At 45.8% G+C, this 72089-nt stretch overlaps 2 protein-coding genes and 1 non-coding gene across 3 annotated transcripts; 1 reads left to right on the top strand and 2 right to left on the bottom strand.

The window, feature by feature from the left end:
- Positions 1–34443: 34443 nt before the first annotated feature.
- Positions 34444–36279, top strand: LOC125538586 (NAC domain-containing protein 4). Its single transcript, XM_048701851.2, has 4 exons — positions 34444–34601; positions 34741–34933; positions 35041–35345; positions 35453–36279. The coding sequence occupies exons 2-4, from the start codon at positions 34756–34758 to the stop codon at positions 36035–36037; spliced, it is 1068 nt and encodes a 355-aa protein (XP_048557808.1). The 5' UTR covers positions 34444–34601; positions 34741–34755; the 3' UTR covers positions 36038–36279.
- Positions 36280–44361: 8082 nt separating this feature from the next.
- Positions 44362–44433, bottom strand: TRNAW-CCA (transfer RNA tryptophan (anticodon CCA)). Its single transcript has one exon. It is a non-coding gene; the product is annotated as a tRNA-Trp (tRNA).
- Positions 44434–49799: 5366 nt separating this feature from the next.
- Positions 49800–50240, bottom strand: LOC147985811 (uncharacterized). Its single transcript, XM_087541752.1, has one exon. The coding sequence runs from the start codon at positions 50238–50240 to the stop codon at positions 49800–49802; it is 441 nt and encodes a 146-aa protein (XP_087397878.1).
- Positions 50241–72089: the final 21849 nt, after the last annotated feature.

Raw genomic sequence — 72089 nt, forward strand, 5'->3', positions numbered from 1 at the left:
AGGTGCCGTACGTTCAGTGCTTGGATCGGTTGAATCATGAAGACGTTCGAGTACATCAATCGCATTATTAAACGCTTCCGCTTTCGGTCTACGAGGGTACGTGGACACACTCTCCCCTCTCGTTGCTATGCATCACCTAGATAGATCTTGCTTGATCATAGGATTTTTTTTGAAATACTGCGTTCCCCAACAGTGGCATCTGAGCGAGGTCTATGCGTAGATGTTATATGCACAAGTAGAACACAATGAGTTGTGGGTGATAATAGTCATACTGCTTACCAGCAACGTCTTACTTTGATTCGGCAGTATTGTTGGATGAAGCGGCCCGGACCGACATTTCAAGACCGCGTTCATGAGACTGGTTCTACCGACGTGCTTTGCACACAGGTGGCTGGCGGGTGTCTGTTTCTCCAAATTTAGTTGAATTGAGTTTGACTACGCCCGGTCCTTGTTGAAGGTTAAAACAACACACTTGACGAAAAATCGTTGTGGTTTTAACGCGTAGGTAAGAACGGTTCTTGCTAGAAGCCCGTAGCAGCCACGTAAAACTTGCAACAACAAAGTAGAGGACATATAACTTGTTTTTGCAGGGCAGGTTGTGATGTGATATGGTCAAGACGTGATGAGATATAAATGGTTGTATGAGATGATCATGTTTTGTAAAAGTAATCGGCAACTGGCAGGAGCCTTATGGTTGTCGCTTTATTGAATGAAATGCAATCGCCATGTAATTGCTTTACTTTATCACTACACAGTAGCGATAGTCGTCAAAGCAATAGTTGGCGAGACGACAACGATGCTACGATGGAGATCAAGGTGTCAAGTCGGTGATGATGGTGATCATGACGGTGCTTTGGAGATGGATATCCAAGTCACATGACGATGATGGCCATATCATATCACTCATTATGACTGCATGTGATGTTTATCCTTTATGCATCTTATTTTGCTTAGTACGGCGGTAGCATTATAAGACGACCCCTCACTAAATTTCAAGGTATAAGTGTTCTCCCTGAGTATGCACCGTTGCTACAGTTCGTCGTGCCGAGACACCACATGATGATCGGGTGTGATAAGCTCTATGTTCACATACAATGGGCGCAAGCCAGTTTTGCACGTGCAGAATACTCGGGGTTAAATTTGACGAGCCTAGCATATGCAGATATGGCCTCGGAACACTGAGACCGAAAGGCCGAACGTGAATCATATAGTAGATATGATCAACATAGTGATGTTCACCATTGAAAACTACTCCATCTCACGTCATGATCGGACATGGTTTAGTTGATATGGATCACGTGATCATTTAGATGACTAGAGGGATGTCTATCTAAGCGGGAGTTCTTAAGTACTATGACTAATTGAACTTTAATCTATCATGAACTTAGTACCTGATAGTATTTGCATGTCTGTGTTGTTGTAGATCAATGGCCCATGCTACCGTTCCCTTGAATTTTAATGCGTTCCTAGAGAAAGCTAAGTTGAAATATGATGGTAGCAACTACACGGACTGGGTCAGTAAATTGTGGATTATCCTCATTGCTGCACAAAAGGATTACGTCCTGGAAGCATCGCTAGGTGCCAAACCCGCTGCAGGAGCAACGCCAGATGTTATGAACGTCTGGCAGAGCAAAGCTGATGACTACTCGATAGTTCAGTGTGCCATGCTATACGGCTTAGAATTGGGACTTCAACGACGTTTTGAACGTGATGGAGCATATGAGATGTTCAAGGAGTTGAAGTTAATATTTCAAGCAAATGCCCGAATTGAGAGATATCAAGTCTCCAATAAGTTCTATAGCTGCAAGATGGAGGAGAATAGTTCTATCAGTGAACATATACTCATAATGTCTGGGTACCACAACCACTTGACTCAACTGGGAGTTAATCTTCCTGATGATAGTGTCATTGAGAGAGTTCTGCAATCACTGGCACCAAGCTACAAAAGCTTCGTGATGAAATATAATATGCAAGGGATGGATAAGATGATTCCCGAGCTCTTCGCAATGCTAAAGGCTGCGGAGGTAGAAAACAAGAAGGAGCATCAAGTGTTGATGGTTAATAAGACCACCAGTTTCAAGAAAAAGGGCAAAGGGAAGAAGGGGAACTTCAAGAAGAACGACAAGCAAGTTGCTGCTCAAGTGAAGAAACCCAAGTGTGGACCTAAGCTTGAGACTGAGTGCTTCTACTGCAAAGGGACTGGTCACTAGAAGCGGAACTGCCTCAAGTATTTGGCGAATAAGAAGGATGGCAAAGTGAAATGTATATTTGACATAAATGTTATTGATGTGTACCTTACTAATGCTCATAGTAGCACCTGGGTATTTGATACTGGTTCTATTGCTCACATTTGCAACTCGAAACAGGGGCTACGGATTAAACGAAGATTGGCTAAGGACGAGGTGACGATGCTCGTGGGAAATGGTTCCAAAGTCGATGTGATCGCCGTCGGCACGCTACCTCTACATCTACCTTCATGATTAGTTTTAGACCTAAATAATTGTTATTTGGTGCCAGCGTTAAGCATGAGAATTATATCTGAATCTTGTTTCATGCGATACTGTTATTCATTTAAATCAGAGAATAATGGTTGTTCTATTTATATGAGTAATATCTTTTATGGTCATGTACCCTTGATGAGTGGTCTATTTTTGTTGAATCTCGATAGTAGTGATACACATATTCATAATATTGAAGCCAAAAGATACAAGTTCAATAATGATAGTGCAACTTATTTTTGGCACCGCCATTTAGGTCATATTGGTGTAAAGTGCATGAAGAAACTCCATGCTGATGGACTTTTGGAATCACTTGATTATGAATCACTTGATGCTTGCGAACCATGCCTCATGGGCAAGATGACTAAGACTCCATTCTCCGGAACAATGGAGCGAGCAACTCACTTATTGGAAATAATACATACTGATGTATGCGGTCCAATGAGTGTTGAGGCTCGCAACAGGTATCATTATTTTCTGACCTTCACAGATGATCTGAGAAGATATGGGTATATCTACTTGATGAAACATAAGTCTGAAACATTTGAAAAGTTTGAATCTTGGAGTGAAGAGGAAAATCATCGTAACAAGAAAAAAAAGTTTCTACAATCTGATCGTGGAGGTGAATATTTGACTTATGAGTTTGGTCTTCATTTGAAATAATGCGGAATAGTTTCGCAACTCACGCCACCTGGAACACCACAGCGTAATGGTGTGTCCGAACGTCGTAACCGCACTTTATTAGATATGGTGTGTGCTACATCTTTTAGCACTGTGTTGGTTTTCCCCGAAGAGGAAGGGATGATGCAGCAAAGTAGCGTAAGTATTTCCCTCAGTTTTTGAGAACCAAGGTATCAATCCAGTAGGAGGCTACGCGCGTGTCCCTCGTACCTGCACAAAACAAATAAATCCTCGCAACCAACGCAAATAGGGGTTGTCAATCCCTATAGGGCCACTTACGAGAGTGAGATCTGATAGATATGGTAAGATAATATTTTTGGTATTTTTATGATAAAGATGCAAAGTAAAATAAAAGCAACATAAATAGCAAAGTAAATAACTAAGTAGTAGGAGATTGATATGATAAAGATAGACCCGGGGCCATAGGTTTCACTAGTGGCTTCTCTCGAGAGCATAAGTATTCTACGGTGGGTGAACAAATTACTGTTGAGCAATTGACAGAATTGAGCATAGTTATGAGAATATCTAGGTATGATCATGTATATAGGCATCACGTCTGAGACAAGTAGACCGACTCCTGCCTGCATCTACTACTATTACTCCACTCATCGACCGCTATCCAGCATGCTTCTAGAGTATTAAGTTAAAAACAGAGTAACGCCTTAAGCAAGATGACATGATGTAGAGGGATAGACTCATGCAATATGAAGAAAACCCCATCTTGTTATCCTCGATGGCAACAATACAATACGTGCCTTGCTGCCCTTACTGTCACCGGGAAAGGACACCGCAAGATTGAACCCAAACCTAAGCACTTCTCCCATTGCAAGAAAGATCAATCTAGTAGGCCAAACCAAACTGATAATTCGAAGAGACTTGCAAAGATAACCAATCATACATAAAAGAATTCAGAGAAGATTCAAATATTATTCATAGATAGACTTGATCATAAACCCACAATTCATCGATCTCAACAAACACACCGCAAAAAGAAGATTACATCGAATAGATCTCCACAAGAGAGGGGGAGAACATTGTATTGAGATCCAAAAAGAGAGAAGAAGCCATCTAGCTACTAGCTATGGACCCGTAGGTATGAAGTAAACTACTCACACTTCATCAGAGAGGCTATGGTGTTGATGTAGAAGCCCTCTGTGATCGATGCCCCCTCCAGCTGTAACGCCCACGATGCGGCTATATCTCCCAAGTGCCGAAGCACGACTTAGAGGCATAACCGCATTGTAAGCAATGTCGCAAGAGGGGTAATCATTACACATCCCATGTACTGAATAAGGAAAGAGGTACATAGTTGGCTTACAATCGCCACTTCACACAATACATGAATATAACATTACATCAACCAGATACAATCAAGGTCCGACTATGGAACCAAAATAAAAGAAGACTACCCCTAATGCTACAGATCCTCGATCACCCCAACTGGGCTCCACTACTGATCAACTGGAAACGAAACAACTCAACGGACACGAACTTCATCAGGCTCCTCCTTGAGCTCGCTTGCGTCACCTGCATGGTATCATCGGCACATGCAATCTGGGTTTGGAAGTAATCTGTGAGTCACGGGGACTCAACAATCTCACACCCTCGTGATCAAGACTATTTAAGTTTATGGGTAGGTAAAAGGTATGTGAGGTGGAGCTGCAGCAAGCACTAGCTTATATGGTGGCTAACTTACGCAAATGAGAGCGAGAGGAGAAGGCAAAGCACGTTCGAGAAATCTATGATCAAGAAGTGATCCTAGACTACTTACGTTCAAGCATAACTCCAACACCGTGTTCACTTCCCGGACACCGCCGAAAAGAGACCATCATGGCTACACACGCGGTTGATGCATTTTAATTAAGTTAAGCTTCAGGTTTTCTACAACCGGACATTACCAAATTCCCATCTGCCCATAACCGCGGGCACGACTTTCGAAAGTTCAAAACCCTGCAGGGGTGTCCCAACTTAGCCCATCACAAGCTCTCACGGTCAACGAAGGATAATCCTTCTCCCAGGAAGACCCGATCAGGCTCGGAATCCCGGTTACAAGACATTTCGACAATGGTAAAACAAGACCAGCAATGCCACCTGAATGTGCCGACAAATCCCGATAGGAGCTGCACATATCTCGTTCTCAGGGCACACCGGATTGTTCAAGGTTCCGGTAGGCCAGCCCAGAGTTGCCCCTGGTGGCCACCGGCAGCTGACAGGTTGGACCAACACTCAGAGGAGCACTGGCCCGGGGGTTTAAATAAAGATGACCCTTGGGTTGGCCGACCCAAGGGAAAAAGAGGCTAGGTGGCAAATGGTAATACCAATGTTGGGACTTGCTGGAGGAGTTTTATTCAAGGCGAACTGTCAAGGGGTTCCCATTATAACCCAGTCGTGTAAGGAACGCAAAATCAAGGAATATAACACCGGTATGACGGAAACTAGGGCGGCAAGAGTGGAACAAAACACCAGGCATAAGGCAGAGCCTTCCACCCTTTACCAAGTATATAGATGCATTAATTAAATAAGAGATATTGTGATATCCCAACAAAATATCCATGTTCCAACATGGAACAAACTCCAATCTTCACCTGCAACTAGCAACACTATAATAGGGCTGAGCAAAGCGGTAACATAGCCAAACAACGGTTTGCTAGGACAAGGTGGGTTAGAGGCTCATGGCAATATGGGAGGCATGATAAGGAAGTGGTAGGTATCGTAGCATAGGCATAGCAATAGAGCGAGCATCTAGCAAGGAAAGATAGAAGTGATTTCGAGGGTATGGTCATCTTGTCTGCAAAGATCTCCGAGAAGACGAAAGCTTGAACCTCGTAGGCATACTCAACGGGTTCCTCGATCATGTACTCGTCTCCTGGCTCTACCCAAAGCAATAACACAAGCAAAGGGAGACACAATCAACCATGTGCAATCCACAAGCAACATGATGCAAAACATGGCATGATATGCGGGATGTGATATGCGATGCATATGCATGTTTCGGAAAGGAAATATGGAACCTGGCCTCAACTTGGAAAACCAAGAGTGCCACTGGAAAGAGGAGTTGATTTCGGTCGAAATCGATATAAAGATCACCGGAATCGGATGCACGGTTTGCAAATGACAAGCAAAACAATAATGGCACAAAGCTGCGATTAACATCACGAGACCATCTAAATGCATCAAGAACAACAAGCTACTGCAATATAACATAACAACAAAACACATGGCAGGGATCCACTAAAGATGCTTGACAAAAGATGAACACTGAGCTATGGCTAATTCACTCAATAGCAGGTTCAAACAAGCACGACAAAAGTGCAAAAGATAACAGGTTACAGACTTAGTGAAAATAACAACATGGCAGGATTTAACATCAGGAAGCAATGTTTAGAGCAAGATAACAACATGCTACAGGAACACATCATGGAAAAGCAAGGCATGGAATGAAGCTACTCAAAGCATACAACAAAAGTCCCTTACTGACCATAAGCCAAAAGGGAACAGAAAATACAATGGCAACCATGTGAACATAACAATTATCGTTAATAGATTCAGACTTAGTAGAAAACTAGAACATAGCAAAACAGATATTAAGTAGGCATGTTTACGAGCTCGATGCACTCACCCCAAGGCATGGCATGACAAACTAAGCATACACCCAGCAAGTAGACATGGCATAGAAGCTAAACATGGCAAGAACAACAACATAGAATGCATGGATCAACTACAACAACCTCGGCAAAAATGCTTAAAATCTAAACATTCTGCCAGAACATTTTATAGCAAAAGTAGAGCAAGATTGAGTCAAGCTAGGGTGCTCCATAAATGCAAAAAAAGACATGGATGGAAAGATCACAACAATATCTACAAAACATCCTTACTGAACATGCTCAAAAGAGGCATGGATCACTCTGTAGCAACATGAATACATGGCATAAAAATATAATCAGGGAAATGACTTCGAAGAACTCTAAGTCCCTGAAATCAGCACCATTACGAGAGCTACTTTGCATGCTTGTGCTAGCCACCACAAATATGAAAAAAAATACATGGCATACACCCCTGTAAAGATGACATGGCATACTTCAAAACACATGTAGGGCTCAAGTTCATAGGAGGCACACATCAATCACGGCAAAAATGACAAAAGTCCAATTACTGATATGAATCTGAAACTAACATAAACTAGCACTCTTGCAACAGCATTTAGGGCATCAAGATGAACTCAAATGAACATGGTGCAATGGAATAAAATGAAGTACTCACCGAGACGAACAATTTGATATGCTACACGCCCAAAACAGAGCCACGGATGCAGAGTTATGATGCAATGAACAGTGCTAGAAATTATGCAGAGCTCAGGACATAGCAGATTTCACAGTGAGCGTCAAATAGTTAAAATGTGCACGTGCGGGTTTTAGAGGGGCTGCTCACCAATGGGCTCGGCCCATGTGAAGAGGAGGTGAGGCAGGCCGGTGGAGGAACTGGGCTGGGCCGCGGGCCAGAGGGAAAGGAGAAGCGGGCTGAGCCTCGCGGGCCAGCGCGGGGGGAGGCCCACACGGGCAAGCGGAGCGCTGCGGCGTCTCCCTCGATCCCGATCGGGACCGGGAGGCAGGGCGGCGGTGCCCGACGACGATCCCGGCGAGGGGCGGCGGCGGTGGTCCAGATCCGGTCGGCTGACGCCGGATCCGGGCGCGGCGGCGACGGTGGTGACTCTGCGGGGCGCGGCGAGCGCGGCAGGGCTGGCTGTGGCACGGGGCGCCCGGCGGCGCCGGCGCACGGGCGCAGACGCCGAGGCGGAGACGCCGGCTGGCAAGGTGAAGGCGCGCCGGTGAGGCGGCGGAGGCGGGGGCGCACGGCGAGCGACGCGGTGCAGGCGGTGTCGGGCGGCGGCGCCGGGCCGGGAGGGCCTCGGACGGGCTCAGCGGGCCGCGGCGCAGTGGTGGGAGGCGACGCTGACAGGTGGCGGCGCCTGATTGGGTGCGGGAGGCGGCGGTGATGACATGGCGCGATGGGATTGGCCGGAGCGAGGTGGAGGGCGGACATGTCCGGTGGCGGAGGAAGAAACGTCTGGCGGCGCGAGGAAAAATGGATCTAGGGTTTCGTCCGCGAGAATTCGAAGGGGATCACATATAAATAGGTAGAGGGAGCTAGGAGAGTCCAAATGAGGTGCGGTTTTCGGCCAGGCGATCGTGATCGAACGACCGAGAGGATGGAGGAGGTTTTGGGCCACTTTGGAGGGGTGTTGGGCTGCAACACACATGAGGCCTTTACGGTTCCTCGGTTAACCGTTGGAGTATCAAACGAAGTCCAAATGGCATGAAACTTGACAGGCGGTATACCGGTAGTAAACCAAGGCCGCTTGGCAAGTCTCGGTCCAATCCGAAAACGTTTAATACCTGCACACGAAAAAGAGGTAAAAAGAGACACCGGAGGACATAGGAGCGTCAGATTGCAAAATGGACAACGGGGAAAATGCTCGGAGGCATGAGACGAACACGTATGCAAATGCGATGCACATGATGACATGGTAAGAAATGCATGACACGCAAGCAAATGACAAGGCAGCAATAGCGAATAACTGGAAGACACCTGGCACATCGGTCTCGGGGCGTTACACCGGCAGAGCTCCGGAACAGGCCCCAAGATGGGATCTCGTGGATACAGAAAGTTATGGTGGTGGGATTAGGGTTTTGGCTCCATATCTGATCGTTTGAGGGTACGTGGGTATATACAGGAGGAAGAAGTATGTCGGTGGAGCAACAGGGGGCCCACGAGGGTGGAGGGCACGCCTGGGGGGCATGTGCGCCCCTACCTCGTGGTCTCCTGTTAGTTGGCTTGACGTAGGGTCCAAGTCTCTTGAATTGTATTCGGTGAGAAAATCACGTTCCCGAAGGTTTCATTCCGTTTGGACTCCGTTTGATATTCCTTTTCTTCGAAACCCTAAAACAGGCAAAAAACAACAATTCTGGGCTAGGCCTCCGGTTAATAGGTTAGTCCCAAAAATAATAAAAAAGTGGATAATAAAGCCCAATAATGTCCAAAACAGTAGATAATATAGCATGGAGCAATAAAAAATTATAGATACGTTGGAGACGTATCGAGCATCCCCAAGCTTAATTCCTGCTCGTCCTCGAGTAGGTAAATGATAAAAACAGAATTTTTGATGCGGAGTGCTACTTGGCATAATTTTAATGTAATTCTTCTTAATTGTGGTATGAATATTCAGATCAGAAAGATTCAAGACAAAGGTTCATATTGACATAAAAATGATAATACTTCAAGCATACTAACTAAGAAATTATGTCTTCTCAAAATAACATGGCCAAACAAAGTTCATCCCTACAAAATCATATGGTTTAGTCATGTTTCATTTTCTTCACACAAGAATGCTATCATCATGCACAACCCCGATGACAAGCCAAGCAATTGTTTCATACTTTAGTAATCTCAAACCTATAAACTTTCACGCAATATATGAGCGCGAGCCATGGACATAGCACTATAGGTGGAATAGAATATAATGAGGGGGGTTATGTGGAGAAGACAAAAAAGGAGAAAGTCTCACATCAACGAGGCTAATCAATGGGCTATGGAGATGCCCACCGATTGATGTTAATGCAAGGAGTAGGGATTGACATGCAACGGATGCATTAGAGCTATAAATGTATGAAAGCTCAACAGAAGAAACTAGTGGGTGTGCATCCAACTTGCTTGCTCACGAAGACCTAGGGCACTTGAGGAGGCCCATTGTTGGAATATACAAGTCAAGTTTTGTAATGAAAAATTCCCACTAGTATATGAAAGTGATAACATAAGAGACTCTCTACTATGAAGATCATGGTGCTACTTTGAAGCACAAGCGTGGCAAAGGATAGTAACATTTTCCCTTCTCTCTTTTTCTCTCATTTTTGGGCCTTTTCTCTTTTTTTATGGCATTTCTCTTTTTTATATGGCCTTTCTTTTTTTATGGCCTTTCTTTTTTATGGCCTTTTTTTATTCCTCACTTGGGACAATGCTCTAGAAAATGATGATCATCACACTTCTATTTATTTACAAACTCAATGATTTCAACTCGATACTAGAACAAAGATGACTCTATATGAATGCCTCCAGCGGTGTACCGGGATATGCAATGGACCAAGAGTGACATGTATGAAAGAATTATGAACGGTGTCTTTGCCACAAATATTATGTGAATTACATGATCATGCTAAGCAATATGACAATGATGAATGTGTCATGATGAACGGAATGATGGAAAGTTGCATGGCAATATATCTCGGAATGGCTATGAAAATGCCATAATAGGTAGGTATGGTGGCTGTTTTGAGGAAGATATAAGGAGGTTTATGTGTGAAAGAGCGTATCATATCACGGGGTTTGGATGCACCGGCGAAGTTTGCGCCAACTCTCAATGTGAGAAAGGGCAATGCACGGTACCGAAGAGGCTAGCAAGGATGGAAGGGTGAGAGTGCGTATAATCCATGGACTCAACATTAGTCATAAAGAACTCACATACTTATTGCAAAAATCTACAAGTCATCAAAAACCTCGGTACTACGCGCATGCTCCTAGGGGGATAGATTGGTAGGAAAAGACCATCGCTCCTCCATGGCCGCCACTCATAAGGAAGACAATCAAATAACACCTCATGTTTCAAATTTGTTGCATAACGTTTACCATACGTGCATGCTACAGGACTTGCAAACCTCAACACAAGTATTTCTCAATTTCACAACTACTCAACTAGCACGACTTTGATATTATTACCTCCATGTCTCAAAACAATCATCAAGCATCAAACTTCTCTTAGTATTCAACACACTCATAAGAAAGTTTTATTATTAATCTTGCATACCAAGCATATTAGGATTTTAAGCAAATTACCATGCTATTAAGACTCTCAAAATAATCTAAGTGAAGCATGAGAGATCAATAGTTTCTATAAAACAAATCCACCACCATGCTCTAAAAGATATAAGTGAAGCACTAGAGCAAAATTATATAACTCAAAAGATATAAGCGAAGCACATAGAGTATTCTAACAAATTCCAATTCATGTATGGCTCTCTCAAAAGGTGTGTACAGAAAGGATGATTGTGGTAAAATAATAAGCAAAGACTCAAATCATACAAGACGCTCCAAGTAAAACACATATCATGTGGTAAATAAAAATATAGCTCCAAGTAAAGTTACCGATAGAAGTAGACGAAAGAGGGGATGCCTTCCGGGGCATCCCCAAGATTTGGCTTTTAGGTGTCCTTAGATTATCCTGGGGGTGCCATGGGAATCCCCAAGCTTAGGCTCTTGCCACTTCTTGTTCCATAATCCATCAAATCTTTACCCAAAACTTGAAAACTTCACAACACAAAACTTAAAGTAGAAAATCTCATGAGCTCCGTTAGCAAAAGAAAACAAAAGACCACTTCAAGGTACTGTAATGAACTCATTATTTATTTATATGGGTGTTATACCTACTGTATTACAACTTCTCTATGGTTCATAAACTATTTTACTAGCCATAGGTTCATCAAAATAAGCAAACAACACACGAAAAACAGAATCTGTCAAAAACAGAACAGTCTGTAGTAATCTATAGCTAGCGCAAGATATGGAACCCCAAAAATTCTAAAATAAATTTCTGGACGTGAGGAATTTATCTATTAATCATCTTCAAAAAGAATTAACTAAATAGTACTTTCCAAATAAAAATTAAAGCATTTCTCGTGAGTGCTAAAGTTTCTGTTTTTTACAGCAAGTTCAACAAGACTTTCCCCAAGTCTTCCCAACGGTTCTACTTGGCACAAACACTAATTAAACACAAAAAGCACAACCAAAACAGAGGATAAATAAATTATTTATTACTAAACATGAGCAAAAAACAAGGAATAAAAATAAAATTGGGTTGCCTCCCAACAAGCGCTATCGTTTAACGCCCCTAGCTAGGCATAACAAGCAAGAATAGATCTAGGTATTGCCATCTTTGGTAGGCAATCCATAAGTGGCTCTCATAATAGATTCATAAGGTAATTTAATTTTATTTCTAGGAAAGTGTTCCATACCTTTCCTTAACGGAAATTGGAATCTAATATTTCCTTCCTTCATATCAATAATTGCACCAATCGTTCTAAGGAAAGGTCTACCAAGAATAATAGGACATGAAGGATTGCAATCTCTGTCAAGAAAAATAAAATCTACGGGCACATAATTCCTATTTGCAACAATAATAACATCATTAATTATTCCCATATGTTTCTTAATAGTGGAATCCGCAAGGTGCAAGTTTAGAGAGCAATCATCAAAATCATGGAAACCTAACAAATCACATAAAGTCTTTGGAATCGTGGAAACACTAGAACCCAAATCACATAAAGAAGAGCATTCATGATCTTTAATTTTAATTTTAATAGTTTGTTCCCACTAGTCATAAAGTTTTCTAGGGATGGAAACTTCCAATTCAAGTTTGTCTTCATAAGATTGCATCAAGGCATCAACGATATGTTTAGTAAACGCTTTATTTTGACTATAAGCGTGAGGAGAATTTAGCACGGATTGCAACAAGGAAATACAATCAATCAAAGAGCAATTTTCATAGTTAAATTCCTTGAAATCCATAATAGTGGGTTTAGCAACATCTAGAGTTTTAATTTCTTCAATCCCACTTTTATCAAATTTAGCATCAAGATCAAAAGATTCAGAATTCTTGAAACGCCTTCTAGGTAAAGGTGGATCATATTCAGTCCCATCATTATCAAGATTCATATTGCAAAACAAAGATTTAATAGGGGACACATCAATAACTTTTAGATCTTCATCATTATTTTCATAGGAACTAGAAGAACACGCTTTTATAAAGGCATCTTTCTTAGCACGCATCCTAGCAATTTTTCTTCAATCATAGCATTAAAATTCTTTTGCGAAGTAATAAATTATTTAATATTAGAATCAAGGGATAATTAGATTTATGCCCCTAGTTGTGTCCCACTCGTCTGTTTTACCCCTAATTCCCAAAAGTCACCGGTTCTGTCCAAGTCACTTTGATCCTCTTATGCTTTTGCCCTTTGACCGTTTGACCGTCAGTTTGAAAACTTCATAACTAATTAATAAAAAATCAAAAAATGCAAATAAGATACCAAAATGTTCAGAAAAACATCACCTATATGTCAGTGTCATTTGCATTTATGAAAAAAGTGTTGGAAAGTGCACATCCGAGTTTTAGCTCTTTTGATACCACCATGAATAGTAAACTCTAAAAAAATTCAAAAAAATATGGTGCCAAAGAACGACAAGTGTTCTAAGTGCTTGCCAAGTTTCATTAGGGAACTACATTCCTGAAAGTCGTGGCAAAAAAATAATCTATTTTGGAGTGCTAATTGTTTTTTTTTGCCGCGGCACCCACGAATGTTATTCCCTGAAACTTGGCAGACACTTAAAACATTTGTCATTCTTTGCCACCAAATTATTTTTGAATTTTTTTGAACTTTTTTAGATTTTACTATTCATGGTGGTAGCATAAGAGCTAAAACTCGGATGGGCACTTTCCAACACTTTTTTCATGGATGCAAATGACACTGACATATAGGTGGTGTTTTTCTGAACATTTTGGTATCTTATTTGCATTTTTCTGATTTAGTATGAATTAGTTATGGAGTTTTCAAACTGACGGTCAAATGGTCAAAGGGCAAAAGCATAAGAGGAGGAAAGTGATTTGGACAGAACCGGTGACTTTTGGGAATTAGGGGTAAAACAGACGAGTGAGACACAACTAGGGGCATAAATCTAATTATCCCTAGAATCAAAATCAGAGGGCATCTTATTATAATTTCCATAGGAATTGTTGTAGGAATTACCATAATTATTAGAGGGATTACTAGGATAAGGCCTAGGATTGAAATTTCCTCTATACGCGTTGTTACCAAAATTGTTCCTACCAACAAAATTCACATCCATAGATTCATTATTATTCTCAATCAAAGTAGACAAGGGCATATCATTAGGATCAGAAGAAACACTCTTATTAGCAAATAATTTCATAAGTTCATCCATCTTTCCACTCAAAACATTAATTTCTTCTATCGCATGCACCTTTTTATTAGTAGATCTTTCAGTATGCCATTGAGAATAATTAACCATAATATTATCTAGGAGTTTAGTAGCTTCTCCTAAGGTGATTTCCATAAAAGTGCCTCCCGCAGCCGAATCCAAAAGATTTCTAGAAGCAAAATTCAATCCGGCATAAATTTTTTGTATAATCATCCACAAATTTAAACCATGAGTAGGGCAATTACGTATCATTAATTTCATTCTCTCCCAAGCTTGTGCAACATGTTCATGATCAAGTTGCTTAAAGTTCATAATATCGTTTCTAAGAGAGATGATTTAGCGTGAGGAAAATACTTAGAGATAAAAGCATCTTTGCACTTGTTCCATGAATCAATACTATTTTTAGGCAAAGACGAAAACCAAGGTTTAGCATGATCTCTAAGCGAAAAAGAAAATAGCTTCAATTTAACAATATCATTATCCACATCTTTCTTCTTTTGCATGTCACACAAATCAACGAAGCTATTTAGATGGGTAGTAGCATCTTCAATAGGAAGGCCGGAGAATGGATCTTTCATGACAAGATTCAGCAAAGTAGTATTAATTTCACAAGATTCAGCATCGGTAAGAGGAGCAATCGGAGTGCTAATAAAATCATTGTTGTTGGTATTGGTGAAGTCACACAATTTAGTATTATCTCGAGCCATCGCGACAAACAAGCAAACTAACACACAAGCAAACAAAAAGCAGGCAGACAAAAAGGGGCAAATAGAGAGGGGATAGAGAGAGAGAGGGCGAATTAAACGGCAAGGGTGAATTGGGGGGAGAGGAAAACGAGAGGCAAATGGCAAATAATGTAACGCGGGAGATAAGGGTATGTGATGGGTACTTGGTATCTTGACTTTTGCGTAGACCTCCCCAGCAACGGCGCCAGAAATCCTTCTTGCTACCTCTTTTAGCACTGCGTTGGTTTTCCCCGAAGAGGAAGGGATGATGCAGCAAAGTAGCGTAAGTATTTCCCTCTGTTTTTGAGAACCAAGGTATCAATCCAGTAGGAGACTACGCGCGAGTCCCTCGTACCTGCACAAAACAAATAAATCCTCGCAACCAACGCAAATAGGGGTTGTCAATCCCTATAGGGCCACTTACGAGAGTGAGATCTGATAGATATGATAAGATAATATTTTGGTATTTTTATGATAAAGATGCAAAGTAAAATAAAAGCAACGTAAATAGCAAAGTAAATAACTAAGTAGTAGGAGATTAATATGATAAAGATAGACCCGGGGGCCATAGGTTTCACTAGTGGCTTCTCTCGAGAGCATAAGTATTCTACGGTGGGTGAACAAATTACTGTTGAGCAATTGACAGAATTGAGCATAGTTATGAGAATATCTAGGTATGATCATGTATATAGGCATCACGTCCGAGACAAGTAGACCGACTCCTGCCTGCATCTACTACTATTACTCCACTCATCGACCGCTATCCAGCATGCATCTAGTGTATTAAGTTAAAAACAGAGTAACGCCTTAAGCAAGATGACATGATATAGAGGGATAGACTCATGCAATATGAAGAAAACCCCATCTTGTTATCCTCGATGGCAACAATACAATACGTGCCTTGCTGCCCTTACTGTCACCGAGAAAGGACACCGCAAGATTGAACCCAAAGCTAAGCACTTCTCCCATTGCAAGAAAGATCAATCTAGTAGGCCAAACCAAACTGATAATTCGAAGAGACTTGCAAAGATAACCAATCATACATAAAAGAATTCAGAGAAGATTCAAATATTATTCATAGATAGACTTGATCATAAACCCACAATTCATCTATCTTAACAAACACACCGCAAAAAGAAGATTACATCGAATAGATCTCCACAAGAGAGGGGGAGAACATTGTATTGAGATCCAAAAAGAGAGAAGAAGCCATCTAGATACTAGCTATGGACTCGTAGGTCTGAAGTAAACTACTCACACTTCATCGGAGAGGCTATGGTGTTGATGTAGAAGCCCTCCGTGATCAATGCCCCCTCCGGCGGAGCTCCGGAACAGGCCCCAAGACGGGATCTCGTGGACACAGAAAGTTACGGTGGTGGAATTGGGGTTTTGGCTCCGTATCTGATCGTTTGAGGGTACGTGGGTATATATAGTTGGAAGAAGTACGTCGGTGGAGCAACAGGGGGCCCACGAGGGTGCAGGGCGCGCCTGGGGGTAGGCGCGCCCCCTATCTCGTGGCCTCCTGTTAGTTGGCTTGACGTAGGGTCCAAGTCTCCTGAGTTGTATTCAGTGAGAAAATCACGTTCCCGAAGGTTTCATTCCGTTTGGACTCCGTTTGATATTCCTTTTCTTCAAAACCCTAAAACAGGCAAAAAACAACAATTCTGGGCTGGGCCTCCGATTAATAGGTTAGTCCCAAAAAAATAAAAAAAGTGGATAATAAAGCCCAATAATGTCCAAAACAGTAGATAATATAGCATGGAGCAATCAAAAATTATAGATACGTTGGAGACGTATCAGTGTGATCTATGGTGTCTCTTACTGACTTACCGCTATCGTTTTCGGTTTATGCTTTAGAGACGGCTGCATTCATGTTAAATAGGGCACCATCTAAATCCGTTGAGACGACACCATATGAACCATGGTTTGGTAAGAAACCCAAGTTGTCGTTTCTTAAAGTTTGGGGCTGCAATGCTTATGTGAAAAAACTTCAACCTGATAAGCTCGAACCCAAATCGGAGAAATGTGTCTTCATAGGATACCCAAAGGACACAGTTGGGTACACCTTCTATCACAGATCCGAAGGCAAGATATTCGTTGCTCAAAATGGATCCTTTCTAGAGAAGGAGTTTCTCTCGAAAGAAATGAGTGGGAGGAAAGCAGAACTTGATGAGGTAATTGTACGTGCTCCCTTATTGGAAAGTAGTTCCTCACAGAAATCAGTTCCAGTGATTCCTATACCAATCAGTGAGGAAGCTAATGATAATGATCATGAAACTTCTGATCAAGTTGCTAGCGAACCTCGTAGGTCAACCAGAGTAAGGTCTGCACCAGAGTGGTACGGTAATCCTGTTCTCGAGGTCATGTTACTTGACCATGCCGAACCTACAAACTATGAGGAAGCGATGATGAGCCCAGATTCCGCGAAATGGCTTGAGGCCATGAAATCTGAGACGGGATCCATGTATGAGAACAAATTGTGGACTTTGGTTGACTTGCCTGATGATCAGAAAGCCATATAGAATAAATGCATCTTCAAGAAGAAGACTGGCGCTGGTGGTAATGTTACTATCTACAAAGCTCGACTTGTTGTGAAAGGTTTTCGACAAGTTCAAGGAGTTGACTACGATGAGACCTTCTCACCCGTAGCGATGCTTAAGTCTGTCCGAATCATGTTAGCAATTGCCGCATTTTATGATTATGAAATTTGGCAAATGGATGTCAAAACTGCATTCCTTAATGGATATCTTAAAGAAGAGTTGTATATGATGCAACCAGAAGGTTTTGTCAATCCAAAAGTTGCTAACAAAGTGTGCAAGCTCCAGCGTTCCATTTATGGACTGGTGCAAGCCTCTCGGAGTTGGAATATATGCTTTGATAGTGTGATCAAAGCATATGGTTTTATACAGACTTTTGGAGAAGCCTATACTTACAAGAAAGTGAGTGGGAGCTCTGTAGCATTTCTAATATTATATGAGGATGACAAATTATTGTTTGGAAATAATACAGAATTTCTGGATAGCATAAAAGGATACTTGAATAAGAATTTTTCAATGAAAGACCTCGGTGAAGCTTCTTGCATATTGGGCATCAAGATCTATAGAGATAGATCAAGATGCTTAATTGGACTTTCACAAAGCACATACCTTGATAAAGTTTTGAAGAAGTTCAAAATGGATCAGTCAAAGAAAGGGTTCTTGCCTGTGTTACAAGGTGTGAAGTTGAGTCAGACTCAATGCCCGACCACTGCAGAAGATAGAGAGAAAATGGATGTCATTCCCTATGCCTCAGCCTTAGGTTCTATCATGTATGCAATGTAGTGTACCTGACCAGATGTGTGCCTTGCTATTAGTTTAGCAGGGAGGTACCAAAGTAATCCAGGAGTGGATCACTGGACAACGGTCAAGAACATTATGAAATACCTGAAAAGGACTAAGGATATGTTTCTCGTTCATGGAGGTGACAAAGAGCTCGTCGTAAATGGTTATGTCGATGCAAGCTTTGACACTGATCCGGATGACTCTAAGTCACAAACTAGATACATATTTATATTAAATGGTGGAGTTGTCAGTTGGTGCAGTTCCAAGAAGAGCGTCGTAGCGGGATCTACGTGTGAAGCGGAGTACATAGCTGCTTCGGAAGCAGCAAATGAGGGAGTCTGGATGAAGGAGTTCATATCCGATATAGGTGCAATACCTAGTGTGTCCGGTCCAATGAAAATGTTTTGTGACAATAGTGGTGCAATTGCCTTGGCAAAGGAATCCAGATTTTAGAAGAGAACCAAGCACATCAAGAGACACTTCAATTCCATCCACGATCAAGTCAAGGAGGGATACATAGAGATTTGCAAGATACATAGGGATCTGGATGTTGCAGACCTATTGACTAAGCCTCTCTCACGGGCAAAACATGATCAACACCAAGACTCCATGGGTGTTAGAATCATTACTATGTAATCTAGATTATTGACTCTAGTGCAAGTGGGAGACTGAAGGAAATATGCCCTAGAGGCAATAAGAAAGTTGTTATTTATATTTCCTTATATCATGATAAATGTTTATTATTCATGCTAGAATTGTATTAACCGGAAACTTTGTACATGTGTGAATACATAGACAAACAGAGTGTCCCTAGTATGCCTCTACTTGACTAGCTCGTTAATCAAAGATGGTTAAGTTTCCCAACCATAGACATGTGTTGTCATTTGATGAACGGGATCACATCATTAGAGAATGATGTGATGGACAAGACCCATCCTTTAGCTTAGCATAATGATCGTTTAGTTTTATTGCTATTGTTTTCTTCATGACTTATACATGTTCCTATGACTATGAGATTATGCAACTCCCGAATATCGCAAGAACACCTTGTGTGCTATCAAACATCACAACGTAACTGGGTAATTATAAAGATGCTCTACAGGTGTCTCCTCGATGGTGTTTGTTGAGTTGGCATAGACCGAGATTAGGATTTGTCACTCAGTGTATCAGAGAGGTATCTCTGGCCCCTCTCGGTAATGCACATCACTATGAGCCTTGCAAGCAATGTGATTAATGAGTTAGTTACGGGATGATGCATTACGGAACGAGTAAAGAGACTTGCCGGTAACGAGATTGAACTAGGTATGAGGATACCGATGATCGAATCTCGGGCAAGTAACATACCGATGACAAAGGGAATAACGTATGTTGTTATGAGGTTTGACCGATAAAGATCTTCGTATAATATGTAGGAACCAATATGAGCATCCAGGTTCCGATATTGGTTATTGACCAGAGATGTGTCTTGGTCATGTCTACATTGTTCTCGAACCCGTAGGGTCCGCACGCTTAACGTTCGATGACGATTTGTATTATGATTTATGTGATTTGATGAACCTAAGTTTGTTCGGAGTCCCGGATGAGATCATGGACATGACGAGGAGTCTCGAAATTTTTGAGACGTAAATATTGATATATTGGAAGGTTATGTTTGGACACCGAATGGTTTCGGAAAGGTTCGGACATTTTCCGGAGTACCGGGGGGTTACCGGAACCCCCTGGGGGTTAATGGGCCTTCATGGGCCTTAGTGTAGAGAGGAGGTAGCGGCCAGGTGGAGGCGCGCGCCCCCCTCCAAGCGCAAACCAAATTGGACTAGGGTTGGGGGCGGCTCCCCTTTCCTTCTTCTCCTCCACCTCTTTCCCCTTCCCCCTTTCTCCGGAAAGGAAAGGAGGGGGCCGAATCCTACTTGGACCGGGAGTCCAAGTAGGACTCCCTCCTTGGCGCTACCCCTTGGGCCGGCCTCCTCTCTTCCCCCTTTATATATGTGGGAAGGGGGCACCCCAAAGGCACACCAAGTTGAAAGTGCAACTATCCCTGGGTGGTTTTGGTATTTCCTAACAACATATAGCTCATTGAGCTAATGCTACTTGACATATCCTCAACCACTTTCTCATATCCAAATATATCCCAAACCAAAAGTCAAACTTGGCCCCACCGATTTGATCTATCTGGCGCCACCGAGTTCACTTGACATAGCCACTGCCACAAACCCTAGTCTTTTTGGTCCCACCGATAGGGATCTCGGTCTCACCGAGATGGGATTGTAATCTCTCTATTTCCCTTCGTAACATTTCGGTCCAACCGAGATGAGCGATCTGTCCCACCGAGATTGCAATGCAAACTCTCTGTTTCCCTTTCGTAACGTTTTGGTCCTACCGAGAGAGCGAATCGGTCCCACCGAGATTGCCTGACCAACTCTCTGGTTAGTCTATTACCAAAATCGGTCTCATCGAGTTTGTGTAATTGGTCTCACCGAGATTACGTTATGCCCTCACCCTAATGATATCGGTCCCACCGAGTTGACTTGTCGGTCCCACCGAAAACCCTAACGGTCACATTATGAACTAAATCGGCCTGACCGAGTTGTATGATTCAGTCCCACCGAGTTTGGTGATTTGTGTGTAACGGTTAGATTTTGTGTGGAGGCTATATATACCCCTCCACCCACTCTTCATTCGTGGAGAGAGCCATCAGAACATGCCTACACTTCCAACATACATTTTCTGAGAGAGAACCACCTACACTTGTGTTGAGGTCAAGATACTTCATTCCAACCACATAAATCTTGATCTCTAGCCTTCCCCAAGTAGCTTTCCACTCAAATCATCTTTCCATCAAATCCTATGATATGAGAGAGAGAGAGAGAGAGTTGAGTGTTGGGGATACTATCATTTGAAGCACAAGAGCAAGGATTTCATCATCAACACACCATTTGTTACCTCTTGGAGAGTGGTGTCTCCTAGATTGGTTAGGTGTCACTTGGGAGACTCAGTCAAGATTGTGGAGTTGAACCAAGGAGTTTGTATGGGCAATGAGATCGCCTACTTCGTGAAGATCTACCCTAGTGAGGCAAGTCCTTCATGGGCGATGGCCATGGTGGGATAGACAAGGTTGCTTCTTCGTGGACCCTTCGTTGGTGGATCCCTCCGTGGACTCGCGCAACCGTTACCCTTCGTGGGTTGAAGTCTCCATCAACGTGGATGTACGATAGCACCACCTATCGGAACCACGCCATCTACATTGCGTTTGCTCCCTCTAAACTCCTCCCTTTACCTTCATATGCAATTGTTTTACATTCCGCTGCTATACTCTTAGAATTGCATGTGTAGGTTGTTTTCTTGACTTATGCTAAGTTGCTAAAATCTGCCAAGAATTAAAATTGGGAAAAGGCTAGATTTTTATTTGGTCAAGTAGTCTAATCACCCCCCTCTAGACATACTTTCGATCCTACAAGTGGCATCAGAGCTTTGGTCTCCATTTTCCTTGATTTCCGTAGCTTTGGTGATCATAGCTTTGGTTTCACAACCTAGGAGAGTATGGCGTCTAGTGAGGGAAATTACCACCGTAGAGGTCCTTATTTTGATGGTACTAATTTTTCTAGTTGGAAGCATAAGATGAAAGTGCATATTCTTGGACATAACCCCGTCGTTTGGGCTATTGTGTGTATTGGCTTGCAAGGTGAATTCTTTGATGGGAAGGAACCGAACTGTGAGGCTAGCGCGGAAGAGTTGAAGATGTTGCAATACAATGCTCAAGCTTGTGATATTCTCTTCAACGGATTGTGCCCCGAAGAATTCAACAAAATCAGTCGTCTTGAGAATGCAAAGGAAATTTGGGATACTTTAATTGATATGCAAGAAGGTACCGACTCCGTCAAGGAATCCAAATTGGATGTGCTCCAAAGTCAACTTGACAAGTTCAAAATGAAGGAGGGTGAAGGTGTCGCTGAAATGTACTCCAGGCTTGCTCTCATCACAAATGAGATTATCGGCTTAGGAAGTGAAGAGATGACCGATAGATTCATCATCAAGAAGATCCTAAGATTCTTGGATGGAAAATATGATACCGTGTGCACATTGATCCAAATGATGCCCAATTACAAAGATCTCAAGCCAACGGAAGTCATTGGAAGGATTGTTGCTCATGAGATGTCACTCAAGGATAAGGAAGAGCTTCACAACAAGTCAAGTGGTGCTTACAAAGCCTCATGTGATGCTCCCACATCATCAAGTGAGAAACAAAACTTCAATGAAGAATTGAGCCTAATGGTGAAGAACTTCAACAAGTTCTACAAGAGTAGAAGCAAGGAAAGAATTTCCAAGTTAAGGTCCTACAATGACAAAAGATCTTCAAGTCGTGAACGCAATTGCTACAATTGTGGAAGACCCGAACACTACTACAATGAGTGTACGGCTCCCTACAAAAGAAGAGAAGGTTCTCCCAAAAGAAGGAGTAGGAGATAAGAGTCACCACCAAGAGAGAGAAGGGGTAGAGATGACCGTTATGAACGAAGAACATCACAGAGAAGCAAGGATTCGGAAAGGAAGGACAAATCATCAAGGGGCTACACAAAACGAAGACATCAAGCTCACGTTGGTGAATGGGTATCCAGCTCCGACTCCAACTATCACTCCGAGAGAAGTTATCACTCCGACTTCGAATATACTCAAGATGAAGGTGTTGCCTGTCTAGCACTTGTGTCAACCAACTCCTACGACATATTTGAGTCACCAAATGAAGGAATTGGAAGATGCTTCATGGCTAAAGTCCCAAAGGTATCACACCCTGAGTATGTTGATTTCAATAGTGATGAAGATGACTTGCTAGGTGATGATGATTTACTTGTTGACAATTCTAGTGATGAAAACTATGATGAACTTGCTATTAATCATGCTAATCAAGACAAAACGAATGATGATGATAAGAAGGAGATTGAGCATCTAACTAAAGAGCTAAACACTCTTAAGTTAGCTCATGAAACTACCTTGGAAAATCATCGAGAGCTTTTAAAGACTCATGAGAAGTTGCGCTTCGAAAAGCTCAACCTTGAGCAAGAGCATGGGTTCTTAAAAGCGATCAATGATGATCTTCGCAAGAAAAGTTCCTCTTACATTGCCAAGCGTTTACTTTTGTCTACTTACATGCCACAAGTTAAATCTAGCAACAAGAGTAAGAAATATTCTTCTTCTAGTAGTAACAATAATCATGCTAAACCCAATGATGTTGCTTCTAGTAGTTCTCTTGATTCCACTAATGATTCTCTTAGCCAAGTTACACTTGAGCAAGAAAATAGCTTATTGAAGGGAATTATAGAGAAAGGTGTTTACAAGAGCCTTGCCGGAAGTAAGCAATTTGAGGAAATTGTACACAAGCAAGGAAGACACCGGAAGAATCAAGGTGTTGGTTTTGAACGAAAGTTCAATGCCAATGGAGTTGAGTGGGGAGAAGATCAATACCCCAAGACGAAATTTGTTCCTCAACAAGAGAAGTATGATCCTACTTCTTTCCAAAGAACACAAGCTCAAGATGATCTTCCACCACAAGACCACAAGCAAAAAGTCAAGGACAAGCTTCAAGAGGAGACTGATGCATTTGAAGAAGCTCCCAAAGCCTTGGTCAAGTGGGTTCCCAAGACTACATCAAGTTCTACTTCATCAAGTACAACTACAACTCCAAGGATTCCCATCAAGATGGTGTGGATCCCGAAGAATAAGAACGAGAGAGTTCTTGAGGGTGACTCCGTCAACACACTTCACTCATATCATTTTGGCGAGGACAAGTGCAAACAACTTCCATATCTTGCACTAGTTCAAGGAGTCACAAACCCTCTTGTTGCTAAGACAAGGGACAAGGTAACCTAATGCATTCATGGACATCATCTCATGTAAATATCACTCTGTCTATGGATATCCTTGTTTGTTCCTTGTGGGACTAACCCGTGTAGGTATTGAAAGTGCAACTCACTCCAAAGGATTGCTCCAAAGGATCTACATCAACATTGAGCATCTACATCTTCAACACCTACATGAAGTCATCATCGACAAAACCCAAGGTTAGTTCATCCCTCTTAGGGGGGATATCACATCTAGGGGGAGCTTTACTCTAATCAATTGAGCTAAAGCAACTCTAATGGTGTGAACACAACAATGCTTTATGTAAAAGTGGCAACCCCACTTGTGCTTAAACGATGAGTATGACCTACGATCAAATGTTCTCATTTGACTCCTAAGTCAATATACTCATATATAGATGACCTAGTCATCGCCAAATTGCTTGATAGATGCTATAGTGTTTGTGCATGCTTTGCCACATATTTATTTTGCCATCTTATTGTGTGAGCATGTTGGTTGCATATTTTACTCATTCGAGGACATCCATTTGTTGCTTTGATTGTTTGGCTTTTTCTCTTTTGCCAAATGTATGGACAAGAATGCCTAAGAACTCCCTCTATCTATCTATGCTTTCCTTGTCTCAAACTCTATTCATGCTACATCACAAAGTTTGATCAAGTCAGATTCGAACCACTCTGTGTGAGGAGCACTCGTAGTCCCTGATTCGTCATAGACTTAAACTTCCAAAACCTCTTTGTGCATTTCGGTATGACCGAGTCATCCATTTCGGTCACACCGAGATCACTAAGTTGATCTAGGTTTTCAATCTCGGTGCAACCGATTAGAACTTTTCGGTCACACCGAGTTGAAGTAACCGCTTGCAGTTCTGCATCTCGGTGCCACCGAGTTGTTCCACTTGGTCACACCGACAGGGTTAGGTTATATATACTGACGGGTCAAATTGTGGAATTTTTCCGAAACCTTTCACCCGCGCGTGACCTGCTCTGCCTCCTCGGGTCTCTGGATCGTCCTCTCACCGCCAGCGACCTCCCGCTGCTAGTCTCCACCACCGTCAACGGCAATCTGCCCTGCCGTTGCCGCCGTAGCAAGTTCACCGCCAAAGTAGGGTATGAAATTGATCTTTGTGCTATTCCTTAACTCCGATTCGTAGCACATTGCTTTGCCATGATTCTTGCCACGTATGAAATTATACTGTCCAGAAGCATCCCGTAGATTAGATTAGATTCAAAAATTTAGGGTTAGATCTCCGCCGAACTCATCTCGGACCGACCGAGTTGTAGAAATCGGTCTCACCGATTCAGCTTAGGCCATTGCACATGCGTTTTCGGTCTGACCAAAAATTGCAAATCGGTGTGACCGAGTTCGATTCTCTGTGAAACCCTAGCAGTCTCGGTGCCACCGAACTGTGACTCGGTCTGACCGAGTTCACTAGTTTAGGTTCCAAAAGCTGCTTCAGTATCACCGAGTTTACATATCGGTAGATCCGAAATGCTTTCTGTGAAGAACTAAAACTAAGTTCTTAAGTCATATGTTCTGCAAAAATTCTGCACTTTGTGATGCTCATCTACTCTACCCCATCTACAATCTATTCACAGGGTCTGCTGACAGTTTGCCTGCAAGATGTCTGATCAAAGTGACAGCCAGAACAAGTCTGAGGAGCAGGTTCATATGAGTGAGGGCACTAGTCCCTCTAGCACTTCTGATGAGGGCAGCAGGAGCACACCAAGCAACTTGCCCAAGGCAGCCACCAGAACAAGGAAGAAGAAGACCTCAGATTCTGAGGATGAGGATTATGTGGCTGTTGAGGAAGAAGTCAGCTCCAAGAAAAAGGTGCTGAAGAAAGAGTATGGCACAGTTGCATCAACCAAGCCTGGATTGCACAAAAAGGCCCCTGCCAAGAGGGTGCCAACCTTAAAAGTTAGAGCCTCAACCACTGATACCTCCAAGCCAACTAGAGAGGCTGCTGGAGAAGGAAAGAAAAGAAAAGAAAAGGGTCAAGAAGACCACTGCCAAAGTACTTGGCATATCCTCCATTATGAGAGATTCAGAAGAAGAGGAGGAGGAAGAGGATGCTGCACCAGCTCCTAAGGCTCAGAAGCTTATTGGAGATGCAATCAAGTCAGGGTCTGCTCCATCTAAGCCCAAGTCTGCTGCTCAGAAACCCCCAAAACCCAAGAGGAACACCAGGAATATACCTGCTGAGGAGAAAAACAAGGCCCCAGTGCCTGAAGCTGAAGAAGAAGATGATGATTCTCTTGTCTTCAGGAAGTTGAAGCCCAAAATTCCTGACTACAATGATGCTCACCTAGTCGCTGAGGACATGCACATCAAGAAAGATGCAGGATTGAGGTTGTGGAGACAGTCTGATCCCTATGCTGTTAGGAGGAGGACTGCAGTTGACTACAGGTTCCATACAAATGAACAACAAGATTTCTATGAGACCATTCTGCTTGACAAGAAGCCCATAGTGTGTGACATGAAATGGGTGGAATGGGAGTTCATCCGGGAAAAATGAAGATCACTTCCCTGGAGTGTATGACAACTTTAAGGCTTGTGGAGTAGATGAATTCGTTGGACAAAAGCTCACCAAATGGAATTATGGGTTGATCATGCAGTTCTACTCCACTGCCCACTTCTATCCAGATGGGAGGATAATTTGGATGTCTGAGGGTACTAGGTACCAGTCCACAGTTGATGAATGGGCCAAGCTAATCAATGCCCCAAAGGAACATGAAGATGACTTGGATGTGTATGCCACCAAGAAGAAAGACCACAACTCAATGGCAAACGTGTACAAGGAGATCCCTGATAAGGCTTTAGAAACACATAAGTTTGGATCTGTACACTATCTGTTGTCTGGTCTGCCTACCATTAAGTGGATCTTAAGGCACACATTGCTACCTAAGTCAGGAGATCACAAGATGATCCGAGGACACTCCATCAACATGCTGCAAATTTTTGATGTTCCCTAGAAATTCAAAATGAGCTTGATTGTAGAAACGATCAAAAGGACTGTTGCTGATCAAAAGAGGAGTTGTGGATATGCTCCACACATTCAGGAGCTCATCAACTCTAAAATGGGCACAAGGACTTACTTGTTGGACAAGGAGCATCTACCTCTATATCCTGAGTTTGAAAACAACACTGTTGTGATGAATGAGGAAGAACCATCATCAGCTCAAGTCCAGGAGAAGAGAGCTAAGGAAAAGGCTGAGAAAGCTGCCCAGATGCCAAGTGTTGAAGAGGCATCTCGAGTCTTCCTGAAGAGCAAGCAAGATCAGTTAGGCTATCTGATTCAAGCTACACTGATGATTGAGAAGGGCTTGGCCACCCTAACTCAGAATCAGGAGAGCCTGGAGAGGATTGTGGAAACAAAATTCTATGATCTTGATCTGAAGGTGACTGAGATTCAGACTGCAGTTGAGCAGCTTCAGGAGGAAGCAGAGGAGAGGAGAGGAAAAGCAACCACTGATGCTTTTAAGCGTGTGCAACGAGGTTCAAGGTCTGCTGCAGTGCTAGTCTCAGATGCTAGAGCTTCAGTGTCAGCACCAGTAGTTACAGCTCCAGTGCCACCTCCAGCACCCACTCCATCAGCTCCAACTACTTCATCGTAAGCCTTCGTCCTTGGAGTTCTATCTACACCACCTCCCGAAGACCAAGCTTGAGAGACGTATAGCACTATGCATTTTCAAACTTTTTGGTAACTTATTGCCAAAGGAGGAGAAATATGTATAGATCATAGGCTTCGAGAGAGAGCGTCTTGCTTTTTGTCTCTCTTGCTATTTTGGTTGAACTACTTTATTGTGTGCTTGTGTGAGATACTTTATGTCCTTGTGAGATACTTATATGATCATGTGGTTGATCATATGCTACCTTAATGTTTGGTTGAATGATGCTATCCTTTATATTCATATATATGATCATTCACTTGCTTGGTGATGAGTGCATGCTTTTAATTTCTATCATTTTGAGCGCTCCACCAAGATGTATGTGACATGGAAGAGTAAAACATGATCCTAATCAATTGTGCATTTGCATTAAAAAACAAATTTTAAATAATGCACAAATTTAGGGGGAGCTCTTGCTTATCACATACTTCTCAAAGAGACGATGTTTTTCAATCTTATAATCATCTGTTGAAGCTTTGATCTATATGTTGTCATCAATTACCAAAAATGGGGAGATAGAAAGTGCAACTATCCCTGGGTGGTTTTGGTAATTCCTAACAACATATAGCTCATTGAGCTAATGCTACTTGAAGATAAATATTTCAAGAAAAGCTCAATGATTGGGATGGCATGGATTAAAAAGTGGACCCCTCAAAATGCTAAGGACAAAAAAATTGGCTTAAGCTCAAAGCACAAGACTCTACATTTCATTTTTAGTGATCCAAGATCACATTGAGTCCATAGGAAAAGCCAATACTATTAAGGGCGAATGACGTATTGTTTAATGAGGTTCTTGCTCAAAGTGCTTAGTGATATGCTCCACAACCCTCAACTACTTTCTCATATCCAAATATATCCCAAACCAAAAGTCAAACTCGGCCCCACTGATTTGATCTATCCGGCGCCACCGAGTTCACTTGACATAGTTACTGCCACAAACCCTAGTCTTTTCGGTCTCATCGATAGGGATCTCGGTCTCACCGAGATGGAATTGTAATCTCTTTGTTTCCCTTCATAACTTTTCGGTCCAACTGAGATGAGCGATCGGTCCCACCGATATTGCAATGCAAACTCTCTGTTTCCCTTTCGTAACGTTTCAGTCCTACCGAGAGAGCGAATCGGTCCCACCGAGATTGCCTGACGAACTCTCTGGTTAGTCTATTACCAAAATCGGTCTCACCGAGTTTGTGTAATCGGTCTCACCGGGATTACATTATGCCCTAACCCTAATGATATCGGTCCCACCGAGTTGACTTGTCGGTCCCACCGAAAACCCTAACGGTCACATTATGAACTAAATCGCTCTAACCGAGTTGTATGATTCGGTCCCACTGAGTTTGGTGATTTGTGTGTGACGGTTAGATTTTGTGTGGAGGCTATATATACCCCTCCACCCATTCTTCATTCGTGGAGAGAGCCATCAGAACATGCCTACACTTCCAACATACATTTTCTGAGAGAGAACCACCTACACTTGTGTTGAGGTCAAGATACTTCATTCCAACCACATAAATCTTGATCTCTAGCCTTCCCCAAGTTGCTTTCCACTCAAATCATCTTTCCATCAAATCCTATCCTCTGAGAGAGAGAGTTGAGTGTTGGGGAGACTATCATTTGAAGCACAAGAGTAAGGAGTTCATCATCAACACACCATTTATTACCTCTTGGAGAGTGGTGTCTCCTAGATTGATTAGGTGTCACTTGGGAGCCTCCGTCAATATTGTGGAGTTGAACCAAGGAGTTTGTACGGGCAAGGAGATCGCCTACTTCATGAAGATATACCCTAGTGAGGCAAGTCCTTCGTGGGCGATGGCCATGGTGGGATAGACAAGGTTGCTTCTTCATGGACCCTTCGTGGGTGGAGCCCTCCGTGGACTCGAGCAACCGTTACCCTTCGTGAGTTGAAGTCTCCATCAACGTGGATGTACGATAGCACCACCTATCGGAACCACGCCAAAAATCTCCGTGTCTACATTGTGTTTGCTCCCTCCAAACTCCTCCCTTTACCTTTACCTTCATATGCAATTGTTTTACATTCCGCTGCTATGCTCTTAGAATTGCATGTGTAGGTTGTTTGCTTGACTTGTGCTAAGTTGCTAAAATCTTCCAAGAATTAAAATTGGGAAAAGGCTAGATTTTTATTTGGTCAAGTAGTCTAATCACCCCCTTTACCTTCTCTTAGCCGTGTGCGGTGCCCCCTCCACAGTTACACACCTCGGTCATATCGTTGTAGTGCTTAGGCAAAGCCCTGCGCCGATAACTTCATCATCACCGTCAACACGCCGTCGTCCTGACGAAACTCTCCCTCGTCCTCAACTGGATCAAGAGCTCGAGGGACGCCATCGAGCTGAACGTGTGCTGAACACGGAGGTGCCATACGTTCGGTGCTTGGATCAGTTGAATCGCGAAGACGTTCGACTACATCAACTGCGTTATTAAACGCTTCCACTTTCGGTCTACGAGGGTACATGGACACACTCTCCCCTCTCGTTGCTATGCATCACCTAGATAGGTCTTGTGTGACCGTAGGAATTTTTTTGAAATACTGCGTTCCCCAACAACAACCTCCTATGGAACAGATGCCTCTTGATTCAGAGGTTTTCGAGGTGCCGCCTACGGTACCTCCATTTGTGCTAACTCAACCCAATGTTGTTGCTCATGCTGCTGCTCAAAAGGCAGCAGCAAATGAGAAGAAGGATGGCAGGGGGAATAACATGAAATCGCAGCCGTTCCTCACCACTTTTGTGCTTAAGAAGATGTGTGAGATCATAGCTAGTGGGGTGAGGACTGACAAAGGCTTCAAGGAGGTGCACTTGAACCTTGTTACAAAGCAGGTGTTTGACTTATGTGGACAGGAGGTCACCTCGACCCAGGTGTACAACCACCTAAGGAAGTGGAGATCCCGATGGATCCAAGTGTCCAGGCTCAGAGACCTTAGCGGTGCTTCATAGGATGAGGACACCTACTCGATCCTTCTGGAGGCAGAGCACTACCAAGGCCACATCGTGGTTAACTTAGAAACCATGCCATTCTAACAGACTAGCAGTTCAAGCCTATGAACCATTGCCATACTAACTAACATGTTTGCCCTATTTCTTCTTAGGCTCACCCCAAGGACGCAGAGTTCCTCAACACCCCTATCCAGAACTACCACTAGATGCAGCAGATCTTGTCCTTCGGGCTAGTAACCGGCAAGCATGCCATGGGCTCTGGTCAGCCATTGGGCTCGCTGATGCCGGAGTATCCAGACACCCAGGAGTCAGACACCATCAACGTTGATGCTCCTGAGAAGGATGTTGAGCACATTCCTGTGCTTGATAGGAAGAAGAAGCGGGCAGGCTTCATGGAGGAGGAGCTAAGCGTCTTCAGCAGCATGACTGAGGCAGTGAAGGAGGTGGCCAGCGCCATCAGAGAGAGCAAGAGTGTGGATGTCCACCCTAAACTCTACAGCGCCGTCATGGATCAGATTGTCTTCAGCCCAGAGGATCTCATGGTGGCTCTCAGCCACCTGCTGGACAGTAAAGCCCAGGGTGTTGGGTTTGTTGCCATGGGAGCAGACCACAAGGTGCTCTGGCTGAGGACCTGGTTGGGCAAGCACTACTACTGCTGCTGCTTATACTGGCGGCGGCGGCGTCCATGATCCTCGACGGCGATGGCGACAAGGATGACGGCGACGATGACGATGTATATTTTGTGTAGTTAGGGCTTGAAAACAATCTTATGGTGTGTATATTTTGGTGAGGTGGTATATACTAACCCCCCACGGTGATCCTCGCGGTGATCACGAACTTGTGGTGGTAGGATGACACCCTCTTTTGGATGTGGTAGTAGGATGACACCATAGTAGTGCTAGGTTGAACTTGCTATGATCATGCATGCTTACTAATGCTCTTTTGCTCCATTGCTTGCTCCTAGAGTTCTTCATTGCTTGTTGTTTGTGTGTTCCAATGCTTGTTGCTTGAACTTATTGCTCGTTTGCACTGCCAGGGCAAGTGGTATGTGGTGTTCGAAGGTAGGGTTTCAGGGGTTTATAGTTCATGGGACGTTTGCAACAAACAAGTTTCAGGGTACAACAACAACAATCACAGAGGAGGGTTTAAAAGTAGGCATGCGGCAGAAGATGCTTACTTCAAGTATGTGCGAGAGCATTCATGCAGCAAGGTTAAGGTTGGCAAGAAGGCGGATCGACCGTTAGGGCTGAAGAACTTCATTTTCTTCGTCCAGTTCATCGTCATAGCAGTGTTGTGGCGTTGGCGTGCTTGGTATGATCGTATGTAAGGTGTAGTAGTATTGGTAAGCTCACCAAGTAGGATACAAAGTGAGCACAACTCTATGCTTGTATGTAACCAAACAACATGCACCCGTGTGAGCACATACAATGCGAGCAACCAAACGCAGTGCGTGGAGGCACGATGCAGGGAGAGGACATGCATGCAACCAAACTAAGTGCAAATCCGTCCATTGATTTTTGACCTGCATTTGCTCAGTCAGATCCAACTAGAACAAGTATGCAAATTGAAAAGAAACGATGCAGATAATCAAACACACCCTTGGTGTATCAGGCTGTAGAGGTCGCTGTAGATGCTCTTACCGGAGATTGGAGAACACAAGGAGTTGCTCTAACCAGTACGGTCCCATATCACGAACACACACTGTGTGCTAGCGCTGATTCAGTATCACGAATACACGAATCTGTAATTATTTTGTTTCACGCAACCACGGAAGTAAAGTAATCTTGAATTCTTCAGCCGCTATGTGCCCCGTACCAACGCAACGATAGTGTACCACATGCCTAGCATAGATCTGTCAAGCTTTGCAGTGGACGCCCACACGGGAATATTGCACAGTAGCCCCTGCCTGCTCAGTGCTCACACACATCCGTTCCGTTTTAAGCCCCGCAGCCTCAAGTGGATCCTCTGTGCATGCACTGGCACTACAGGGACGCCGGTCTTTAAGAAATGGATGCTACGCGTATGCATGATTGAACATCTATCTTTCCTTGGACGCATGTAGAGCGTTGTGATCCTCCGCTATTCGGCTATATCGTCTCGTGACCGATGCGCTGTCTCCGAGCTGCTGGTTCATCATGCATGCCGGGCATTGGTCGAGCCATGGCAAATCAGGTTGGGCTGCATCTTATTTTATTTCCTTTTCTTTTCTGAATTTGAGATGTGGGCTGCATCGATCTCTCTGTGTGTCGGTAGGCCAGCCTATGATCTACTCCTATGATCGATCATCAACTGCGCAACAGTAGGAGTATGATCATGCCGTCATTAAACATCGAGATGATAAAATCATGTCGCTTGAAGTACTAGTACTGCTTGTAGCTAGGCTGGGTCTCTTCTGATGTTCTGAGTTGCAGAAAGAATGTACACTTCGTACCGCTGGCTTTATAAATGTATTCAGCACAGGTCAGAGATTCCAAAGGTTATGGTTAGGTTACCGCTACATCAACAATTCAAAAAGAGAAACAAGAAAAATGGCTTTGATATTTCTCCATATGACCAATAAATAACTATTTCCATCTGAAAAAAGGAAAAAATAACCACGTATTTTCTAGTAAACGCTAGAATGGAACTATTAGACCTAGCTACTTCAGGATTTATGGGAGTACAAGAGGATGAGAAAATATTTATTTAACGGCTATAATTTGTGAGAGCATTTATGGTTTAGTAGATCGAGAATTATAAAAAATCACCGGAAGTATACAATATCTCGAACATAATAAAAACTACACCGTGATTTTGAGACCATCGAATGGCCACTACTGTCGTCAGAACAAGCCGTCGACTTGATCTTGTCGATAACAACTGGGATGTCTTCGTGCGCGTGCCTCTAAGGACCAGCGCACTGGAGCCACAGTCGTCGCCATTGAATTGTTGCATAGACCTGAAGCACCCGACATCAAATCTCACCACATGACAAGAAACCCTAACCTCATCGCCTCAAGAAGATGCCAGGAATCTACGCTGGAGCTCCGTTGACTACGTCCAGCGGGAAGAACTCGAGGGGGGTCGAACCCCGGAAGACAAATTCGAAGAAGAAGCACCTCCATCTGTCCAATCGTCGCACCAGCAAGGACTAAAAATCCTAACCTAAATTACTAACCGAAGCGAAGACACCAGATTTCCCTTCCCTCCACCGGACATCAGAGTTGTAGGCAGAGGGGAGACTAATCCATGGGTTCGTCGATGAAGTCTGAAAGGAGAAGTTTGCCCTAACCACCTAGGGTTGGGGGACGAAACCAGAGGAAGTCACGGCGCTTAGGTCAGCCGACTAGAGCGCTAGCGTATTATCGACATTTTACAGTAAGTTACAGAGATGTACTTCCTTTGTAAACTATGATCTAAACGCTCTTATATTAGTTTATCGAGGGAGTAATATTTTGTCTATCTCTAGTGCAAAAACTCTGCCGTGTTTGTTGTCAGATAAAAGTACGAATATCTCGCACGGGTCATATCGTCCGATCGGTCCTTGGTGCCGGTTAAGAACCAAGGAATTCTCGACCGAGAATTATCAAAATCAGAAAAACAAATTACTCCACTTGGCCCATAGTCCTTTTATTTAGCATTAATTGAGTCTGTAATTAATTTTGCTGAGTGCAAGCACGCCCGATGTAGAAGCATCACCACGGAGTTCCTTAAATCGCCACGTCTCTTTCTACTAAAAGGAATAAGGATCCCCCTCTCGCGTCCAGACGGCAAATTCCAGTATTTAAGCGCGCCACCTCCATCTCCGCTTTATTTTCTCTCAACAACTCCCCTTCGATCCATCCGCTGCCGATTGAGTCCATATCATCATCATCAGTTCCAAAAGGTAATTAATTACCACCTTATCATCATGGCCCTTCTTCGGATCTCTCTCTCTCTCTCTCTCTCATCCCTCAATCCAGTGGATGATGCTTCTGTTTCATCCATGATTCAAGCTTTCTATGATCTGTTTGGTTGATTTCTAGAGGGAAAAACAAGTGATGGAGCACGGCGAGCAGGAGCAGCACGCCATGGACCTGCCGCCGGGCTTCCGCTTCCACCCCACCGACGAGGAGCTCATCACGCACTACCTGGCCAAGAAGGTCGCCGACGCCCGCTTCGCCGCCCTCGCCGTCTCCGTCGCCGACCTCAACAAGTGCGAGCCCTGGGACCTGCCATGTAAGCACCTCTTCATGCACCAACCTGTGTGATCCATACGATAGAACCCACGAGCTACCGAATTGATCAGACAACGCGCGCGCGCGCGCTCGTGGGTGTGCATGCAGCGCTGGCTAGGATGGGGGAGAAGGAGTGGTACTTCTTCTGCCTCAAGGACCGCAAGTACCCGACGGGGCTCAGGACCAACAGGGCCACCGAGTCCGGCTACTGGAAGGCCACCGGCAAGGACAAGGACATCTTCAGGGGCAAGGCCCTCGTCGGCATGAAGAAGACGCTCGTCTTCTACACCGGGAGGGCGCCCAAGGGCGACAAGTCCGGCTGGGTCATGCACGAGTACCGCCTCAACGCCAAGCTCCACGCCGCCAGCACCAGCCGCGGCTCCCTCTCCGGCGGCAGGGCCGCATCGTCCAGGGTAGCAACATCTTTTCACCATGCAACATGTATCTTGCTTTTGCTTGTGATCGATCATATATACTTGGTCAGTCGTAGTAATCTCCGGCCGGCCGGTTATCTTTGCAGAACGAGTGGGTGCTGTGCAGGGTGTTCAAGAAGAGCCTGCTAGGCGGCGTAGTGTCGTCGGCGCCGGCGTCGTCAGCAGCAAAGAAGAGCGGCGTGGGGACGATGGAGGAGATAGGGTCCTCCGTGGCCGCCGTCACCCCGCTCCCTCCGCTCCTGGACATGTCCGGCTCCGGCGCCTCCTTCGTCGACCCGGCGGCGCACGTGACCTGCTTCTCCAACAACGCGCTGGAGGCGGGCCAGTTCTTCAACCCAACGGCGACGGGCGGCTGCGCCACGGACACGGACCACCACGGCCTAGCCTCATCGTACTCCCCGTTGGCAAGCTTCACGCAGTACGGGGGCCAGCTGCACCACGGCGTGAGCCTGAGCCTGGTGCAGCTCCTGGAGAGCAGCGGGTACCACCGCGGTCTCGCCGACGACATGGCGCCGTGCGGCAACCAGCAGCAGCAGCCGGCGGCGTGTAAGGGCGAGCGGGAGAGGCTGAGCGCGTCGCAGGACACCGGGCTCACCTCCGACGTGAACCCCGAGATCTCTTCCTCCTTCGGCCAAAAGTTCGACCACGAGCCCGCGCCGTGGGGCTACTGACCAAGCAAGCTCTCCGCATGCACCGCGTTCGTGGCGAAGGATCGATCGATTATTAGCGCATATACCGGTGCTTGACTACTGTAAATAAGCCCGCGAGGGATCGAGCTAGCACCGTTAATTAGCTTCATTGTGGTGTGATCTGTATAGTTGTAGATTAATCAGCAGTGTGGTGATTTGGGGGGTGTAATTAGCATTATTGTATTGGGATCCATCAATATACTACGTAGTATATTTCATTATCATTTTGCCAGGTTATGATCAATCAATCAACTAAGATATGGATAGTTTTGGCAGCTGCGTTCGTTAAGTTAGCAGGTCGATCAGTTAGGCTATAGATAGACTACTAATTCTCTGTAATATAACTATGTGGTGAGTAGCTAGCTACTGAGTGTGTGATGATCTCATGACGGAAACCTAACAGTTTGACCTGTTGCGATAGTAGTTAGCACCGCTAGCTAATCTAGCAATTAGAGCTTAAAAGAATGGGTGGCGCCGGAGCTCTGCGCCATTACTGTCTTGCTACCTTTGGCCCATGACTGGCATGTCTCAACCGTCACACGCAAATCTAATCCCGATTACTGTCCTTGGGCGCGGATCACATCACGTCGCCGCCCTTGCACAGTGCGCATGACATGACATGATGGGGGCGAGTTCAGTATTAGGGTTCCCCGTGCCTTGTCTCAATGCATGTGTGCCCCCCTAATGATTCGATGATCAGCTCCGTGGCATCTGATCGAGTGGGCCCCGCACCTCCTTAGTCGAGCATCTGCTGTTCTCAATCAAAATCATGGTGGATCCAGTTCATGAAGATTAGTATATAAGTGTGTGTTGCATGATTATCTTATTGAAAGAGAATTAGGGAGTATGTGGCGGGAAGCAGGGGCCGGTTAGGTCAGCTAACCAGAGAGAGAGAGAGAGAGAGAGAGAGAGCGCTTCCCTAGCATGCATGTCCATGGCCAGGGAGGGAGGTGATGAGCGAATGTGGCAAGGACATGTGTGCAGTCTCTGGATCCTCTTGGGCCGTCGGGGTGGGCCACCTCCCGTAGTTTAAGATATCTCCTCTCCGTTTTAGTGTGTCTCGTATCTCTGGACACCATCTTCTCCGGAAATATATTCCCTCTCCTGTCTGATTAAAGTATTTTGGTAGGGGCGCAAGTGTCGATTTGACGGGTGTTCCAACTTCCGGCGATTGATCCATAGCTGCCTACCATTTTTGTTTTCTCTTTGCTAGGGTAGGGTGGATAGGGTGTGCACCGACTGTTCCATGCAACAGCTGTGCACGGGTGAATCGTGGGTTTTATTTTACCTCTGCCTTCCCATCACGTTCAGCTTCATTTGACCGGTCTTTTTCACCGTCCTGCCCTGCCCCCATCGAGATTCGCTCAGTAAAAATTACAGCTTCTGTAAAAAGTGATCTAATCCAGAAAAACAGGGAAAGAAAACGAGGCCAGTTATGGGAACGGAAAGCCGTGGACGCAGGGGCCTCCCTGCCGTCCCTCTCCGGCGGTGCCCGTCATCCAAGCCCTTATCGCAGCGTAATTACGCTGTGAGGTCACTCGCCGCAATGCTACGGATCGACCAGTTCCGTTCCGTTCCATCTCCAAACTTAATGCTTTCCGTCCGAGAAGTTTAGCCGTGATCGATCGATCGCTGTGACGAGAGTCGAGAGCCATAGTTGTCGCGTGATTTGATTTCGATCAAGATCGCCTTGGCCACAGCGCCCAGTCCCTTTCGGAAGAACAAGAGAAACTCCATGGCCACGAGACGAGAGATGTCGTCGAACCGGCTGTGGGGGCGGGACCCTCTGGAGCCCCAAAACCGGAAGGGGCGAAGGGCAAATCCATGCAAGGAACAAGGGAGGGGAGCAGGCCCTGAGTCTGAGTGGGCAGCAGGCGTTGGCGTGAGATTCCAGGCCCTGATGTGTCTGTCACGCACACTGTGCCTGCTGCCATGGGAACTGTCAAGCCACCACGCCGGCCCGTCGGCCTCACCACGAGAAAATATTCCCCCCGTCCTCTGACCGCTTTTGTAGGCTTCCTTCCCTTGTGCCCCGTCACTTGTCCCGGCCGTGTTGCCGTGCACACAAGTAGCACGGGACTAGGCCATCGATCCATCGAGCATCGGCCTTGCTGGCCGGACGCATGCATGTGGCCGGCCACTGGATCTGGTTCGCTGTGCGGGGCGTTTGGCATGTACCCAACCCAACCCAAGCACGCGCGATCGGCCTACCATCACCATGCATGCGTTGGATCAGCGTTTCACGGGAACGATCGACGTGCATGTGCGTATAGTTCTGCAGCGGCGGGCGGGCGGGCGGGTGGGGCATGATCGATGCTGCCTCGGGTCGTGGTGGAGATGTGTGTGTGTGTGTGTGTGTGTGTGTGTGTGTGCGGGACATGGCCCAGGAGATACGCGGCGCGGGCAGATATACCGGTGGACACGTTGCTTTCTCCGTGACCGTGAAACGCTCCGGCCTCCATCCACGCCATGGCAGGTGCAGTTCATCACTGTGTGTTGATGCAAAAATTGCCATGCGCGGGGGACACGAAAAATGGCAGACAAGCTTATACTATACGCATGGCAGTGATGTACAGTGTCCAAATAGAACAGCCTTAGAGCAACTCTCCGCTAAGGCCAACTCTAACGGATCCCATAACCGGTTTTACTTTTCTAACCTGGACCTAGCCGCACCCGTAAGGCCTCGTATAATGAGAGATGCTTAGAGATGCTTAGAAAAATAAACGAGGTTTTTCAAAAGCACCGGTGTCTATTTTTACATGAAAGACGCTTAGTTAAGCGTCTATCCTGTACAAATAAGCACCGGTTCTTAAAAAAAGTCTGATTTATTTCTCTAAGCACCTCCCTAAACACCTCCCATTGTACAAGACCTAAAATTATCAGGACATGTCCAAACGCGGGGGCTTGCGGTCGGCGTCAGGATCTAATTCCCACTGATATCCCGATTTATTGGCAGTTACATGCTTCGAATCCTGGCATCGAACGCCACCAGGCACAAATAGATGCGTCGAGCGCTTCATTCCTTTTTTTTCCCTGCATGTGACGCATTAGCAGTTTAATTAGCGCACAATTAGCGCCCTGGTAGCGTTTTGCGTTGGAAGGCTGGGCTCTTAGATATTTTCCAATTTTAAAAAATATTTTTTTTTCTCTATAAGCGCCTGGTCAGGCGGCCAGTATTGTAGATGCCCTTAGAGGAGTAAAAAGATTCCAGCACCGTTTAGTCCACGCCTATATTTACTCCACCACTCGGCGTCCGAGTAAAAAAAAAAACTCCACCCTTCTCTCCCTCTCCTCCTCCCCAATCCTCGTCGCCGGCGAATCCCCCGCCCGTCCCCCGTCGCTCCAATGGCCAGATCCCGAGACCGCCGCTCACTGCCGCCCATCCGCAACGCAGATCCGCGCCGCCATGAGCGCAGAGCGGGCTCGTCCTCAAGCCACCGTCACCGCGCCGATGCGGACTTCCCCGACCTCCCTCCATCGCAGCAACTGAATATTAAGTACCAGCAGCGGGCGTGGGGAACTTGGTGGCGGAGATAACCGACCGCAACACCCACACAAAGCAATGGCTCGGTTCCTTCTAGATGGCCGCACCTCAACTTTCCATGGGTGACGGCGCCCGTCGAGCTCAAACCACTCCTGCCAGTGGTGAGTGTGGCGGTGGCTACGGAGGTGAGGGGTCGCATCGCGGCAGAGGAGTTCTAACCTCTACGCCGTTTTGCTCCTCTATTTTAGGTTATTGGCTAGAGTTGCTCTAAAACCTCGCTGACCCATATAATTCCAGTCGTGTTTTACAGGTTTTATTCTTTTTGGGCCCAAACAAGTTTGGTAAAAATGGCCCGGCCCGTACAATATACAGACGGCCCTAAAAATCCTCCGCCGCTATATGTACTGGACAACATCCGTTTTACATTTCACGTCCTTCATATTCCCTGCCCCCCTCCACCGTAATCCAGCCTCCTCCGACGAGCGATTCCGCATGATTGCTTCCATTTTTAGCAGATCCATGGCAGGCGGACCTCACGGGCGTGGGGGCCGCGGCAGGTCACAGAATCCAGAGGCCGACAACTCCAATCGGGCCGACGTCAAGCCGAGTTCGAAGCAGGTGTGCAACTGCGGACGCCTCTCTCGCAAGGGTGCCTGGGACACATGGGCTCACTTCATAGAGCTCGACGCGGCCCACTACCCGCACACCAAGAAATGCTCGGAAGTGGATGAGGAGTTGCTAGACGCCCAACGTGCGGTTGTAGCTAGAGAAGAAGGCACTACAGAGCATCTCGCCGTCGCCAAGGAAGACCACGACTACGCCCATGCTCTTTGGAGGTCGGCGAAGGAGTTCTAACTCGTTAATGAGCCATGAGCCGGCCATCCCTAGGTCTAGATTAGTCTGGTATTTGTTTTTATGTTATGAATGCATGATGAACTTCCTTTTAAATTTGCAGTATCGTTTTTAGCAGATCTACTCTGCTGTGCCATGGGCGATACCACAAAATCGTTTGAGGGATTCGTTTTAGAGGATCCCTGAAACAATTTTTGCGGTATAGATTTTTAGCGGATCTGCTAGAGTTGCTCTTGTGATGGGAATTTATTTTTGTTCCGTGCGAGCGAGATTCACTAAAGGTATAAGCACTTAAACCAAGAACCTAAACATATGCTTGAATGCTTGATCACTAATTACTGGTGAACGTGTGTTGAAGAGCAGTAAGAATTTCTCATTTGTTGTTTGCCAGTAATTAGTGTGCAAGAGTTTGTGTGCAAGAGTTCTAAAGGTCAAGTATTATCCAAACAGAAGGCTTGAGGATACAATGTTCACCGGTAATCTATCTTCCTCGTGGCGAGGTATATCTCATGGACAAGAATTGTTAAAATTGATATGGAAATCGGAAAGAAAACTCAAGTTATGATTTGGAGGAATCGTTGGATTCCCAACAAAAATCAAACTTCAAGGTAGTATCAATGCAAGGACGGTGTCAGTTGGGTTGGATCAATGATTTTTGAATCTTAATGATACTTGGAACTCTCACTTGATCCGTCAGCACTTTCTCCTTGATGCTGAGGAAATACTGAAAATAAATCTCTCCTAGGGAACAATGATAACTTCCTGGCATGGCATGTGAGAAACGAAATGGCTATACAGACGAAAAAGATGGACGATGTGAGGACGACTACCAATCCCTGTGGCCGTTGCTCCCATGTAGACAGGCCCGTATGTGGGCAGGCGCAACCGGAGCAGCTGCACAGGGCCCCAAAAAATCTTGAGGCCCCTAATTTTTTTAGCACAGTACATTAGTATTGTTATTACTATAACTAATCAGGTACTTGTTCTCAAGAAAACTAATCAGGTATTATTACAGACTAAATAAACAAGGCACGGCCGAACTTGCTGACCTTAACCCCGGCCCAGTCATGTTCCTTTCTCATCTTCACGGCAGTCGAAACAGTCGCGTACGCAAACACATAAAATTCTGTTCAGCGACAGGCGCAAATCAAATCGCTGCAACTTAATGCTTCGTCTCCTGGTCTCCTCTCTCTGATTTTTCTCCAATGGATTCACATTGTTTCAAAAAAAATGGCTACAACTGCTGATTTATTCGGCTGCGATGGTGCTACCTCGCACTTATAAATTGGGTGAATTTAGTTTGATTCTTCGTTCTCTCTTTCATCCCTCAGCAGAGCAATCGGAGTTTCCTTTGTTTCTCTTGGTCGAGGAGCAAAGCAATCGGAGCGCTATACGCCGTTGTTGCTTCATGGTCTGCATCCATCAACACTCAACAACTGTAGGTTGTTTGTCCCTTTTTGTTTTGAACTCCTCTGTTCTTAAGTTAATTTGCTGCTCTTCCATGAATGTATGCATCCGGCTGGCTTATAATTTTCTAAGATGTCTAATAGACGTAGGCACGATTCTAAGAATACAAGATAATTTAATATTTCAAAGTAATAAATATTTTTTTGGCATGATTTATCTTTGATATTTCTCAATGGTGAATGAAAAATATTTCGATTAGTTTTCCTGTATATGGGGCCTAGATTATCATTTCGCACCGGGGCCAAAATTTCTGAGGTACGGCCCTGCATGTAGACATGCATGTACGGCTGGATTTTCATGTCGTGCATGAAACGTCTGGGATTTGTCGTCTGTATAGCACAGCTCTGTGAGAAACCAAGCAACTTCTCGATGAGAAGCACCTATCGGCTCGCTTTTGACTAGTTGTATCATGCTAATCAAGATTTTTCCAGTTATGCACCTGTGGGAAATTCGGAAGAATCTTAATTAGCATGGTACCTTGATAGATCAAGCAAAAATTTGGCCAATAGTTGCATGGAGACTATCAACTAACTCGATGTCGACCTCAAAGTTGAAGCATGAAAGAAAATTGGAGGAGTCGGTGGCTATCATGTGTGCTATGGAATGTGAAGACTCCTTCCGTGTGTTGTGCAGATTCACGCATGAAAGAGAGTTGTAGTCGTCGATGGCTGCCATTTGGCGCCTCCTCAAGCCAGCAAACATTAGAAACACCGTCACTGAATGGTCTCTCCATATTGCATATGATTTTTCCCGAGGATCAAAGGGTGAAGTTTTTCGTGCTACTTGGAGGATCTGGTATGTCTGCAACGAGGTTGTCCACTTCAAGCCTGTGCGGCCAACCGAGGTATTCGACATATTCATGTGTAGCTATGTTTCATCACTCACTTTGATCGGTCGGGGTCTTGAACATGACATGGTAAAAAAACAAAGTTGTCATCTCAGAATCTGCAAGGTATGTGGTGAGAAGGGTGCTAATATTTCATGCGACACTACTCCACATTGAGAACCGTGGATGCAGGGATGGGTGAAACTAAACACCAGCGGATCCTTTTGACCCCTCTGATAATTGAGCAGGATTCGGTATGGTACCCAGAGACGATGCATGCACTTTTCTTACTGCATGATGCGATCTCTTGTCCTTCCATTTTGCACTACAAAGCTGAGTTACGCGCTGGATGAAAAGGCCCTTCAGTGGAGTAATTCACCAATTCTAATGGATTTTTTTTTTTGGGGGGGGGGGGGGGGGGGGGGGGGGGGAGGGGGGGGGGCAGTTCTAATGTTTTTAAGGTTGGCGACCATTTTAGATCAAGACACACTTTCATGGTGGACGAAATAAAACTAAAGATGGAAGAACGAAATACTCATATTAATCAGGTGTATCTCTATCAAAATCATATCAGTTACCTATTGGCGAACTGTGGTAGATGTCAGAAGCGCACAATTGTTTGGCTTGGGTCTGTACCAATTATGATAGTAAATTGTTGTAACAAGGAATGTACCATTGATATTTAAGTAATATAAATTATTTCCTGACAGAAAAAAATCACTAATTATAAATCGCAAATGTCCATGCATCAAGTTTTTTTTATGAACTAACATCGGTAACTAGAACGTTCCCTAACTTACTCAAGAGGACCCGGACAAGTAATATTCAATGTCATTCCCATGTCTCGTTGGATTAAAAAAAGTAGAAGAATTCGGTCATTTTCACGAAACTAGGACCAAAATTATCAGACTCGGAACAAAAGGAAGACCTGGAATTCAGATTATTTGGGTATGTGTAGGGCACATCTAGATGTGTCCTAGTTATTGCACATCTAACTGGCTCAATCAAATTAGGAAGGAAAAGAAAAAGAAGGAAAGAAAATGTTTGTACAAATATCCGCGTAAAATCAAGGACACGGGACTTAGATGTGCAATACTTAAGGCACATCTAGATGTGCGTTAGCAAAACTGAGTTTTTTTTAAGCAACCTAGAACTCAGAACTAAAGTCGTACACAGGCAATATGGTCCAAGCCTCTCAAGAAAGAAATACGGCCCAAGATGTTGAGCTGGGGGAATGGACCAGTGTCGAAAGCCACACGAGGTCCAATAAGTTTTGATAGGAAAAAAGATACGGCCCAAGCTTCTCAAAAAAGAAATACGGCCCAAGATGTTGAGCTGGGGGAATGGACCAGTGTCAAAAGCCACACGAGGTCCAATAAGTTTTGATAGGAAAAAAGATACGGCCCAAAGCTTCTCAAAAAAGAAATACGGCCCAAGATGTTGAGCTGGGGGAATGGACCAGTGTCAAAAGCCACACGAGGTCCAATAAGTTTATATAGGAAAAAGTGGATCCGGCCCAAGGCTCTAAAAAAGGGAAATGCGGCCTGAGATGTTGAACCGGGGGAATGGACTGCTGTCAAAAGCCACATGAAGTCCAATAAGTTTAGAAGAAAATGCGGCCCAAAATGTGGAGCCCGGGATAGGAAAAAAGAAACCGGATTAATATGTTCGGGATATTGAACCCGACGTGAATCGAACACGCAACCTTCTGATCTGGAGTCAGACGCGCTACCATTGCGCCACGGATCCGGTGTGATGACATTATCACTAAATTTCTAATCAACTTACAAATATACTCGTGCAACCTTTGTGCTGAATCTTCGGTAGAGCTCATCACCAACTTGCACCGGCAAGGGCACAACCACTGACTCGTGCAAACCGCAGGGGGCATCCGTACCCCGCGAGTGCGCACATTTAGCAGTAATTCTCACATCCAGGGTGCCTCCTCCATCTTAACCTTGTCCATGGTAGATCGTATCATCGTGCTACTACTACGCAGTGTTTTGTGCACCAGATCTCTGGATGAAACAAGGAACAGAAACGCCCACGACCAGCGACAGCGCGCGCGGTGCATTAATATACGCCAGGACCAGGGCGGACGCGACCAGGCCGGCCGGCGACGAGTCAATTGTCAGGTCGATCCACATCGACTACAGAAAACAACAACAGAATCCACGGCTCGGCGCTCGGAGGCATCCGATGCATGCACGCATGCAGCGTAGCGAGCGCACGTACACCGCCTCCGCCTCCGCCACCAGACGGAGGCGGCGCGGCGGCCGAGCCGCCTCGGTTGGTCGGCCCCGACCGCCATTAACGACCTCGCCTCGCTCGGCCCCTCGCCAAATTAGCCGGTCCTTCCGCCGCAGTAACCACCGGTCACGTGGTGCTGTCTTTCCAGTCGGTTGATCGATCCATCCGCCCGCAAGTCCCATCCGATCCGTTCTTCCCATACGAGACGAGACACGCGAGATCGTTGGTTGGTTGCGCCGTCTCCTTTCAATTGCGTGCACGTACGTACGTACGTACGCGGTAGTACTAGGTCCCTAGCTAGCTACGTGGTACGTACGGTTACTGTGCCCTCTTCCGGTCGCCGATCCCAAGATTCCGGCCGGCGTGGCCGAGCACGTACCGTTGCGCCTCCCGCCGTCCGTCTAGTGATCGGCGTGCATTTAGGTCCAACACTGCGGCGTCTCTTAGCTTCGACGGAGGGTCAATGTAAGCATTTAGGTCCAAAACTGTAATATTGTACTGTATGACTCTTATTTCAATTTTCTTTTTTAGAATATATCGCTCTTTACATGATTTGGACATTCATATGAACCAAGTTTACCAAAACGTCCTAGGGAGATCCAAGAAGCAACCCTCCGTTCTCGCAAAAAAAAAACCTCCCTCTAAATATTTTGAAAATCACGTTCATCCTCAATATCTCATTTTTTACGATTTTTTCCTACTCCAACCACCTCCCCCGCCGCCGCCAAAATCAGCGTCGGCGACATCTCCAACCACGCCGCTGGCTTCGGCGTGCCGAGCTGGCACCACCTGCACCCGTGCCCCTGGTCCTGGTGTCGCCTCCCAGTTTGGTTTTAGGGTTACGTGGGGCATAGCCTTCACATTCTCGTATATATATAAGACCAACAATACAGAGTTATGTTACAATACGACAGGGTTTCCAACACACCCCCTCAATTTGAAATACTACTGCATACAAGGTTCAGATTGGACCGGAAACGTTCTAACATCTGTCGTGTGGCCGGTTTAGTAAATACATCAGCCAGTTGGTCATTAGTCGAGATAAACCTGACATCTAAAACACCAGAAGCAACGCGCTCACGCACAAAGTGAAAATCTATCTCTATGTGCTTGGTTCTTGCGTGAAAGACTGGATTTGCCATCAGGTATGTAGCCCCAAGATTATCACACCATAGAATGGCGGTACGCTGCTTGAAGACCCCAAGCTCCTTGAGTAAGGTCTCCATCCAGATTGCTTCAGCTGCTCCATTAGCTAAAGCTTTATACTCTGTCTTCGTACTCGATCTAGAGACAGTGGGCTGTTTCTTGGAACTCCATGAGACAAGATTTGATCCAACAAACTCAGCAAAACCACTAGTGGAACGGCGGTCATCAATGCATCCAGCCCAATCAGCATCCGTGAAAATACTGACACCAGTGGAAGGAGATTTACGAATCCTCAATCCCGTACTCAAAGTCCCTTTGACATAACACAATATACGCTTGACAGCTTCCCAGTGATCATTAGTCGGCTGTGATAAATACTGGCAAACCTTGTTGACTGCAAAGGACAGGTCGGGACGAGTTAGCGTTAAATACTGAAGTCCTCCAACAATGCCGCGATATCGAGTGGCATCCTCAACACCCAAGGGGGTGCCGACCTCACGAGCCAGATGCTCAGTGGCAGATAATAGTGTAGAGGTAGGCCTACAATTCTCCATACTCACACGATGAAGAAGATCAAATCATACTTTCTTTGAGTCAGCGTCATGCCCCCTGAATTGTAGGACGCTTCAAGCCCCAAGAAATACTGGAGAGGACCAAGATCCTTGATAGGAAAACTGTCGGAGAGGGATCGCACCAGACGATCAACTGCAGCCGGAGTGGAGCCAGCAATGACAATATCATCAACATACACAAGCATGTATATCTGGACGCCATGCACAACAAAGATGAATAGAGATGCGTCCGCCTTTGAAGAAACAAAACCAAGCTGAAGAAGGCGAGCACTAAGGCGAGCATACCAAGCACGTGGCGACTGTTTGAGACCATAGAGAGCTCCTTGCAACTTGCACACATGTGAAGGAAACCGAGCATCTTCAAAGCCTGGTGGTTGCTGCATATAAACATTCTCGGAAAGAAAGCCATGAAGAAATGAATTGCTGACATCAATTTGCCTCAAACTCCATCCTCGAGAAACAGCAAGCGAAAGAACCAAACAAATAGTAGTCGGCTTTACCACGGGAATGAAAGTATCACCATAGTCAAGACCTTGCCGTTGAGTAAAACCACGAGCAACGAGGCCAGCCTTGTGCTTGTCAACAGATCCATCAGCGTGTTGCTTCGTCTTGAAAACCCATTTACTGCCAACAACGTTAACGCCAGAGGGTCGAGGAACCAAGACCCATGTGCCATTTTGTCGAAGCGCTGCAAACTCAGCAGCCATAGCATCACGCCACGCCGGCTCACGGAGGGCATCACGATGTGACACTGGTGTCGCAAAGAAGGCACGACGAAGAGGATTATACCGCACTGTCCCATCAGTAAATTCCTTCTCACGACGAGTAGCATCACGGGTACGAGTCACCATGGGATGAGGGTGCTCGACGGGCGGAGGCGTAGGTGAGGACGACGACGGTGTTGGACTCGGCGACGGTGTCACAGGAGCTGGCGAAGCTGGCTCATGGGCCGCGCGAGGCGCAGGGGGAGCCAGCCGCAGCACCAGGCGACGCAGGCCCAGCATGCGCATGTGGGACCCCTGCCTGGGAAGCCGTGCCGCCATGCACGTCGACCAACATGGCTCGTACGTCGATCGTGGCCAGGCGCGGAACATCACTGGAGGGTAAAAAATCATGCATAGGAGAAACACTGGCTAGGCCAGAAGGATTAGTAGCCAAGTAGGTTAGGTCATAATTACGCACATGAGCACTCATAGCCGGTTATGTGGATGGAAAAGAAATAGCCTCGTCAAGTGTAGACACATCGAAAGTGACACCGGGAGTAGCAAACGAAAAGACAGACTCATCAAGGATAATGTCATGCGAGATATATATACGACCCATAGATCGATCAAGACACTTGTATCCCTTATGCATAGGACTATATCGAAGAAAAACACACATCTTGGACCGAAATTCTAGTTTGTGTGAGTTATACTTCCGCAAACTAGGCCAACAAGCGCACCCGAAAGTACGAAGAAAATAATAGTTGGGTGGAATTTTTAGAAGATGATGAATAGGAGTATCTTGACCAAGCACGGGGGTGGGCATGCGGTTAATGAGATAACACGCAGTCAAAAAAGCTTGATCCCAATAACGTAAAGGGAGAGATGAGTGAGCCAACAAAGCAAGACCATCTTCAACCAAGTGTCGGTGTTTGCGCTCGGCAATGCCGTTCTGTTGGGAGGTGTGGGGGCAAGAAACTCGGTGAGAGATGCCCGTACGAAGAAAATAACCGTGCAGCTTATGGTATTCGCCATCCTAGTCAGATTGGACAACTTTAAGCTTAGCATCCAAAAGGCGCTCAACATGTGCTTGAAAAGCATAGAACACCTGTTCAACATTGGACTTATGTTTTAGTAGATAGATCCAGAAAAAATGGGAGTAGTCGTCAATAAAACTCACATAATACTTGTACCCCCCCCCCCCAGAGGAAGCACGAGCAGGGCCCCAAACATCAGTATGAACTAATTCAAGAGGCATGGTAGACACACGAGCAGAAGCAGTATAGGATAGTTGACGACTTTTACCACATTGACAAGCATCACAAACTAAAGCAGAAGTATCTGAGGTTGAACACTCGAGATCATTATTCCTAACAATGGAACTGACGACATTTTTGGACGGATGACCGAGACGCTGATGCCACTAAGATGAGGAGACACGGACGCTGGACGACGCTTGATGCTTGGACAGATGCGAGGCTCGCCCGAGTGGAAGAGGGTAGAGCCCTCCTTTGCTTCTACCTTGAAGAAGAATTCTCCTGGTGGCTTTGTCCTTAACAAGGAAAAAATATTTATGAAATTCAATGAAGATACGATTATCCAACACAAGACGATAGACTGATAGAAGATGTTGGCTAATATTTGGAACGTGTAAAATATTGTTCAGGCGAAGAGAAGAACCGGCTAAAGTCGAGTGCCCAATATGCGAAATAGACAAACCTGAGTTGTTGGCCACCTGAACCTGATCATGGCCGCCGTAACGTTCGCGGAACTGAAGACACTCCAGGTCACTAGTCAGGTGATCCGTGGCGCCGGAGTCCAGAACCCAGTGCGTGGAGTTGTTGGAGGAGGTCGATGCATTATATGCCGAGCGACCATTGCCGCTGGAGTAGTCCAAATCGAAGTGCTTCTTGCAGGTATCGGCTTCGTGACCCCAATTCTTGCAAATCTGGCACCTCGGGCGCCAACGACGATTGTCGTTGTGGCCGTTGCCGCCTCCTCCACCGCCGTTGTTACGACGGTTGTCTTGGCCGCCGTGCTGGTAACCCTGCCCCTGTTGCTGCGGGTAGCCTCCAGCGGGGCAGACGTCGGTTGCGCGACCAGTGTCAGGCGCTCGAGGATGGTTGACGGGGGCAGGAGCACCGGACCGTGCCACGGCGTTGGCCGACGAGGTCCACTCCTCATCGTCGGCCTGCTGCGACAGCTGCAACGCTTCATAGTTGAGAACCATGGAGTAGAACTCAGCCAACACGACCGGGGTGACCACGAAGCTGAGCGAAGCCGCGATCGGGTTGAAGGCCTTGCCCAATCCGGCGATCATGTAGTCGATGATCTCGTCATCAGCGAGGGGAGATCCAACGGAGGCCATGGCGTCGCCAAGATCCTTCACCTTGTGCATGTACTCGCTGACAGTCATGTCGTTCTTCTTCAGCGACTGAATCTATCACCGGATGTGCCGAACCCCGGCACGGTTCTGCACGCTGAACATGGCGTGGATGGAGGTCCACGCGGTAGCAGCGGACTTGCCGCTGATCAGCTGAGATGCAATGTCCTCCGTCATGGAGGAGAGGAGCATCCCGAGGACCTTCTGGTCCCGCGTCCACCACGTTGCATACGCAGGGTTTGCCACAGTGGTGGCGGCATCACCCGCCCCCTGGGAGATGGTTGTGGTCGGGGCGGCGACGGAGCCGTTGAGGTAGCCATGGAGAGAGGCACCGGAGAGATGCGTCACGGTGAGGGTTCGCCATAGCGGGAAGTTGCCGCGATCCAGACGTACACCAAGGGAGGGCGCGATGGATGGGACTGGCGCCGTCGCGGTCGGAGGCGTCACCACAGGGCCGATGATGGCCAGCTGCATCGCCGCGGAAGAAGACCCAGAAGCCATCGATCGAGGAACGAAGGCGAAAAGGAGCTTGGGGTCTTCGCGAGACCAGGGCGGCGACGCGAGATCGGAGTGGCGGCGCGATGTCGAGGAGGGGCGACGGCGCGATGAAAAAGTGGCGCTGTTACCAAGTTTGTTTTTAGGGTTGCATGGGGCATAGCCTCCACATATCTCGTATATATATAAGACCAGGCATAGCCTCCACATATCTCGTATATATATAAGACCAACAATTGCACGTACGTACTTCCTTCACCGCCACCTCCTACCATCAAGTCGGAGCTCGTGGCCACGCTGTGGCCTCAACACACCTTTCCATTACCGTGTCCGGCCACTGCCACCTCCCAAGCCTCCTCTCACACCCTTGCGCACCTCTTTCGAGGCTCCCAATTGAGTCATGTGCTCACGCCGTGCCGAATGCCGCCACCTCCCTAGCCAAGCCGCGGCCTGAGCGTTGGCGAGGCTGGGAATCAGGTTGTGCCACATCCGCCGCATAACTGTTATAGTAACCACGATGTCTGTGTCATGCTTGGACCAACGCCCGGACATAGGGTGTTAGATGAAATGACCAATAGGCACAGAAAAAAAATTCTTGGTAATACTATATATGTGGAAATATAGTACAATGGACTTGTTTTATGCAAAGCGGTGTGCAATTAAGAAAAGAGGCGGGGGGGTAAGTTATAGGGATCGGTTAGAATTCACCACCCAATACTCAGAATTCTTTGCAAGTTAACTCTTCGAAGGTTTTTTTCTACTGTTAACTTTTGGGGTCCATTAGATATGCCCTATGCCTAGTCTAAGTCCATTCATTGTTCACGACTTCCCATTTTGTTGGATGGGCAAATCAAGGGGCTCTTTGAAATCTTTATTAGCAATCAAGTTTGTGGAGAGTAGCGGTGTCACTACTCCGGTCCAATTATGGTGTATTTGTTGAAGGATTTAGAGAATTTTGTCTTCTAAAAATTATTACCACGGTGAAGGGGTATCTGAGAGATTTTATTGTAATTCTTAGTTGTATGAGGGAAGAGGATTTGGAGTTCCTCGGTGCTCCACCCCCCTATGAACATTGAATTCAGAAAAATAGAAAAATAAAAAAACGTAGGATTTTGGGATATCAAACCTGGGTGCCCAATCTACTCCCATGTGAAGTTCGTGTAAAAAATGATATTTGTGGTATTCTCAGTAACAAGACAAAATAAATCATATGTATAGAAAAAGAAAAATTGTTTGGATGTATCGTGGTCGGACTGTATTTTCTTCGCCATGGATACATTTTCTGGTATTTTTTTTACAAAACTTCACACGAGAGTATATTGGGCGCCAAGTTTGATATCCTAAGACTCTGGATTTTTTTTAATTTTCCTGGTATTTTTTTTAATTTAATAATCATATAGGGGGTGGAGCACACAAGAGCTCATGTGTATTTCCCGTTGTATGCGCTAGTACTTTGTAATTTCTTGGATCATTGATCCGAAGGATTGTCCCTGTAATGGTTATTTTTTTTTCTTTCAAACAGTACCTGTAATGTAATTGTTCTCGTGTTTGAATAAAGTTACATGTTTTTCTAAAAAAAAGGCAAACCTGCCAAGGGTTCTAAAAAGAAAGACAAACCTGCCAAGTGATCCAATCTGGACGAAAAGGTTGCAGTTGAGTCTTGCCGGGTTCGGCCCAAAAAGATCAGCGAAAAGTAGGCTTCTTGATAATTCAACTTTCAAGTATTTTTTTTGTTTATTTTCCAGGGATCCATTTTCGTTGCTTTCATAACTTTTTTCTTAACATATTATATATTAATTCAATATAACCACAATCTAGCAATCGCAAGCCTAGCTAACTTTGTATACGTGGTTAATAGCGAATGCACGTACGACGTACGTACGTGATTTGCGGTAAACCCCACATGAACAAGAGAAGTTATCATGGCGATAACAGACCCGTACGCCTACAAACAAACATGAGACTAGACGGGTACGGCGATACAGTGCCCTTCCATTAAGCTGGAAGACCAGACCGCTACGATATCGACACACACCCAAGCCATCTCGGTACAGCGTACGTACCGTAGACTAGCAGCGCAGTTGGTACACCGTTCTCGTACCGTGGTACTAATCAATCAGTTAGATCCTCATCCACGCAATTCTACTAGTACTACTATATGGTCAAGCTGATCGCACAGGTAATTAAATGTCTTCGATGATTACTGTTTCCCGCTGTATTAAAAAAGAGTACTGGAAAAAATTAGTGTAAATCACGGAATCTGAATGTGAAGATCTACCACGGTAGAAGATCGTAGAGAATGATAAATTAACGGTTTTAAAGAAGATTACCCAACTTAGTTTTTTTGCGGGCATTTCAGAGAGATTTATTCAAACAAAGGCATTCTCAGGACAATCTACCAGAAGGCTGGCCACGAGGAAGCTAGGAGTCTCGTTGTGCCAGCTCTTTGTCGTGTTCACTGTCCAAACACTCTTGGCACAAAGATGCGCTGGGATATTAGTTGATTGAATTGCATGTTGAATATCGAAGAAAAGGAAATTGCTAGCTGGCCCTCTAATTTCAACTAAGATGCGAGTTTTGCAGAGTTACACCATCTCTAGGCATTCCACCTCCAACATCACATGCAAGTAGCCACGTAGATTTTGCAAACCGTACACACGCTTGCAAAGAAATCGCTTCGGCTATAAGTGGTTCAGAAATACCAATATGTAGCTTGCACCAAGCATCAACGAAGGCGTTCGACGAACGCGCCACGCCTCCCACCTTGCTAGTGGCTTCATCGGTGGTGTTCTTGACGACGTCGTGCTCCGGTGGGCACCAGCCGTGGCACGGAAGGACCGACTGCAACTCGAGCAAAGCAAGGGCTTTCTTGGTCCTCCTCATGGATGTTGCTGGATCTAGTCCTTCATCGTCATGTTCCAGACGATTGTGCGAATGCCATATGGTCCACATGATGGTGATAATTTGTTATCGTTCTCCATCAGTGAACTTAGGGTCAACTTCTGTAGCAGCGCTACTTAATAGTACTCCAGAGTACAGTAGTATAGCTACTTAAACAACATTTTAAAGGTCACAAATGTGATGTCTCATCACCATATGAACTACAGAGAAACATGCATGAGATGGAGATGTTAGATGTGTAATCCCAACCGCTAATCTGACAAGTCGAGAGGCATTTCAAGTGAGTCGAAGGACTCACTTAAGTGTCAGATTAGCACCAATGGCATTGTTGATTCTTCAACGACAAGACTCATCTACTCATAGATCAATACATTAGCACTTAGTTGAATTCGTAGCCCTAAACATTTGGACATGTATGTATGAAATATAATGCAATTTCATTGTATGTGCCTATGTATTGTGCATGTGTATATAATTTATGCCTTAGTGTATTTTGGGGTTTCACTGCTAGCAGATTGCTAACTATGGAGCCCCAATTTTCTTAAACTAGATTTTTTTTATCACTGACCGTCCAGCAGACCAGTGTTAGGTATCATCACAGACGGGTCAAATTGACCCGATTATGATGACAAAGTCGTCACTAACTCGGAGGCACTGGCGGCCGCTTGTGCTTTAGTGATGATAATATTTGACTGGTCAATGCTATTTGAGTCCACCCCATGCCCTCCCTCCTCCCCTTGCCGCTGCCGGGCAAAGCCCCCGCGGCGCAGCCGGCGGCAAGGCTTCTTTCCTGTGGTCGCGTGACGGTGACGCTCGAGGGAGGCCGAGGTCCGGCGTGGATGCTTCGTGCGGCCATGGGAGATGTGATGGCGGCACTCAAGGGAGGTGGATGCCTTGATAACCCACAAGTATAGGGGATCAATTGTAGCCTCTTTAGATAAGTAAGAGTGTCGAACCCAACGAGGAGCTAAAGGTAGAACAAATATTCCCTCAAGTTCTATCGACCACCGATACAACTCTACGCACGCTTAACATTCGCTTTACCTAAAACAAGTGTGAAACTATAAGTACTTTGTAGGTGTAACGGGATAGGTTTGCAAGAATATAAAGAGCACGTAAATAAAAACTAGGGGCTGTTTTAGGTAAAGAAGCAATAAAGTTAGTATAGCGAGTGTGTAAAAGTGGTGGTAGGAGTTGAGAAATTGTTCCCTAAGCAATTGACTACTTTACTAGACCGATATCAAGTTTTATGTGGGAGAGGCCACTGCTAGCATGTCATCCCTGACTTGGAATTCTATGCACTTATGATTGGAACTATTAGCAAGCATCCGCAACTACTAACGTTCATTAAGGTAAAACCCAACCATAGCATTAAAATATATTGGTCCCCCTTCAATCACGTATGCATCAATTTCTATGCTAGGTTGAAGTTTCTGTCACTCTTGCTCTCCAACACATAGTCCTATCAACATACAACTAACCCTATGGTGTGATCCACGCGCGTGCTCATATGATGGGCACCAAAGGACAACAACATAACCACAAGCAAATTAAACCAACCATAGCAATTCACCAATTACCGATAGGACAACGAAAATCTACTTAGACATCATAGGATGGCAACACATCATTGGATAATAATATGAAGTATAAAGCACCATGTTTAAGTAAAGATTACAACGGGTAAAAGAGGGGTTACTGATAACCCACAAGTATAGGGGATCGCAACAGTTTTTGAGGGTAGAGTATTCAACCCAAATTTATTGATTCGACACAAGGGGAGCCAAAGAATATTCTCAAGTATTAGCAGCTGAGTTGTCAATTCAACCACACCTGGAAACTTAATATTTGCAGCAAAGTATTTAGTAGCAAAGTAATATGAAAGTAGTGGTAACGATAGCAAAAGGTAAAGGTAGCAAAAGTAATATTTTTGGGTTTTGTAGTGATTGTAACAATAGCAACGGAAAAGTAAATAAGCGAAGAACAATATATGGAAAGCTCGTAGGCATTGGATCGGTGATGGAGAATTATGCCAGATGCGATCGATCATGTAACAGTCATAACCTAGGGTGACACAGAACTAGCTCGAGTTCATCAATGTAATGTAGGCATGTATTTCGAATATAGTCATACATGCTTATGGAAAAGAACTTGCATGACATCTTTTGTCCTACCCTCCCGTGGCAGTGGGGTCCTATTGTAAACTAAGGGATATTAAGGCCTCCTTTTAATAGAGTACCGGAACAAAGCATTAACACATAGTGAAAACATGAACTCCTCAAACTACGGTCATCACCGGTAAGTATCTCGATTATAGTCACTTCGGGGTTAACGGATCATAACACATAATAGGTGACTATAGACTTGCAAGATAGGATCTATGTAACGCCCCGGATATAACTTTCCCTATTTGTATCCAACTCTTGCCGTTTCCGGCGTTAAGTTATATTTGTTTCTCGGGTTCGGGTCTTTGTCTCCGTGTGTGGTTCTTCGTTTTCATGCATCTCATATCATGTCATCATGTGCATTGCATTCGCATACGTGTTCGTCTCATGCATTCGAGCATTTTTCCCGTTGTCCGTTCTGCATTCCGGCGCTTCGTTCTCCTCCGGTGGTCATTTCTAGCTTTCTTTCGTGTGTGGGGATTAAACATTTCCGGATTGGACCGAGACTTGTCATGCGGCCTTGGTTTACTACCGGTAGACCGCCTGTCAAGTTTCGTACCATTTGGACTTCGTTTGATACTCCAACGGTTAACCGAGGGACCGAAAAGGCCTCGTGTGTGTTGCAGCCCAACACCCCTCCAATTTGGCCCAAATCCCACCAAACTCTGCTCCATGTCCTAGAGCGTTCGATCACGATCGCGTGGCCGAAAACCGCACCTCATTTGGACTCTCCTAGCTCTACTTATGCCTATATATACCCCCCTCCATTCGGATCTCTTCTTCCCCCGTCCAAAACCCTAAAAAAAACAGAATCTCCGCCGACGGACGTGTCCGCCCCCGGCCGGACAACGTCCGCCGATCCGCCCCAGCCAACCCCGCTGCGCCACGTGTCCCGGGCGGGCGCCCACATCGCCGCCGCCGCGCCGGCCCGCCCGAGCCCGCGGGAGGCCCCCGTGGCCCATCTCCTCCGCCGCCTCGCGCCCGCGCCCCGCCTCCCTTCTTCCTCGCGGCCGGCCACCCGAGGCACCGGCGCCGCCGCCTGCCATCGTCGCCGGTCGGCACCTCGAGCCGCGGCCCCGCCGTCCGCCAGTGGTTGCCGCCTCGCCGCCCGGTGGTCGCCGCCCCATCGCCGTCCTCTCCTCCGGCCGGCGCGCCGCTCCAAGGCCTCCCCGGCGTCCGCAAGCTCCGGCGAGAGCTCCAACTCCGGCCGACGAACCTCGGTTTCCGCGTCGGTGAACAGTGCCCCGATCTGGATCTCAGATCCGAAATTCTAGGGTTGACTTTTTCCCTCTCCCTCTAGATTTTTATGCTATCTTTGACCAGTGATATCTCCGCATCCGTAGCTCCGATTTGGGCATATAATATATCAAAATCTTCGACTCGACATGTATATCATTTCATTCCATTGCATCACTTGCATTTGAGTTCATCTTGATGCCCAAAATTCTGTTAGAAGGAGGCTTCGTGAGTTAAATTGCAGATCCGTTAGTTCATCATGCACTTTTGTCATTTTTGCCATGTTTAATTCGTGCATGATATGCCTATGACTCTTTGGGATGTATTGTTAAGCATTTTGTCTTCTTTCCAGAGGTGCCTCCCATGCATTTTTAGGATGTGTGTGTTGTCTTGTGCAAGCTTGCGAAGAGAGGTACCTGAGATTGCTGATTTCAGGGACTTAGTTGTTTTCACTAAGTCTGGGATATTTTAGTTCATGATGCCATATGTTCAACTTGTTTCCTAATGATCCGTACCTCTTTTGAGGATGATCAGTAAGGGACTTTTGTTATTCATGTTATGATCTATCCATCCATGTCTTTGTTTGCATTTATGGATCACTATAGCTTGAGTCAATCGAGCTCTACTTTTGCTTCGTGGTGAATCTGGGCAGATCGTCAACTCGTTTGCAATTTTGCCGGTGTTGTTGTAGTTGATCCGTGCATGCCATGACATTGTACTTGCCATGCCTAGCTTGTATTTTGTGCCTTCTTAATGGATATATGCCTGCCTTGCCATGACTTGCACCGTGGTGAGTGCATCGAGCTCGTTTACATGCCTTCGTGAGTTATATTTTAGCATGTCTCAGTTTTCACTAAGTCTGAAAACTGATTGTGTTTTATGCTATGTTCTTGTGCCCGTTAATATATTTTGTGATCCCTTTTGGCCCCAGGTCACTTTGGGACTTTTGTTAAGCTTGTTTAGTAGCTCCATGCCATGTTCTTACTTGTCATGTTCAGGTCATTTATCATGTTGTTTTGCTTCTCCGAAGAGAGCATCGTGATCTGAAATTTCAGACTAGTGTTAATTTCACAAAGTCTGGAATCTGTTTTGCATTTGCGTTTTTGCCATGCTTGTTTGAACCTCATAATGGATGAATTGGCCGTGGCTCAGTGCTAGTCTTTTGTTAAGCATCTTGTGGGCAACCCTGCCATGTATTTTGTTGTCATGTTTGGTGGCTGTAGCATGTTCTTTTCGTTGCATTTAGATGCCTACTTGCTGTAAATCGCTGACCAGTGTCATATCTTAAAACGCTTGCCATTTCCAAACCGTAACTCCGATTCCAATGATCTTTATATCGTTTTCAAGCGATTTCATCCCCTCTATCCAGTGGCACCCTTAGAATTCCAAGTTGAGGCCAGGTTCATGCATTTCCTGTCATATCTTGCATTTTGCATCCCGCATCGCATCCCGCATAGCATATCATCTTTTCATCATATTGCTTGGTCTTGTACGTGGTTGATTGTATCCTTGTTGCTTGTTTGTCTTGTTGGGTAGAGCCGGGAGACGAGTTCGCTACCGAGGAGCCCGTTGAGTTTGCTTGTGAGGATCCAGTCAACTCTGACAACTGTGCAGGCAAGATGATCATACCCTCGAAATCACTACTATCTTTGCTATGCTAGTTTGCTCGCTCTTGCTTTGCCAATGCTACGATGCCTACCTTTTGCTTGTCAGCCTCCCAATTGCCATGTTGAACCTCTAACCCACCTTATCCTAGCAAACCTTTGATTGGCTACGTTACCGCTTCGCTCAGCCCCTTCTTATAGCGTTGCTAGTTGCAGGTGAAGATTGGAGCCGTTCCTTGTTGGAACATTATTTATTTACTTGTTGGGATATCATTATATTGCTATGTTATCTTAATGCATCTATATACTTGGTAAAGGGTGGAAGGCTCGGCCTCTTGCCTTGTGTTTTGTTCCACTCTTGCCGCCCTAGTTTCCGTCATATCGGTGTTATGTTCCCGGATTTTTGCTTTCCTTACGCGGTTGGGTTATAATGGGAACCCCTTGATATTTCGCCTTGATTAAAGCTTGTCCAGCAATGCCCAACCTTGGTTTTACCATTTGCCACCTAGCCTTTTCTTTCCCTTGGGTTCTGCAGACTCAAGGGTCATCTTATTTTAACCCCCCCGGTCCAGTGCTCCTCTGAGTGTTGGTCCAAACCGTCAGCCGCCGGTGGCTACCAGGGGCAACTCTGGGCTGGCCTACCGGAAGTTTAGACAATCTGAGTGTGCCCTGAGAAAGAGATATGTGCAGCTCCTATCGGGATTTGTCGGCACATTCGGGCGGTGTTGCTGGACTTGTTTTACCCTGTCGAAGTGTCTTGAGTTACCGAGATACCGAGTCTGATCGGAATGTCTTGGGAGGAGGTCTATTCCTTCGTTGACCGTGAGAGCTTGTCATGGGCTAAGTTGGGACCCCCCTGCAGGGATTGATCTTTCGAAAGCCGTGCCCGTGGTTATGGGCAGATGGGAATTTGTTAATGTCCGGTTGTAGATAACTTTAACTAAACTTAATTAAAATGAATCAAACGCGTGTGTTACCGTGATGGCCCCTTTCCGGCGGAGTCCGGGAAGCGGACACGGTGTTGGAGTAATGTTTGTGCAGGTTGTCCTTCTAGATTCTCGCTCGTGCTTTGCCTCCTCTTCTCGCTCTCTCTTGCGAATAAGATAGCCACCACATATGCTAGTCGCTTGCTGCAGCTCCACATATATCTGCCTTATCCATTCCTATAAGCTTAAATAGTCTTGATCGCGAGGGTGCGAGATTGCTGAGTCCCTGTGGCTCACAGTTACTATAATTCCAGATGCAGGTCAGGTGATTCCGCTCCAGGTGACGAGTACGAGCTCAAGTGGGAGTTCGACGAGGACTCTCAGCGTTATTATGTTTCCTTTCCCGATGATCAGTAGTGGTGCCTAGTTGGGGTTTGATTCAGGGCCTTGTCGCATGTTGGGTTCTTTTCCATTTTGGCACCGTAGTCGGGCCATGAGTGATTGTTATTTATGTACTCTGATGTGACGTGGCGAGTGTAAGCCAACTATGTTATCTCCCCCTTTTATTATGTATTACATGGGATGTTGTAATGATTGCCTGACTTGCGACATTGCTTTCAATGCGGTTATGTCTCTAAGTCGTGCCTCGACACGTGGGAGCTATAGCCGCATCGAGGGCGTTACAAGTTGGTAATCAGAGCCTTCCCCGGCCTTAGGAGCCCCATTGCTTGATCGTCTTAGCAGCCGAGTTGTGTCTAGAAAAATGTTTTGAGTCACTTAGGAATTATATATCGGAGAGCTTAGGAATTCTTTTTACTTCCCAGTCTCCTCATCGCTCTGGTAAGGCATCCTGACGTAGAGTTTTGACTCTTCTCTTCTCAAATTTCACAAAATTTTTTTAGGATCACGCGAGTATCTTGGTTTTGTTCCGATGGTTTTGTGACGAGAACATTGTTCTTGGTGCCTCCTGTCTTTAGGGGTTGTGGCAGTGTCCCGGGGAGTTGAGCTCCGAGGTGTTGTCGTCACAATTTTATCGTTGCAATTCTGGTATACTTGAGATTTGTGCGCGACATCGAAAATCTCCTTTATGCAGTTCGTTGGTGAGATAACCTCGACGCCACCCAGTACTGGGGTGGGAGTTCGGGAGTATCGCCATAACTTGTATAACGGATGCTTTTCGAAGGTTGAGATAGATGGTTTCCGAAGGTTTCTTGGTTATGTGTTGAAGGATGGATACAGCTGGATGTAGGATTTGCTAGCTTGAGTGAGATATTATGCTCCCCTGTATCCCCAACACCTGATTGCATAACCGGGAAAATTTCGGGAATTTCATAGGTGGGAATTCAAGTAGCTCTTAGGATATCTTTCCCACAGATGTATGATATTAAATTGGGGTTCGACGTCTAGTGGTTCGCCTATTCACGGTCGATTTTACAGTGGTCTCGTTGTGTCTTAAAGAGTCCTTGGCTATGCTGACTCGGAGACGCTTCGTATGTCATGTGCACTGCCTTGTACATGATGGTGCTGTACGATCGAGCCCGTGTAGGTCCCACCACGAAAACTTCGGACGAAATTTCTATCATGTATTTGTTCCGGCTTATTCCGCAAGCCAACCCTTGGTTTTATTTCGAGTTGTGGCATTCGTTTTGCTTCGACGTCATATGTTGATTCCATCCCTCGTTGTTGTACCCCTTCTACCTGATTCTTCGTGGCTTCGCAATTTAGGAATATGTGACCACTTGAAGAGAAATACATTCGTTCATTTTGTTCGGATGCGAAGACTATGTTGCAATTTTCATTCCGTTGGATTCACCTTCAATATTTGTCTATTTGTGTGCTAATGGTGGTCAACCTCTTCAGGATGGCTCCTCCAACGCGCACGACTCCGAATCCTGATCCGCCACCACCTCCGCCTCCTCCGGAAGCTTGGCAAGCTGTGATGGCCGCTACTAATGCAAATACACAGTTGATCATGCAAATTCTCCAAGAGCGCAATCAAGGCAGTCAAGGGAACCAAGGTAGCAGTCAGAGTCACTTTGCTACACTCAACCAGTTCCTTGCTAACGGGCCAAAGACTTTCAGTAATTGTGTTGAGGCAACCAATGCTGACGATTGGCTTGTGGATCTGTGTAAGCATTTCGAGTGCAGCAACGTCAGGCCTGAGGACTTTGTGAAGTTCGCTTCCTTCCAACTCAAAGATCAAGCTGCAGAATGGTTCCAGCAGTACAAGGATTCTAGAGGTGGACGTGTTATCACTTGGGATGATTTCCGTCGAGATTTCCGAGCTCATCACATTCCGCAGAGCGTGGTTGAAAGCAAGCGTGAGGAATTCCGCAATCTGAAGCAAGGCTCTTTGTCTGTCTATGACTACAACAAATTGTTCCAGAAACTTGCCCGCTTTGCCAAGCAGGACGTGCCTGATGAGAAGAGCATGATATATCAGTTCAGGGGTGGTCTCAGAGAAGATATTCAGCTCGCTCTTGTTCTCTTCGAGCCTTTGAGACACGATGAGTTCTACAACATGGCACTGAAGCAAGAGGCTGCTCAGTTGAGGTGTGATGCTTCCAGGAAGCGAGTCAGAGATGTTACTCCTTCTTCCTCTACTCAAGTGGCCAAGCAGCAGAAGTTCTGGCTTCCTCCTCCTCCGTTCTGTCAGCCGTATCAGCAGAAGAGAAAAGGTGGCAGTGGTTCTTCCCACCCACCCAACCCAGGCTTTCAGAACAAGACTTCGTCTCAAGCTCCAAGATCGAGTGCTCCGTATCACCGTCCGCTTTCAGAGGTCACGTGCAACAAGTGCCAACAGAAGGGTCACTATGCCAACAAGTGTTTCAACCAGAGGAGCCTTCCTCCTCCTCCTCCTGTGAGATCGGCAAGTACAGCTGTGGTCAAGCATAACCCCAAGTACGCCAAGGTCAACATGGTGAATGCAGATCAGGCAGAGGACTCATCAGATGTGATCATGGGTAACCTTCCTGTTAACGATGTTCCTGCAAAAGTTCTTTTTGACACGGGTGCATCGCATTGCTTCATTTCCAGACCTTTTGCATCTAAGCATGGGTGGTTTTCTCAAGTTATGCATAAGCCATTAGCAGTCGTCTCTCCGGGTAGATGCTTGCTTGCTAACTACGAAGTTCCGGATATTTCTCTCATGATGGGTGATTTCAAGTTTTTGGCTTCTCCAATGATTCTTGGTAACTCGGATATTGATCTTATTCTCGGGATGGATTGGCTTTCTAAGCACAAGGCTCAGCTTGATTGTGCTGCCAGGCAGATTCAATTGACTCATTCGTCTGAGGATGTAATTATCTTTGCCGCTCGGGATAATACCATCCGTCTGTTTTCTCTCAATGAGAAGGGTGAATTGGATGCCATCTCTCAAATTCCAGTCGTTTGCGAATATCAAGACGTTTTCCCAGAAGAGCTCCCAAGAATGCCTCCGCACCGGCCAGTTGAATTCGTTATTGAACTTGAGCCTGGCACGGAACCTGTGTGCAAACGTCCTTACAAGCTTGGACCTGAAGAATTGAAGGAGCTGAAGAAGCAACTCGATGAGCAAGAAAGATTGGGTCTCATCCGGCCTAGCACTTCTCCGTGGGGTTGTGGAGTTCTTTTTGTGAAGAAGAAGGATGGAACGGACCGACTTTGTGTTGATTACCGTCCAGTGAACAAGAAGACCATCAAGAACAAATACCCACTTCCCAACATCAATGAGCTGTTCGAACAACTCAAAGGTGCCCAAGTATTCTCCAAGCTTGATCTCCCTATGGGTTATCACCAGATTCGCATTCGTGAAGAAGATATTCCCAAGACAGCATTCAGAACAAGCTTTGGTTCATATGAATACACTGTCATGTCTTTTGGCCTCGCCAACGCTCCTCCGACGTTCTCTCGCATGATGAATTTCATCTTCAACGCCTACACCAATGACTTCGTTTTGGTCTATCTCGATGACATTCTGGTTTTCTCGAAGAACAAGGAAGATCATGCCAAGCACTTGCGTTTGGTTCTCGATAAGCTCAGGGAACATCAGTTCTATGCCAAGTTCACCAAGTGTGAATTTTGGCTCGATGAGGTTCTTTATCTTGGTCATATCATCTCTGCCAAGGGCATTTCCGTGAATCCCGAGAAGGTATCCGCAATTGTAAATTGGGAACCTCCTCAGAATGTGAAGCAACTCCGCAGTTTTCTCGGACTCGCAAGCTATTGCCGAAGATTCGTTGAAAACTTTTCCAAGATCGCGAAGCCTCTCTCAAATCTTCTTCAGAAGCACGTCAAGTATGTTTGGTCTCCGGAGTGTGATATTGATTTCAACACTTTGAAAGAGAAGTTGATCACTGCTCCAGTTCTGACTCCACCTGATGAATCCAAGCCGTACGAGGTCTTTTGTGATGCCTCTCTCCAAGGTCTTGGCGCAGTATTGATGCAAGAGAAGAAAGTTGTTGCTTATACATCTCGCCAGTTGAAGCCTAATGAGAAGACCTACCCCACTCATAATCTCGAGTTGGCGGCAGTTGTGCATGCTCTTTTGACTTGGAGACATCTTCTATTGGGAAGAAAAGTGGACATTTTCACCGATCACAAGCGTCTCAAGTACATCTTCACTCAGCCTAATCTCAACCTAAGGCAAACTCGATGGGTCGAAATGATTCAAGAGTATAATCCGAGTATTGAGTATACTCCAGGCAAGGCCAATGTGATTGCTGACGCTTTGAGCAGAAAGGCCTACTGCAACAATCTGATTCTCAAGCCTTATCAACCTGAGCATTGTGAAGCTTTCCGCAAGCTAAATCTGCAAGTTGTTCCTCAAGGTTTCCTCGCCAACCTTCAAGTCTCTCCTACCTTAGAAGACCAGATTCGCCAAGCCCAACTTCTTGATGCTATGGTGAAAAAGGTGAAGATTGGGATTGCCAAGAGTCAGTCCAAGTACAAGTGCTACCGCCTTGATGACAAGGACACTCTCTTCTTCGAGGATCGTATTGTTGTGCCCAAAGGTGAACTTCGTAAAGTGATCATGAACGAGGCTCACAATTCTCTTCTCTCCATCCACCCTGGGAGCACGAAGATGTATCAGGACCTCAAGCAAGCTTACTGGTGGACTCGAATGAAGCGCGAGATCGCTCAATTCGTGAATGAATGTGATGTCTGCAGAAGAGTGAAGGCAGAACACCAAAGGCCAGCTGGTCTCCTCCAACCTCTTGCCATTCCAGAATGGAAGTTTGACCACATTGAAATGGACTTCGTGACTGGGTTTCCAAAGTCCAAGCGTGGCAATGATGCTATATTTGTTGTCATCGACAAGCTCACCAAAGTGGTTCACTTTCTGCCTATCAAAGAGTCGATCACTGCAGCTCAATTGGCGGAACTCTATACCTTTCGCATTGTCTCTCTGCACGGTATTCCTCAAGTGATATCTTCAGACCGTGGCAGCATATTTACCTCCAAGTTTTGGGATTCTTTTCAGAAGGCCATGGGCACCAACATCCGCTTCAGCACTGCTTTCCACCCTCAAACGAGCGGTCAAGTCGAGCGTGTCAACCAGATTCTCGAAGACATGCTCAGGGCTTGTGTGATCTCCTTCGGCATGAAGTGGGAGGATTGTCTTCCTTATGCTGAATTCTCCTATAACAACAGCTTTCAAGCAAGTTCGGGCAAGGCCCCCTTTAAAATTCTATATGGCAGGAAGTGCCGTACCCCTCTCAACTGGTCTGAAACTGGTGAACGTCAGCTGCTGGGTAATGACCTGATCACAGAGGCAGAAGAAATGTGCAAGGTCATTCGTGATAACCTCAAAGCAGCCCAATCCCGCCAGAAGAGCTACTATGATAGTAAGCACCGTGATTTGGCTTTCGAGATCGGAGATCATGTTTACCTCCGCATCTCTCCTATGAAAGGTACTCGTCGCTTCGGTATCAAAGGGAAGCTTGCCCCTAGATACGTGGGACCTTTCAAGATTGTCAGCAAGAGAGGCGACCTCGCCTATCAACTCGAGCTTCCTTCAAACTTTGCCAATGTTCATGATGTGCTCCATGTCTCCCAACTCCGAAAGTGCTTCAAGACGCCTGAACGCACCGTCAACTTTGAGGACATTGAGCTCCAAGAAGATCTCTCTTACCGTGAGCACCCAGTTGCCATTCTTGAAGAGGCTGAACGCAAGACTCGCAACAAGTCAATCAAATTTCTCAAAGTCAAGTGGTCACACCATTCCGATCGTGAAGCTACCTGGGAACGCGAGGATCACCTCCGTTCTGAGTACCCGGAGTTCTTTCAGTCCTAGATCTCGGGACGAGATCTTTTCGTAGTGGTGGAGTGTTGTAACGCCCCGGATATAACTTTCCCTATTTGTATCCAACTCTTGCCGTTTCCGGCGTTAAGTTATATTTGTTTCTCGGGTTCGGGTCTTTGTCTCCGTGTGTGGTTTTTTGTTTTCATGCATCTCATATCATGTCATCATGTGCATTGCATTCGCATACGTGTTCGTCTCATGCATTCGAGCATTTTTCCCGTTGTCCGTTCTGCATTCCGGCGCTTCGTTCTCCTCCGGTGGTCATTTCTAGCTTTCTTTCGTGTGTGGGGATTAAACATTTCCGGATTGGACCGAGACTTGTCATGCTGCCTTGGTTTACTACTGGTAGACCGCCTGTCAAGTTTCGTACCATTTGGACTTCGTTTGATACTCCAACGGTTAACCGAGGGACCGAAAAGGCCTCGTGTGTTGCAGCCAAACACCCCTCCAATTTGGCCCAAATCCCACCAAACTCTGCTCCATGTCCTAGAGCGTTCGATCACGATCGCGTGGCCGAAAACCGCACCTCATTTGGACTCTCCTAGCTCTACTTATGCCTATATATACCCCCCTCCATTCGGATCTCTTCTTCCCCCGTCCAAAACCCTAAAAAAACAGAATCTCCCCCGACGGACGTGTCCGCCCCCGGCCGGACAACGTCCGCCGATCCGCCCCAGCCAACCCCGCTGCGCCACGTGTCCCGGGCGGGCGCCCACATCGCCGCCGCCGCGCCGGCCCGCCCGAGCCCGCGGGAGGCCCCCGTGGCCCATCTCCTCCGCCGCCTCGCGCCCGCGCCCCGCCGCCCTTCTTCCTCGCGGCCGGCCACCCGAGGCACCGGCGCCGCCGCCTGCCATCATCGCCGGCCGGCACCTCGAGCCGCGGCCCCGCCGTCCGTCGGTGGTCGCCGCCTCGCCGCCCGGTGGTCGCCGCCCCATCGCCGTCCTCTCCTCCGGCCGGCGCGCCGCTCCAAGGCCTCCCCGGCGTCCGCAAGCTCCGGCCAGAGCTCCAACTCCGGCCGACGAACCTCGGTTTCCGCGTCGGTGAACAGTGCCCCGATCTGGATCTCAGATCCGAAATTCTAGGGTTGACTTTTTCCCTCTCCCTCTAGATTTTTATGCTATCTTTGACCAGTGATATATCCGCATCCGTAGCTCCGATTTGGGCATATAATATATCAAAATCTTTGCCTCGACATGTACATCATTTCATTCCATTGCGTCACTTGCATTTGAGTTCATCTTGATGCCCAAAATGCTGTTAGAAGGAGGCTTCGTGAGTTAAATTGCAGATCCGTTAGTTCATCATGCACTTTTGCCATTTTTGCCATGTTTAATTCGTGCATGATATGCCTGTGACTTTTTCCATAGGTGCCTCCCATGCATTTTTAGGATGTGTGTGTTGTATTGTGCAAGCTTGCGAAGAGAGGTACCTGAGATTGCTGATTTCAGGGACTTAGTTGTTTTCACTAAGTCTGGGATATTTTAGCTCATGATGCCATATGTTCAGCTTGTTTCCTAATGATACGTGCCTCTTTTGAGGATGATCAGTAAGGGACTTTTGTTATTCATGTTATGATATATCCATCCATGTCTTTGTTTGCATTTATGGATCACCATAGCTTGAGTCAATCGAGCTCTACTTTTGCTTCGTGGTGAATCTGGGCAGATCGTCAACTCGTTTGCGATTTTGCCGGCGTTGTTGTAGTTGATCCGTGCATGCCATGCCTAGCTTGTATTTTGTGCCTTCTTAATGGATGTATGCCTGCCTTGCCATGACTTGCACCGTGGTGAGTGCATCGAGCTCGTTTACATGCCTTCGTGAGTTATATTTTAGCATGTCTCAGTTTTCACTAAGTCTGAAAACTGATTGTGTTTTATGCTATGTTCTTGTGCCCGTTAATATATTTTGTGATCCCTTTTGGCCCCAGGTCACTTTGGGACTTTTGTTAAGCTTGTTTAGTAGCTCCATGCCATGTTCTTACTTGTCATGTTCAGGTCATTTATCATGTTGTTTTGCTTCTCCGAAGAGAGCATCGTGATCTGAAATTTCAGACTAGTGTTAATTTCACAAAGTCTGGAATCTGTTTTGCATTTGCGTTTTTGCCATGCTTGTTTGAACCTCATAATGGATGAATTGGCCGTGGCTCAGTGCTAGTCTTTTGTTAAGCATCTTGTGGGCAACCCTGCCATGTATTTTGTTGTCATGTTTGGTGGCTGTAGCATGTTCTTTTCGTTGCATTTAGATGCCTACTTGCTGTAAATCGCTGACCAGTGTCATATCTTAAAACGCTTGCCATTTCCAAACCGTAACTCCGATTCCAATGATCTTTATATATTTTTCAAGCGATTTCATCCCCTCTATCCAGTGGCACCCTTGGAATTCCAAGTTGAGGCCAGGTTCATGCATTTCCTGTCATATCTTGCATTTTGCATCCCGCATAGCATATCATCTTTTCATCATATTGCTTGGTCTTGCACGTGGTTGATTGTATCCTTGTTGCTTGTTTGTCTTGTTGGGTAGAGCCGGGAGACGAGTTCGCTACCGAGGAGCCCATTGAGTTTGCTTGTGAGGATCCAGTCAACTCTGACAACTGTGCAGGCAAGATGATCATACCCTCGAAATCACTACTATCTTTGCTATGCTAGTTTGCTCGCTCTTGCTTTGCCAATGCTACGATGCCTACCTTTTGCTTGTCAGCCTCCCAATTGCCATGTTGAACCTCTAACCCACCTTGTCCTAGCAAACCTTTGATTGGCTACGTTACCGCTTCGCTCAGCCCCTTCTTATAGCGTTGCTAGTTGCAGGTGAAGATTGGAGCCGTTCCTTGTTGGAACATTATTTATTTACTTGTTGGGATATCATTATATTGCTATGTTATCTTAATGCATCTATATACTTGGTAAAGGGTGGAAGGCTCGGCCTCTCGCCTAGTGTTTTGTTCCACTCTTGCCGCCCTAGTTTCCGTCATATCGGTGTTATGTTCCCGGATTTTTGCTTTCCTTACGCGGTTGGGTTATAATGGGAACCCCTTGATATTTCGCCTTGATTAAAGCTTGTCCAGCAATGCCCAACCTTGGTTTTACCATTTTCCACCTAGCCTTTTCTTTCCCTTGTGTTCTGCAGACTCAAGGGTCATCTTATTTTAACCCCCCCGGGCCAGTGCTCCTCTGAGTGTTGGTCCAAACCGTCAGCCGCCGGTGGCTACCAGGGGCAACTCTGGGCTGGCCTACCGGAAGTTTAGACAATCTGAGTGTGCCCTGAGAAAGAGATATGTGCAGCTCCTATCGGGATTTGTCGGCACATTCGGGTGGTGTTGCTGGACTTGTTTTACCCTGTCGAAGTGTCTTGAGTTAGCGAGATACCGAGTCTGATCGGAATGTCTTGGGAGGAGGTCTATTCCTTCGTTGACCGTGAGAGCTTGTCATGGGCTAAGTTGGGACCCCCTGCAGGGATTGATCTTCCGAAAGCCGTGCCCGCGGTTATGGGCAGATGGGAATTTGTTAATGTCCGGTTGTAGATAACTTTAACTAAACTTAATTAAAATGAATCAAACGCGTGTGTTACCGTGATGGCCCCTTTCCGGCGGAGTCCGGGAAGCGGACACGGTGTTGGAGTAATGTTTGCGCAGGTTGTCCTTCTAGATTCTCACTCGTGCTTTGCCTCCTCTTATTGCTCTCTCTTGCGAATATGATAGCCACCACATATGCTAGTCGCTTGCTGCAGCTCCACATATATCTGCCTTATCCATTCCTATAAGCTTAAATAGTCTTGATCGCGAGGGTGCGAGATTGCTGAGTCCCTGTGGCTCACAGTTACTATAATTCCAGATGCAGGTCTAGGTGATTCCGCTCCAGGTGACGAGTATGAGCTCAAGTGGGAGTTCGACAAGGACTCTCAGCGTTATTATGTTTCCTTTCCCGATGATCAGTAGTGGTGCCTAGTTGGGGTTTGATTCAGGGCCTTGTCGTATGTTGGGTTCTTTTCCATTTTGGCGCCGTAGTCGGGCCATGAGTGATTGTTTGATGGATGTTATTTATGTACTCTGATGTGACGTGGCGAGTGTAAGCCAACTATGTTATCTCCCCCTTTTATTATGTATTACATGGGATGTTGTAATGATTGCCTGACTTGCGACATTGCTTTCAATGCGGTTATGTCTCTAAGTCGTGTCTCGACACGTGGGAGCTATAGCCGCATCGAGGGCGTTACAATCTAGAACTCTCGTATATTGATGAAAACATAATATGTTCAGATCTGAAATCATGGCACTCGGGCCCTAGTGACAAGCATTAAGCATAGCAAAGTCATAGCAACATCAATCTCAGAACATAGTGGATACTAGGGATCAAACCCTAACAAAACTAACTCGATTACATGATAAATCTCATCCAACCCATCACCCTCCAGCATGCCTACAATGGAATTACTCACGCACGGCGGTGAGCATCATGAAATTGGTGATGGAGGAAGGTTGATGATGACGATGGCGATGGATTCCCCTCTCCGGAGCACCGAACGTACTCCAGATCAGCCCTCCCGAGAGAGTTTAGGGCTTGGCAGCGGCTCCATATCGTAAAACGTGATGAATCATTCTCTCTGATTTTTCTCTCTTCGAAAGTGAATATATGGAGTCAAGGTTGAGGTCGGTGGAGCATCAGGGGGCCCATGGGGCAAGGGGGCGCGCCTAGAGGGGTAGGGCGCGCCCCCACCCTCGTGGACAGGGTGTGGGCCCCCTGACGTGGATCTTTCTTCCAATATTTTTTATATATTCCAAAATAATTCTCCGTTGATTTTAAGGTCATTCCGAGAACTTTTATTTCTGCACAAAAATAACACCATGACAATTCTGCTAAAAACAGTGCCAGTCCGGGTTAGTTCCATTCAAATCATGCAAGTTAGAGTCCAAAACAAGGGCAAAAGTGTTTGGAAAAGTAGATACGACGGAGACGTATCAACTCCCCCAAGCTTAAACCTTTGCTTGTCCTCAGGCAATTCAGTTGATAAACTGAAAGTGATAAAGAAAAAAATTTACAAACTCTGTTTGCTCTTGTTGTTGTAAATATGTAAAGCCAGCATTCAGGTTTTCATCAAAGATTATGAACTAACCATATTCACAATAACATTTAGGTCTCATGTTTACTCATATCAATGGCATAATCAATTAGCGAGCAATAATAGTAAATCTCGGATGACAACACTTTCTCAAAACAATCATGATATGATATGATAAGATGGTATCTCGCTAGCCCTTTCTGACATCGCAAAAAATAAATGCAGAGCATCTTTAAAGATCAAGGACTGACTAGACATTGTAATTCATGGTAAAAGAGATCCAGTCAAATCATACTCAATGTAAACTAACAGTAATGGATATAAATGACAGCGGTGCTCTCCAACTGGTGCTTTTAATAAGAGGATGATGACTCAACCTAAAAGTAAATAGATAGGCCCTTCGCAGAGGGAAGCAGGGATTTGTAGAGGTGCCAGAGGTCGGTTTTGAAATAGATATGAATAATATTTTGAGCGGTATACTTTCATTGTCAACATAACAATCGAGAGATCTCGATATCTTCCATGCTACACACATTATAGGCGGTTCCCAAACAGAATGGTATTGTTTATACTCCCCCTCCACCAACAAGCAGCAATCCATGGCTTGCTTGAAACAACGAGTGCCTCCAACTAACAAGAGTCCCGGGGGAGTTTGTTTGCAGTTATTTTGATTTGATTTGCATAAAGCATGGGACTGGGCATCCCGGTGACCAGCCATTTTCTCGTGAGTGAGGAGCAGAGTCCACTCCTCTTGAGAATAACCCGCCTAGCTTGGAAGATACAGACAACCCTAGTTGATACATGAGCTATTCGAGCATACAAAACATAATGTTTATTTGAAGGTTTAGAGTTTGGCAGATACAAATTTACTTGGAACGGCAGGTAGATACCATATATAGGTAGGTATGGTGGACTCATATGGAGCAACTTTGGGGTTTATGGAATTGGATACACAAGCAGTATTCCCGCTTAGTACAAGTGAAGGCTAGAAAAAGACCGGGAAGCGACCAGCTAGAGAGCGACAACAGTCATGAACATGCATTAAAATTAATCAACACCGAATGTGAGCATGAGTAGGATATAATGCACCATGAACATAAATATCGTAGAGGCTATGTTGAATTTGTTTCAACTACATGCATGAACATGTGCCAAGTCAAGCCACTCGAATCATTCAAAAGAGGATACTGGCCGCCTGGACATGCATGAACATGTTGAATTTGTTTCAACTACATGCATGAGTAGGATATAATGCACTCGACTCATATGGAGGGAACGGACACTTTCAAACAGTTTGTGCGGAGCATCACGGTCGGCAACGAGGCTGTGCCTCGGCCTCGACTGGCCGCTGGCCGCCTGGCTCCTCTGGATGAGATGGAGTACAGCACATGAGCAGCCGAGAAGTACGTGAGTGCTCGTCGATGAGTGAGAATGGGCTTATACGTGCAACATTCGTGAAGATGTGTCTATCTTCTACGGGCTACGGCAAGCTGCTGATACATACTGTACCTTATTACGTGATGCGCTCCCATTACCTTTCTGAGATCCCTCTTTCTTTAGCTGGGTACACACGGGTATTCAGAATGCATAGACGTATGTGTACTGGGCTGGCCGGCACGCGGGTATTCCAACATGTACGCGTACTTGCCGGCTAGAGGCTAATCAGACTATACGGTTGCCGGCACCCA

Source organism: Triticum urartu, chromosome 2A (genome assembly GCF_056163025.1).
Source record: "Triticum urartu cultivar PI428250 chromosome 2A, HENAU_Tu73, whole genome shotgun sequence".
NCBI classification, from domain to species: Eukaryota; Viridiplantae; Streptophyta; class Magnoliopsida; order Poales; family Poaceae; genus Triticum; species Triticum urartu.

Excerpts from the sequence above, each read along its gene's own strand:
- LOC125538586 (XM_048701851.2), top strand. The coding sequence starts at position 34,756 with ATGGAGCACGGCGAGCAGGAGCAGCACGCCATGGACCTGCCGCCGGGC. Across the intron at positions 34,934-35,040 it reads CGAGCCCTGGGACCTGCCAT|CGCTGGCTAGGATGGGGGAG; the intron begins GTAAGCACCTCT and ends GTGTGCATGCAG. Across the intron at positions 35,346-35,452 it reads GCAGGGCCGCATCGTCCAGG|AACGAGTGGGTGCTGTGCAG; the intron begins GTAGCAACATCT and ends TTATCTTTGCAG.
- LOC147985811 (XM_087541752.1), bottom strand. The coding sequence starts at position 50,240 with ATGGCTTCTGGGTCTTCTTCCGCGGCGATGCAGCTGGCCATCATCGGC.